Source organism: Dromaius novaehollandiae, chromosome 20 (genome assembly GCF_036370855.1).
Source record: "Dromaius novaehollandiae isolate bDroNov1 chromosome 20, bDroNov1.hap1, whole genome shotgun sequence".
NCBI classification, from domain to species: domain Eukaryota; kingdom Metazoa; phylum Chordata; class Aves; order Casuariiformes; family Dromaiidae; genus Dromaius; species Dromaius novaehollandiae.
Window position 1 is genome coordinate 863,856 of NC_088117.1, and position 71,838 is coordinate 935,693.

The window sequence follows — 71,838 nt, forward strand, 5'->3', positions numbered from 1 at the left end:
ATTTGAAAGTACTTGGTCGAATGCAACCAATCTTCCTGCAGAGCTAGCTGCCTTCTGCTGCAGGGGCACACCTTGGGAGACCAAACTGGAAAACAAACTCGTCCTCTACTCATACAGATGCCTTCTATTCTACCTTTTTAGTCCACCACCACCAATCCAGTGGAGCTCAGTGAAGAAAGTGGAAGCCAAAAAGAAAGAAATCCCTCATGCTGGACCAAAACTTGTAAACTTTATTGCTGAAGCTATTAAGACAAAAGAGCAGGTATATAATAGGGAGTGATGCAATGTTTGCGTAGTAGTTTATTGTAGAAAAGCACGGTTGTACAGCCATTGACTCTGAAAAGATGTCGCAGTGTGTGCTCATTTGTACATTAAGTGACTTCTCCTGGAGTCTACTTTAAAAGATGGGGGTTACTGTATGTTTAGAATCTGCTCTTCACTTCTGTTGTCTCATGAAACACATTAGAACACCTTCCTTGCCACTATTCATAATGGAGTTCAAAATCAAAATGCCAGGCTTTTCTGGGATAGGAAATAGGAGTTTTTTAGATCATTGGTTAGTTCACACCTTGGTTGAGCCCACGATAATTCAGGAGCAAAACACAGCTGACAAAAAGGGGCAGAAAAGAGAGTGAGAAATCAATAATAATAATGAATATAAAAACAAAAGCAGATGAGACTGACATTGCTGCTGTTACATTTCTGTGGCCCTCCAGAGAAGAATCCTCCAGGTTAAGAAACGACACCAAAGAGGTCTCTGTGAACTTCAAGCTGTAGAAAGACAGGAGAAGAAAGAATGGCAGAAGAAAGAGAAAGACAGAAGGAAAGAAAAGGAAAAATTGGCACCACCGATCCCTGGGAGAGGAAACGATAAGCTACAGAGGGCCACGGTACAGGCAGCATTTTAAAATAGACAGGAAGAAAACATCTCTCTCCTACAGAGGAGCTTGAGATTTCAGGCTATTTCAAGTATTCCTGGAACTGTTACTGCAAAATGGCAGGAGTCTCATGAGAAAGGGTCAATTGGGCGATGCAGTGAAACCCTGGTCAGACTCCAGCATCCAACTCCTGGGGCAGGCGGAGGTCCTTCTTCTGGTTCCCCCTCTACTGCCACAGTATCCCGGCCAGAATTCACCCCTGGGATCTGTACGCTGGCAAACAGCCCTGTGTCTTTGCAGCATGCTTGTCTGAGATTCTCCCTTCCTTTGCAGAAACCCACTGTTTCTTGGGGCACCACGCAAATCCCTTCTGCCAGCATGAGGAGGAAGGTGACCAGCCCAGATCTCATAGAGGGAATGATGGGGAACTGGAAAGAGGATGGCGAATCATCCTCAGAGAAGGAGGGTGACAACTCGCTGGAGATACCCCCAAAAAGGTAAGTATGGAGCAAGTCGTGCCAAGGCCTGGGGCAGCTGAGTAGCACTGACCCATCTGCAGGGTCAAGGATCCAAATCCCTGATCCGTGGCTCTCCTCTGAGCTGTCAAGCCATGGGGAGACCTGGGGTCAGGAGCCCCCAACTCCAGGTGCCTTTCTGCAGCCCAAAGCAAATGCCTAAACCTCATGCTGTGGGCACCAGTGAGACTCTGTGTGCAGGGCCTGGGGAAGGTGAGAGGCAGGAAGGTTTCAGCCAGAGCATGAGTGAGGGTTTCTTCCTGTTGTTCTAGGCCAATTTCCCCAGGGACAAGCCAGGCCCTGCTCGAGATAGTGACGTGCATCCTGGGACAGGTTGACCGAAGTCGGAGGGGACACAGGCATGAAGAGAGGGATCGGGAAGATAAGCTGCAGTGGTAAATATATCCAGATATGGGTGGTGTTTCCCCTCAGGCAACGCCCTTGCTTCCACCCCCAGCAGCAGCAGGGGAAAGAAGGGCTGTTCCCAACACACACTTCCCCAGTAGAGCCACCTTCTGCTGCAGAGCGGGGTGCCCAGCCTGGGAGCAAAGGATGGCAATCTTCCCTGTGCTCCCACTAACTCCTCTTGCTGTGTGTCTGCAGTGAGCTGGCTGTTTTGAAGTGGAGAATGTGCAGGAAAAAGAAAAGCCAAGGCAATGACACTCCTGTGGCTGGACCCCAACCTGCACAAACTATTTGTGACAGTCCTGAGAGAGCAGGACAGGTACATGATAGACAGTGATGTAATTCTTGTCTCATAATTCATTGTAGAAAAGCACAGTTATATGGCTACAGAGTCTGAAATAGCTAATCTGTACTCATTTGAACATTAAGTGATTTCTTCTGGAGCTTCCTTTAAACCACGTATCTTCAGTTGTTTGTCTTTTTGGAGTGTGTTCTTTGCTCCCGTCATCTTATGCAACATATCAGACCATCTTCCTTGGCACCATTCTTCATGGAGATAAAAAGGCACTGTTCATAATGCAAATAAAAATGCCAGGCTTTTCTAGGGTAGGAAATAATTTCTATTCAGATCATTGTTCAGTTTGTGCTTTGGTTGTGCCTGTTATAACTGAGGAGCAGACATGGCTGATAGAAAGGCTAAAGACAAGGGGCAGAAGAGAGGGTGAGAACTAAAAAAATCCCACAAAGCACAGATGAGACTCCCACTGCTACTGTTGCATTTCTGTGACCCTTCAGGAATTCTACTCTCTCCCTGTGAGGAAAGATCAAAGTAAACACTGGGAAGCCTTACGTAAGAAGTACCTGAAGACAGCAAGGACAAGGTCGCCTTCATCAACAGCAAGAAGGGAAAGGGAACATCTGTGGAAGGCCCAGGTACCAGAAACCTTGTGAAACACTCAGTAAAATAGCATTTCTCTCCTCCAGAAGAGCTGAGCTTTGAAGGTCTCCAAGTCAGCATGGCATCATTGCTGCAAAATTGCAGGGCAGGTGACTCCTATCTGTCATGCTTGCCTGCTTATTACTGTAAGGGAGATGTAGTTAGAAAAAGCCAAAGGGCAAAGCCAGCAATCTGCCATGGTGAGCACATACACTGATCATCCCTCCCCCGAACTCAGACAAGCTCTGTTTCAGGTATCTGCACTTGCATTTGGACACATCTGTTCACAGTCCAATGACCTGAGCCATATCTAGACTACCTATAAGGCAGCTAGTTCTTTTATTTAGTCTTCACTGCATTGGAATGATCAGGATCATTATTCGTAATAGGAAGGCACATTTTCTGGAAGTTTATAGTTTTTAACCGAAGCACTAGGATTTCCTTCCAAGCATGCTGACATTAAAAAAAGTTCTGCTTGTCTCAATGCACAAGGGATGAAGTCTTTAACTTCACTGGACAAAAAGATTTGAGAAGGAGTGTTGTAAACATGCCTTTGCAGCACTACAGGCCTTCAGCGCTGATCAGTGGTATGGCCTCTGCCCACACTTCCATCTAAACTGCATGCTACTTTTTGCCCCTGCATGGTGGTAGAAACTGTATCTGTTGAGATATTATGGCTAGGTGCTGGATGAAATGGAAAGTAAAAAAGAGTTCTGCAAAACTGTGAGGGCTTTTGATTAGAAATTCCTTTAAAAAACACAAACCCACCACCAACAAAAAACAAAATCCCAACTCCTGGGGCAGGCGGAGGTCCTTCTTCTGGTTCCCCCTCTACTGCCACAGTATCCTGGCCAGAATTCACCCCTGGGATCTGTACGCTAGCAAACAGCCCTGTGTCTTTGCAGCATGCTTGTCTGAGATTCTCCCTTCCTTTGCAGAAACCCACTGTTTCTTGGGGCACCACGCAAATCCCTTCTGCCAGCATGAGGAGGAAGGTGACCAGCCCAGATCTCATAGAGGGAATGATGGGGAACTGGAAAGAGGATGGCGAATCATCCTCAGAGAAGGAGGGTGACAACTCACTGGAGATACCCCCAAAAAGGTAAGTATGGAGCAAGTCGTGCCAAGGCCTGGGGCAGCTGAGTAGCACTGACCCATCTGCAGGGTCAAGGATCCAAATCCCTGATCCGTGGCTCTCCTCTGAGCTGTCAAGCCATGGGGAGACCTGGGGTCAGGAGCCCCCAACTCCAGGTGCCTTTCTGCAGCCCAAAGCAAATGCCTAAACCTCATGCTGTGGGCACCAGTGAGACTCTGTGTGCAGGGCCTGGGGAAGGTGAGAGGCAGGAAGGTTTCAACCAGAGCATGAGAGAGGGTTTCTCCCTGCTTTTGCAGGCACATTTCTCCTAGGAAAACGCAGGCATTGCTCGCAGCAGTGACATCTCTGGTGGAGAAGGTCACGCAGGGACAGACAAGAGAGATCAGTAGACAGAGGGATCATGAAGAGGAGGCTCAAGTGAGTAAAGAGCTATCTGCTGCAATGGGGTGTCCCTCTCTCCTTCCACTTCCAGCAGCACCTAGAGGGACTTCTCCTGGCACCTCCCGTGGGAGGGACAGCAGCACACTTCTGAGTCTGTGGCCTTGGTCAGACAGTCCTTAACTGAAGGGGAAGTTGCTGATGACTCAGAATAAGATTTCCGCTTTGGACATAGGTGGCTGAAGACATAAGGATTTGTCCAACGTTCGGCTCTCCATTTTCAGACTGGCAAGCCTGTCCTACCCTCTCAGAGTACAGACACCAAGACCCTTTGCCCTGGGGGTTGATACCTATTCACTCCATCGCAGGTACTGCCTGACTCAGTTCCCACTTGACTCAGCCCCCGACTGATTAGTTGCACTGGGGACTTCTCACTGGCTTGGGCAGGAGTGCCTGTGCCGTATCACAGAGACCACTGAAATGCTGCTCAAAGCGGCTCCATTAATACCTGGCCTGCATTAGGCCTGCTGTATTTCCTTGCTTTCTTTCTGTACCTAAAACTGAACTTCTTTTCACTTCTCAGGGCTAGAGAGCCAGTCCAGCACAATGTGAACCAGCAACTGCCAGCTGTGCTGCCAAAGCGTTCTTGTGTTGAATAAAACCAAATCTCCAAATTGTTGTGCATCTGTCCTTGGCAAGGTGTGCATTGCTCTGCACTGAGCAATATGCGAGCTTTGCAGGGTCAGGAAAAGGACAGCTCAGAGACAGGGAATGTGTTTCAGTCCCTGCTCTGGGGGCAGTTTAAAGGGTCATTACGTAATTCTTCTGCTGGAGCCACATTCTTCGTGGTTTAGGGAAACTCCCTCTCTTTCCTGCTCCTTTGCCCCAGAGAGGGGAGGAGTCGAGAGCTGCAACTGCAGTAGTGCAGGAGGGACTGTGAGGCTGGCATGAAGAGTGTGTGCGTGGAGGTTTCTTCTCCCCATACCTTCCTCAGCAACTGAGCTCAAGGCGGAGCGGTGTCACTCGAGCTTGTGCAGGATGGGGCTTTCAGACCCAATGAAAAGGGTCTCTCCTCATGGCCTGTTCTGTGCCCCAGGAGAGAAGTAGAAGAAACATGAGCTTCTAATGGGAGTCAAGGCAATACAGATTGCCCTGCTCGGGGGCTAAAGTCCAGCTTCAGGAAGATAACCCAGGCTTGGAAAGGCTCTGGCCTCAAATAGCATGTCTTGTTTGACTGCAGCATCTACTTTGTCCCTAACATGACAGTCCTCGTGTAGCATCACATGGCAAAGTGTGGACATAGCTTTCCACAGCCTTATGGGTTCCCTTTTCTGGACAGCCAGCTGTGGAGCCTCCTCTGCTTGCCTCAATGCCTCTCTGCCTTGGGAGCGAAACAGAGGAACTGAGGGTGCCTCAGACTAACACCATGGAGTGCTGAGGAACACAAACATACCACTACCATAGGGAAGCTGCTTAACTAAATCAGCAGGTGTGTTACTGACACCACTGATCTGCAACTTCTCTGTGTTTGAAAGATGACGGAGCATCACTGGTATTCATCCTAGAAAGAGGTAAACTTAAGATTCGTGCAAGGCCAATAAACCTGCTGTTTTCATTCATCACCTGCCCAGCGTGCCGGGAGATGGTCTAGACAGTCAGAACAACAATCTAGAGGTAGAGATGGACATTACCAAACCGGATATACCTTTCACCATCAAATCATGCAGTGAAAGATCAGCTAACTTGTCAGCACTAACATCAGGAGCAATATGGATTTCCAGGTGGCAAGTGAGCTTAGTAGAACTCCCAAGGGGTAGGAGTGCACTACAGGCAGACTTGAGCGGCTGATTTCTGAGCAACAACCAGAAAAGTCCTGTCACACTCCATCTCTCAGCCATGCAGAACTGAAGACAGAGAGGTAAGCAGGGTCCTCACATGTTTCTCCCCATGCTTTGATGTAAGCATCAACATTTAATAGGCTTAAAAGTTCACCTGGTAACAGTACCCGTGTGGCCGTGTGCACGTTCTTGCTACAGATGAAATGGTAGGCAATGATGGAGAATACATAGGAACAGAAGAAAATGATGGGAAAAGAATGATAGGGAATATACTGGGAATAGGCAGGAATGATGGAGAAATCAGAGAGTAGAAATTATGGGGAAAAGAAGGCAATGATAGGGAACAGATGGCATAATAGGGAATGGCAGTGAATAGATGGGGAACAGAGACAGAAGTGCATCTGCTTAAAGCAAAGATAGACTTTATTTTGCTATTCCATGCCCCCCACCAACAGGCTGTTCAACATCTATAAACAATAAATAGATGTGCTCTCAAAGTGTTTAATGACCCTCAGTCTTACTTAAAACATAAAAAACTATGGCACAAAAGAGCAGGCTGAAAGAAAGACAATTCTAAATCCACTACTCTGTCTTTCTGGTTCTCACTCTACAGAGATGGCACATGTTTGTTCATTTTCTTCTCTAGATTATTAAGCCCCAACAAAAAACCCTTTAAAGAAATAAGAATTTTAAAATCAAAATACCAAGAATCACCATCCTGAAGCAACTGCTCCTTCCCTACCCACTCCTGTTCCCTATAACTTCCCTTCAAAGCAACAAATCCAAAGCAAGCGAGAATCCCTTGATACGGCACATGGCACTCAATAAGAGATTTCTGTGGGGCAGGAACTGTTTATCATGGAAAGTTCTCAAGTAGGTTAATAGCAAACTCTCTGCACGAGAAGGCAATGACAAGGACATTATTTCTGAATCTTTCTGTATGAATCTGTTTGAATCTTTTCTATAGCAAAATATTGACCTGAGTAACTTTTTTCTAACTCCAAATCTCCGTTCCCCACCCTCCCCCCAAGAAGAGCTTTAACGCTCCTCTCTGTTTTGCTTTTGCATGCAAGGTTTCTGTGGAGCTGGTTGTGGTAATCATATAACCACAGAATCACAGAATTGTTGAGGTTGGAAGGACCCTCTAGGAGTCTGTAGTCCATCCCCCTGACTCAAAGCAGGGTCAGCGAGAGCTCAGGACCTTGTCCAGTTGGGCTTTGAATATCTCCAGGAATGGAGACTCCATGGCCTCTCTGGGCAACCTCTTCCCATGTTTGATCACCCTCACAGGAAAAAAAGATTTTTATTATGTTCAAGTGGAATTTCCTGTCTTTCAATTCCTGCCCATTGCTTCTTGTCCTGCCACTGGGTGCTACTGAGAAGAGTGAGGCTCCAGCTTGTTTACTCCCTCCCATCAGGTATTTATACACATTGATAAGATCCCCCTGGGCCTTCTCAGAGCTAAACAATCCCAGATCTCTCAGCCTCTCCTTGCACGAGAGATGCTCCAGTTCCTTAATCCTCTTTGTGGTCCTTCGCTGGGCTTGCTCCAGTAGCTCCATGTCTGTCTTGTACTGTGGAGCCCAGAACTGGACACAGCACTTCAGATGTGGTCTGACCTGTGCTGAATAGAGGGGAAGGATCACCTCCATTGGCCTGCTGGCAACGCTCTTTCTAATGCTGCCCACGATGCTGTTGGCCTGCTTTGCTGCAAAGGCACATTGCTGGTCATGTTCAGCTTGTTGTCCACCAGGACCCTCAAGTCATTTTCTGCAAAGTTGCTCTTCAGCAGGTTGGCCCCCAGCATGTACTGGACTTCTGGACTCCTCTTCTCTCCAGGGCTGCATCCCATGGGTTTCTTCCAAGCAGGGCCCTGAACAGGCCAGAGTCTGCACTCCTGAAGCCTAGGGTTGTGATCCTGCTTTGCCTTGCTCCTTCCTTGCAGGATCCTGAACTCCATCATCCTGTGGTTGCTGTTGCCAAGGCTGCCCACAGCTTCCACATCTCTGACCAGTCCTGCCTTGTTTGTAAGTACAAGGTCTAGCAGACTGCCTCTCCTCGCTGGCTCCTCAATCACCTGAGTCAGGAAGTTGTCACTGATGCACTCCAGGAACCTCTTGGCTTGCTTGTGCCCTGCTGTGTTGTTCCTGCGGCAGATATCAGGGTAGTTAAAGTCCCCCATGAGGACCAGGGCCGGTGAACATGAGGCTTCTTCCAGTTTTCTGAAGAAGGCTTCATCTGCTCCACAGAATCACAGAATGATAGAGGTTGGAAGGCACCTCTGGAGATCATCTAGTCCAACACCCCCCCCTCGCCCGCTCAAGCAGGGTCACCTACAGCACGTTACCCAGGACCCTGTCCACACAGCTTTTGAACATCTCCAAGGATGGGGAATTCACAGCCTTTCTGGGCTACCTGTTCCAGTGCTCAGTCACCCTCACAGGAAAGAAGTTTCTCCTTATGTCCTGACGGAACTTCCTGTGTTTCCATTTGTGCCTGTTGACTCTTGTCCTATCACTGGACACCACTGAAAAGAGTCTGGTCCCACCCTCCTGACACCCTCCCTTCAGATATTTAAACACATTCATAAGATTCCCCCTCTGTCTTCTCTTCTCCAGGCTCAACAGGCACAGCTCTCTCAGCCTTTCTTCCTATAAGACACACTCTAGTCCCTTCACCATCTTAGTAGCCCTTCGTTGCGCTTGCTCCAGTAGCTCCATGTCTCTCTTGTATTGGAGAGCCCAGAACTGGATACGGTACTCCAGATGCAGCCTCACCAGCGCTGAGTAGAGGGGGAGGGTTACCTCCCTCCACCTGCAGGCAATGCTCTTCCTAATGCAGACCATGATGCTGTTGGCCTCTTTTTCTGCAAAGGCACACTGCTGGCTCTTGTTCCACTTGCTGTCCACCAGGAACTGCCAGGTCCTTCTCTGCAGAGCTGCTTTGCAGCACATCAGGCCCCAGCCTCTACTGGTGCCTGGGGTTATTCCTCCCCAGGGGCAGGACTCTGCATTTCCCTTTGTTGGACGTCATGAGGTTCCCCTCTGCCCATCTGTCCAGCCTCTCGAGGTCCCTCTGAATGGCAGCGCAGCCCTCTGGTGTATCATCCTCTCCTCTCCATCATCAGCAAAGTTGCTGAGGGTGCCCTCTGTCCCTTCATCCAGGTCTCTGATGACTAAGTTGAACAGGATTGGAGCCAGTATTGACCCCTGGGGGAACACCACTAGCTACAGGGCTCCAGCTAGACTTTGCGACACTCATCACAACCCTCTGAGCTCTGCCTTTCAGCCAGCTTTCAGTCCACCTCACTGTGCTCATCTCACCCCTACTGCATCAGCTTGCCTAGAGGATGTTACGAGAGACAGTATCCAAAGCCTTCCTGAAGTCAAGGGAGACGACATCCCCTGCTCTGCCCTCATCTCCCCAGCCAGTCATTCCATCACAGAAGGCCATCAGATTGGCTAAGCATGCTTTCCCCTTGTGAACTGGCATCCCCTTGTGCTGACATCTCCCAATCACCTTCTTGTCCTTCATATGCTTGGAGATGGTATCCACAATGAGCTGCTCCATCACCTTCCCAGGGATCATGTTGGGTCCCTGGGCCCTCCTTCTTGCCCTTTTTGAAGATTGGAGTGACATTTGCTTTCTTCCAGTCCTCAGGTACCTCTCTTGCTCTCCATGTCCTTTCAAAGATGGTTGAGAGTGGCCTTGCAATGACATTGGCCAGCTCCCTCAGCACTCATGGGTGAATCCCATCAAGGCCCATGGACCTGTGGATGTCAAGTTTGGTTAAATGATCTCTAACCTGAGCCTCCTTATCCAAGTCTTCCTTTCTCCAGACTTTCTCCCTTGTCTCCAGGGTTTGGGATTCCTCAGGGCTGGTCTTAGCAGTGAAGACTGAAGCAAGAAATACATTCAGTATCTTTGCCTTCTCTCTGCTTCTTCCTGATCAGGTGGTCTGTAGCAGACACTCACAACAACATTGCCTATATTGGTCTGCCCATTAATCCTGACCCATAAGCTCTCAGCTGGCTCATCTCCCTTCTGTAGGCAGGGCTTCATGCATTCCAGTTGTCGTCTCACATAGAGGGCAACTCCCTCCCCTCACTTTCCCAGCCTGTCCTTCCTAAACAGCCTGTATTCATCCATTGTAGCGCTCTAGTTGTATGAGCTATCCCACCACGTCCTGATGATCCCAATGAGAACATAGCCCTGTAACTGCATGCACACCTAATTCCTCCTGTTTGTTCCTTATGCTGCATGCATTAGTGTAAAGTTCCTTCTGAGAGGCACTCAGTTCAACCTACTTCCCAGGAAAAGGATAAGAGCTTCCCCCGCAATGCTGTCCTTTTTGTACTTTCTTACTTATGTGTGTGCACTTGGGGTGAACCTCATTCTGCCCTGTTCTGTTAATTTTGAGGATTCTCATCTACACCACCCTGCAGCTTTTGCTTGCCAACCCAGTCCAGCACTTTCCCACTTGACTGTGGGTTGTCATCTCCCTCCCCCATCTTTCCTAGTTTTCTCACCAGGTTGGTCAGTCTGTTGGCAGAGATGGAAAACATCTTTGCAGGTGGATTCCATCTCTTCTTATCAGTCCTCAATTCTCAAAAAGGGTCCTGTGGTTTCAAAGCCAAATCCCTGTCATCAACACAGCTGCATAACCAGGTGCTGAATGTCAGGATCCATCCACTCTTCCTTAAGCCTCTTCCCTTCACTAGTAGTATCAAGGAGAAAACCACCTAGCCCCCCATGACCTCACTCCTCCCCCCCCCCCAGAGCCATGTAGTCACTCTTGGTACATTCAAAGACTCCTGATAGGATCATCAGTTTGCATGTGAATGAGCAGAAAGGGGTAATAGTCCAAGGACTGGACAAGCCTCAGCAACCTCTCTACAGCATCCCAGATCTGAGCCCCCAGCAAGCAGCGAACCTCCCTAGACAGCAAGTCTGTTTTGCAGATGGGCCCTCCGTCCCCCACGGGAGGGAATATATGTAATGAAGTTCAATTATGGGCCATACTGGTTTAAAAATAAATATACATTGCATTAGACCAGTAAAACCAATGGGGAGTTTGATACATTTTTAATAGTAAATATATCTACTTAATACCTAACTTGTATGTACCCCCCATTCCCAGGTTGGTTTCAATGAATCTAGTAGAATTACCTGTCCTTTAGCTCATATGTAGCATCTTGGAAAGACTTTGGCTTTAGTTTCTCAAAACTTGTCAGATTAGGTCATTTTTAACCTCACTAGAAGTGGAGTACAAGGCAGAATGTATACAATCCTATAAAAATGTTGCCCATACAATAGTAGGTGTGACTTGAAACAAGTTAGTCATCCTTCCTGTGATGCTGTCTTCCACCCTTCCTAACTTTACTTTTTCTTCTCTTTCGCCTTTCATCTTTCTCTTCTTTTTTCCCCCTTTTTGCCAATGGCATCCTTTTTGCATGCCGCACTGCTTGCATCCAGAGGTGCTTGACCTCTACTCTTCTCTGCAAAATAAACCACCATATTTGTGTAGGTGACCTTTGTTTTCCTAGGAACAATAAACTAGATATAGGTACAAGACTTAAAATGTTCCTATTGTGGCTCAGTTTATCAAGTGTGATGTCAACAGACAGACCAACTCTATCTTGGACAGCAGTGGCTACCTACTTACCTACCTATAACTTCCTAGACAACAATGACCACATACAGGAGTGTAAGGGATACTTGTTTCTTCTTGTAAATACATTTAAGAGTGTCTTAATACTGTGGTTAAAGCTGACTATTAGTTACTTCAGGACTCAATTAACCATTGAGAGTTTTTCTCCTAGGGCACAAAATAAATGCTAATTACACTGCCATCAAGTCAAAAGGAAGAGGACGAGGGAGAAAAAGTAAAGAGAAAAGAGAAAGGAACTGAAAAGGAAAGGTCCTGAAAAGGTGGGGTGAGGGGAAGTTCAGAGGTTCTCAGAGTAACAGACTGAACTGCTCAAACTGATCTGAGTTGGGGAATTTCAGGTCATTTTCGATGAAAGACAACCATGGGAGAGGAAAAAGAAATAAAACAACCCCCACACCTCCCCTAAAAATCCCTGGCACCTTAAAATTAAAAAAGAAGGAAGACACTGGTTAAAAAGAAAAGTTTATTACCAAGAAAAAATCTTGGTACATGAACACACTCACACTTGTTCCACGAATTCTGAAAAATGTTTCCTAGCTGTACTGCTGACTTTATGCTGAAAAACGGACTTAAATTGTACATTACATAACAGTGCCCTGACGGTTCGGTCACAGAGCTTCTGTACTGCTCCACTGAATGCAACACAACAGGCATATGCACAGCTTCAAGAGGACGACACAACTGTGCTTGAAAGGGTGTCACCCAGAACTGCCAAAAACCAGGAACTAAGGAGGAGCAGTGAGAAGACTGAAGAGAGACAGTAAGGCCTCTTAAATTTACTGCTATGCCTTCTGAATAGATACAGGGCATAAAAGATGCCAAGAACAGATTCAGCAGTTTAAAAAAATGTTTCACAGATTATCTGGATAACCTTCTGATGGTACTTATATAATACATACCTTGGGGTTAATTAAAAAAAGAGCTTTTAGAGCTCTGTTTTTGCTTAGAAGCAGCTCTAGAAACAGTTGTTTCTCACTCCATTTATCTCCAACAGCTTTACAGGAGCTGCAGTGGAAGTTCCCAAGAAACTGGACCTCTATTAAAGGCCCTCCACACAGATTTTTTTTTTAATCAAGTAAACATTTGGTTAATACAGGAATAACCATGTGCCTTTACTAGTCATGATATAAATCCCTAGTCTAAATAAGCTTGCGTATTCTGCCAGCTGTAATCATTGCAGAAACTTAACACAGCTTTTGGACAGATAACAGATCAGAAATCTAATCTGTCATCCCCACACCAAATGAAACATATTAATTGACCTTCCCTCAAGCTCAGACTGTCTTGGCCATAGATTTAGATACTAGATCATCTTGAGCAGCAATAAAACAATATGGAAAGACACTGTGGAATACACAGTAGACAAGATATTATGAACAATTAAAAGGGATTATACACTTCTACAGAAATACATGCATTAGTGTGAGAAAGCTGCTGAAGAGGCGGGGGAATTACTTAACATATTTACCAAAAAACCCCAGTAGTTGGAGAATACTTTATACAGGTCAGAAATTTACAAAGATTTAATACTTATATATTAAAAGAGTAAAAATAAGAATCTGATCTTTATAAACTATTCTGTGGGTTTTCAGGTTTGTTTGATCATTTTTTCTTCAACAAAGGAGCCTGACAGCATTTCAGGGCTCTGTTGTTAGCACTGTTTAGCTGGAATGACTTGACCAGCTTTCTGAGCTTTGACACTTAGGAAAAAACCCACAACCAAAACATTATAGGGCATTTAAACAGTGTTGGAAGGATCTTCTGGATGTTATTTTTGATGCGAAAAGTAGAGGTAAAGAGTACACTAGCAAGTTCTTGCAGTCCCTGCTCTCTGGAAAAGTCTTTTTTAACTGATGGACTGGAAGTGGTCTATCCACCACTAAAGTCTATCTACCAAACCAGTGTGTAGTGTGTAGCTGCTATACTTCACAGTATATTCAGGACTGTTTTTCTACATCTCCTTCAAAATACTTTCAAAAACATATTAAGTCTGCTGACAGAGATGGTTCCAGTGTGTAGCATCTAGGTCACCATTTCAAGTGTCCCCAGGCTGACAGAAGGCCAAAACTATCAATCTGTTACTCTGTGATATGATAATGACCATTCGCACTTCACAGATACAACATGTCTAAACTGGGCCTGTCCTTTCTATCTCCTTCCATTCCTTCTATCGCCTTTCTGTATGCTTTTCTGTCTTTCTGCTCCCTTAGGTGTTCAATTTCTTTCTAGTCCCTGCATTGTGTATCATTCTCTTCTACTCCCTGTCATTCCCATCTATTCAGAACTATTCCTCATAATTTCTTTCTATTCCTAGCTATTCCTTACTATACCCCCTTCTATTCTGCATCTATTCCCTGCAATTTCCTATTATTCCATCTGTTCCCCATCATTTCTACTCCCTAATTTCCCCCATCATTCCCATCTATTCCCAGTATATTCCCTATCATTCTCTATTTCCCATTATTTCCTTCTCTTCCCACGTATTCTCCACCATTGCCTTCCATCTGTAGCAAGAATGTGCACATGGGCTGTATAGTTATCATTAGCCAGTGAACTTTTAACTGTGTTATTTTGGTGCATCCCTTGCAGCCAAGGACGCCCCTGTTTTGCATAACTGGTCACCAGATGGTCTGGCAGGGTTCATATGCTTGGAGATGGTGTCCAAGAGAAGCTGCTCCAACAAAACAGTTCAAACAGCCCATCATAACATTTTTTAAGAACAAAAGCTTTCCATTAATTTTAAATAATCATTTTCTTCAATGTCAGTTTTCTTTTTTCTTTTTTCTTTTTCTTTTTTTTTTTTTTTTTTTTTTTGTTCATGTAAACAAAAGTGAGGAACTAGAACTCCAGAAAACAGGAAGAGTTTTGAAGAGGAAGATATGGATGGCAGCTGTTAACAGTCACAATTCAGCAGTGAAGACTCAACACCTCACTCACCCAAGCTCTAACTACTGAGTTGCTCAGATGTTCAAAAGCAAAAGGGAAGGACAATGCCATTTAAGCAGTAAGTGCTTCTGCCAGGCTCTATCTTTAGAAGCTCAGTCTTTCATTTTGGTTTCAAGAAAATAAATAGCATGACTTGAAATACACACATCAAGGATTCTTTCATCTGTCAGTAGTTCCAGAATGGATTAACCATTGAAAACAATTTGACTAAGGAACACCTTGTGAGCAAAGACATTTTCACTGGAAGGTATGTATATATTGATTTCATTAGTCAAACAAGCTCAAATGCCTCATTGGTCTAGGAGTTTTATCAGATATCTGATCCTTTCATATTTTAGGAAAATTCCTAATCTTTTCTCAAGTCAAATCTTTTAACATAAATAAGCAATATATTGCCATTAAAGTGGTAAAATCTCTGCTGTTTGTGGGTTGGGCTATAATTTATCAGATCCGACCTGTGCCCTTCAGCTTTATTTGCTGCTTCTGCAGCATCTATCAAGGCACATTCTGCTCCGAACATGTTTTTTTATTATCACTTCATTATTCTTCTCTATCACTTTGAGGATGATGCAAAAATTAAGCTGAGTGGAGTAGCTGCTACTTTGTCTCCATTCCAGTGTCCTGCTTTGACTGGCCCATGATGGTTGCTTAGAGAAGTCAGCATGCCTGTCAGGGTGCAGGACAGTCAGCAACACACTGTGTGCTTAAAGACAGAGTCTGACCGAACTCAAGCTGGTTGGTTACCCTTCTGTGGCATGCACCGTGCCGTTTTTCCAGAAGCCTCTACCATTCCCCCAGATCATTTTTATTGTTTTCTAGTGGTTCCGATTCACAGTCTTCAGGACTTCCCTTTCTAAGTCTGTTCCCATTTCCATCCCAAACATATGAAAAAATAGTAGTAAAAACAGAGTGTTCTGTATACACGTGTTGCAGTTCTCATACATCAAATGCTGTAAAAGCAGAAGTGTGTAAGTGGGTGAAAGGTAGCTTCCAGAAAAGAGTGAAACTCAAAAGCTTTAATTATATGCAGGAGTGTAACAAAACTTTATGAAAGGAACAGGAAGAAGAAAAAGCACTTGATTAAGGTGCAAGGGAAATCTCCCGTTATTAAGAACAGTTTCATTTATTCCCATATAATCTGGGAAGTACACCACTGATATCTTATCTTGGGAAAACCGCTAGAAGATGTTTAGAACCCATACTGATAAGCATGTATGCTTCATATAAATCATCTCCAGTTGGACAGGCCTCACTCCCTTCACAGGTTTTACAAGTACCCAGATTTAAAAGACCCATCCTGGACCGACTTTTTAGTGGCTGGACAGCCACTAAAAGACAGATCAGCCTCAGAATGGCAGCAGTTCCTTATTTATCTTCACATTTCAGATTCCTCATTGTGGCTCATATGCGAGCATCTCATATGGTGACAGCACTTTAATTTCTTGTATAAATCCACTATGCCAGTCTTCTACTGCTGTGTAGTGTGTGCATGTGTATAACGTGTATAATGTCCTTTTTTTTGTCAATGACAAATGCTGCAGTTTACCTGAACCACAGTAGGGTGGTATCAATGATTCAATGCACAAAGGTCAGAAATCTCATAGATTTCTATTCTAATATGCAGATAGAGGTAAAGTTTGTACTGAAAGCCCCGTTCCTCCTAGCTTGTTAGATGTATTGAGGTTCTTCAGCTTGGAAAGTTGTATATTTATGATTTCAGTAATGAACATTAGTCTTCAGGAGCATCTTCCTTTTGTTCTGTGCTCACCTGAAAGATTCTTCTCTCTTGAAACTGACTGTAATGACACATTAGTAGCTCTCTTAAAGCTGATGGTTTTACAGACACAGCTATTCAAGGGAATAACTGAATTTTTTTTGTTTAAATTGTAACCAAAACACATTTTACTGAGCCATTACAAGGAAGACATTCCAGCTCAGTAAAACATGCACAAACAACTGTACACACATACTAGTGACTGTCAGACCTACCCAGCAATCCCGAACACTCATGCCTATGCCGCTCCTTCCAGGATTTCCTTCTGCAAGCTTCACTGCAAGTGAAGATTTCATGGCAATGAATGCAAGATGTCAGCTGAACACCAACAGAACGTCCGCACTGATAGCAGTATTTAAAAAACGGTGTCCTAGAACAAAGGCAGTTATAAAAAAAAAGCACAATATTGTTTGTTTGAAGTTTTTTCTTAGTCTGACAACGTTTGTTCATCACAGTAAAATTATATCAAAATGGCTCACAATATAGAAATATAAATGTCGTAATATTCACGGATAAAGAAACAGGAGACCCTGCAGCTTATCCTAGGAGTATTTGGGGACCGGGCTGCACACCAGCCCCTAGAAAAGTCAAACGTCCTAGTGAGGAACACTCCCAAGCCTTTACCAAATCAACATCTGCATCCTAGTGCATGGTGTGCTTCAGTTTGCTCGTAACAACCGAGTCTGGAGGTATTCACTTTCAAACTGGCAGGCAGGGCAGACAATATGCGGCCAGAAATAAAGCCAAGCAGGCAGACTTAAAAAAACTGACAGAACCTACTGGAATATTGCAGAGGCAAACAGGGCTACAGCCAGGTCCCTGCAACACAGCAAAGCTGGAAGAAGCAGCAAAGAGTGCTTAGGCAAAGATTTTCAGTGGGACTGGGAAGTAGAATGTTACTAAGTGCAAATTGGCCTATGTACCTATATCCTTTTCAGAGCATTTAAGAATCCCTTACAGCACCGATTTCCCTAATGTGGTCTGAGCCAAATTGTTCTGCACTTATGAAATTTGACCACAACATAAAGCCAAAGGTGATTTCATGCAATAGATTCATTCATGTGTTAGTATAATTTTAAAGAGCTAAGAGGCATCAGAGGCAACACTGGATGCATTACACTTAACACCAAATCAGATTTTGTAGCATTCTAGTCATGTGACATGGATTCCATTAAATGCCTTGCTAAGGGAGGTAGCAGGCAATGACCCAGACAACTCCTGTCAGTATCCAGTCAAAGCACAGCCACAGTCCAACAGAGGTCTTTACAAAAACAATTCATCCAACTTGAATTGGAAACTGCAGCAACTTTTCTGCAGAGTCCCCAGAAGAGAAAAAGACCAAGGATCAGTTCCCTGAGAGTAACAAATGTTCTATGAGAGGATAGCTACAGTGTGGGCACAGTGGTAGTCAGCAGAGGATAAGCCACAGCTAAATAGGAACAATGATATCAAGGAACTCCAGTTACTGTACAGATAAGCTGGTAAATTGTTCCCATCCTTCCATGGAGCCAAGAACAGAGGGTGGCAAACAAGGAGCTTGGGTAGAATCAGGCCTTTGCAGGGAAAGAGTTTCAGGAGAGAGTGGCAGGATCCCTGAAATAATAAGTTGTCTACCAGTTGCTGTCTCCTTTGGCTGTAAATTTAAAGGCCTGTCCAATTACAAATCATAACCTTGCATATTTGCCTAGGGCTGTATGTTGAGAACATGATACAAGTCTTGCATTTGGAAGTTTATGGGAAATTCCCATTCTTGGGCTATAGTGACCAGACAGGCAGCTGTTGAAACTAATTGAGAAAACAAAACTTGCACAATTCTGGCAAAGGAAATGGCTAGCAATTTTCACTGAGATCTCATCTCTGCCTGCAAGTCATCCCTAACATCTATTTGTAAAACGTTTGTGTGCTGCTTTAACCTTCCAGATTTCATTTTAGTTCTTGGTTTACATTCTTCCGGCTATTTCTGCATCTTATGCTACTGTTGATCCATTTTGGTTCAGCAGAAATACTACCTCACAACTTATGCCCGCGAAAAGTGCCTCAGTTCCTGACCATGATTCAAATTCTCACTTGATTCAAATACTGAGACAAAGTTCAGGATGATGAGAGTGCCTTGCTCAGAAGAAACTGATGACAGAGTACAGTATCCTTGAGCCAACTATTTCCTCCGTAACTCAAACCGCTGAGAATGCTACAATTCCAAGACTAATGTTCAAACTCTAGAAGTCTTTCCTGATTTAGAGACCAGAAATGCAAGCCACAAAACTTGTCTGTGTCCATTTCTTAGTATTTGTAAGCTACCCTAAGCCACTGATGTCATGAATTAGCTTAAGATACCAGGCCACACTGCTTATCACGAGAAGACTGAATATTATGCAGACTCTCCTGGCAGAGTCTGAAGCTGAAAAGGAATGATGTGATCAGAACAGAGGAAGAAGCTGTCTGTAGCTGACAAGACTGGACACACTAAAGAGGAAACAATTAGAAAAGAAAAAACATGGTAGGGTGACATTAAGCCTGGTGAGGAAAAAACAGGACATAATATTTTTGGCTAAGAACAGTCAACACTTGCATGCAGTGTCTTCCACCTACCTCACTTCTTTCGCATGATGGCTCCCCGATTTCTTCTTTGAAGCAGATGTACGAATATTTGAATCCACTACACCAACATAAAGAAGGGGGGAAAAAAAATCAGCATTCCTACTTAGGATCTGAGAATTAGAATACTAGTCACAAGACACCTTTCCTTAAAACTCTGCTTAGCCACAGGACAGTTGTTGATCAACTGGGCAAACATAATCAATATGATGATGTGTATCAGACACACTAAAACAACATCCTTCTTGAAAGTAAGATTATGAAAAATGTGAGACATAATAGTTCTAGGTAACATTGCCTTCTACTCCTCATTTGGATATTTTTCACAGTGAATATATGAAACATTTTTCAGATTATAGTGGTATTGGGAGATCTAGAGTCTAAGCCTGGCTTCACCACGTATTTGAGCACTACTCAGGAAGTCATTCAAATGACCTTAATTTACATATTTATTGTCACCACTCTAGGAGTAGAAGAGCATTAATACAGTGGGAATCCCAGGAAAGGACCTGGGAGCAAGTTACCACGGGGAATGGACATATGCTAGCTGTCCACAGTCACCATTGAATGCACACTGCTACCTGCACCAAATACAAAGCAATTCAACGGTCCATCTGTGAAAGAGGAACAAGCTCACTCAATTACTCCATAACACGTGGTAACAGATCTTGTATAGGAATTCACGAGGAAGCAGTGCATAGGCACTAAGCCTATATTCAAAATTTCCTTCACAGTGACTTGTTCATTCTCTTTAACGTTTGTAGAACCCCTACATCTCCTCACTGCTTATGTAGGACTGGTTTTGAGAAAGAGCTATCCTTTCAGACAACAATACTGGAACTAATAACAGTAAATTTCCTCTCCACACCAGGCAGTGCCACCCTTAAGCTTGAACTAACATTTCTTGGATCTTCGCAGCTCTTCCTGATTCCATTCTTTCTCTTTCAGGATGACACGCTCACGGAGCTTCCCAGTAATGTGTTCCATCAGTGATTGGCGTTTTTGAAAAATCTCCCGCTCAGATGCTGTCAGTACATGGTATGGTGTGTGAGCAATTCTCCTATCCTGCAACACACCAGGAGTTAATACGCTAATGTATGGGAGAACAAATCTAACAAGTAAGTGTTTCAAGTCAAACCAGTCTAAAAGCACAGTATCATCCCTGCTTAATCCTGGCACAGGAGATGTCCATATTAAACAGTCTAGTTGTTCCGATTATCTGTTCAGTGAGTGCTCAACAAGTTAACTAAAACAATTTTTCTTCAAGGGAGAAGCTGCCGTCATTTTGCAGGGCTCTCCTCCTCTCCCAGCACTTCTGGCAACACAGGAAAGCTTCCTGAAAATGGAAAGACTGCTAGAGGGCACTGTTTGGCCACTATTAAGTTTCTCTGTTTCCCACACTGCTCCCTATTAGTGCCAGCAAGGAGCATATTAAACCCAAGATGCAAAAGCCTAAGGCAGACCAGAGCAAGACAGGAAAGAAGTAAGATACCTGGAGTATGCTGACCAAGGCTGGCCAGTGATTACAACTGCTAATTGTTTAAATTGCATTTCCTATTTGAGGATCAGTTGCGATTGCAAGCCAAAGAATAACAATTTTACTATCTACACGGAACACTGCAGCGGGATGCAGAAAACCACATTAGCTCCAAGTAGGCTGCTCTGCCAGTGAGATGCAGTGATGGATCCCACAGTCACAGGACTGTAGTAGCAATGAGCTGTACCCCACCTTAGGAATGGAGGTACCATGTTGCACTTTCTCAAGTAGCTTGAATGTGGCTGCTCTACTGCAAGGTGCCCAAGACTCACCATTACTTTTGTTCTTTTCAGAACATCTACTGTTTATGTCCCAGAGGCAAGCAATCTGCAGTATAACTTGGCTTTCCTTCCCATCCCTGCAGTTTCCTAGTTTAATATATTAAGTAATTCTCTATCTATTTTTTGCATTATTCAACAAATGATTCTCTCAAGAACCAAACCACTTAATCTCTGACGCTGCTAAGAAACAAAGATTCTTTGTCATGTAAACTTTCTTATTCACAATAAAGCTACCAAAAAAAGTTACTTATATGACCCAAAGGCAGATTCATTTCTAATTAGAAACTGTTACAGCATCGCAGACCATTTCAAAATTTTTTTTAAACAAATATATCCCCCGCCCCCCCCCCCAAAAAAAAAAACTGGGCAGAAAATTCTTAGTTATACTTCATAGGAAGATTCTTTTTATAAGGGGTTAAATAATGATTAAGGATGACTTTAATAAGTGGTTAACCCTTTATTTTGAAGTTTGACTGATCAGTAATTTATTATCATAGCTTATAACATACCTAAATTTATTATCTACTATACATATATATATCTCATAACAGCTTTTCCTGTTTTGATTGTAGCCTCATGGAAACGCACGTTACTTCCGTTTTTAATGGCTGGATGTAGAATTACAGCTAACTCTTTACAAACCAATTATGAACAGAATCTTACTATAAAATGTGACAACAAGGATTGCCTTCACAGGCAAAACTACTAGAGGTATTCAGTCTTCGGGTGGTTATAAGTTTGGCAGCAAATGAAATGAGTCTCAAGACAAATGAAGGGAAAAGTAAATTTTCAGTGAAAGCTTCTGAAGAAGGCCCTAGACAAATCCTAAGGACACAAAAGGCTGTTTGTTCTGATGAATGCAAAGAACACGGTATCTTCAGTTACGGGAACTGAAGTCATACCTGAAAATATTCAAAATAGGCATAGTCGACAGCTGTTCCCACTGCTTTTTGCTGTCCTTCCCTAAGAGTAACTGGTGCAAGGATATCCGCGCCAGCTTCAAGCAGCTTATCAACCTGAAAAAAGAAAGCAAAACATTTGACATCCAGCTTTCTAACTATACTGTGTCCATGCCACAGTTAGAGACAGGGCTGAATATCAGAGCTTAACCTCGATTTGTGTGGCTACTCTGTGTACCAAATTGTGCATTTCTTCTGCCACTGGAGAGCCGTTGATGGACTGTTAAATCTACATGTGTTTTGTAAATAAAACCTCCTTGGAGGCATTTGCTATTTGTTTCTGGATATCTCACAACCTAATCTTGCAGCAACAGATGAAGCACGGACAACTAGTGACGCGGGGTAGAACAGAACCCGGCTGGAGAAATCACCTCCTCTCCTAGTGCTCCTCAACTGCAGTTTTCCTCCCCTCCATTCTCAATGAGGTCAGCTCTGTGCTTTATGGGACGAGGGAAAAATGTCCAGTTTTCACAAGGCCAAATGCTTCCATTGAGCTCATCATAGGTGAGAAAGTGCACTTTATCAACTACTTTATATAGCACAATCAAATGCAATGCATCTTTCTTCATGTGGATGCCAGCTGTGTTTACAAACAAGGTAACAGTCAGATCTGACAGGGCCATGGGCAACCCCCCATCTGCTTTAAATGCAGTGTTTCCTCTTCTACACAAGGAGGTTGCCATCACCTTCACTCAAACATGAAAACGAATTTCCTTACAAAACCTCTATTCCTTAGGAGACAAACAAATAGCATTGGGAAGAGACACAAATGAATTGTTCTGCAAAAAAAAAAAAAAAAAAAAAAATCAGCTTGCCCATTAAAGAGAAATGGAACTCAACACACCTGATAAAAATTACTGCTTTTCCTGAAGTTAAAAACAACAAAAAAAAAACCCACATTTCTCTCACCAAAGCAATCCTCTGTGCTTTTGTTCTCTTCTGTTCATATGTGGTACTGACAGCTGTACAGAGGGCACTTCTTACTGCTCTGCTTAATGGCAGATTTGGATCAGCCCCATGTTTGAGGAGTTCGACCACTGCCTGCAAATGCAACAGATAATTGCTGGAGATGCATTTTGACAGTTCCACAGCAGAAAAGCGATACCCCAGCCAGACCAAGATGCTATAGGGTAGGTTTCATAAAATATACTAAAACCACCTATGTTTTACCATAAAGATAAGGATTAGAGAGGTTGAACATTTATGGTCTATTAGATCATCACTCCATTGAATGTTAGCCTCTGAGAGGGGCAGGAGAAGCAGTAGAATGTGTTGGATATGGGACTTTCCATTCCGTGGGAAGTCCTGAAATTTCATCTTTTCTGTACAAACAAATCAAAGATGCAGTAAACTCCTTTTTCCAGAAAAATACCTAAATTGTCTTTTAAAAGAAACAAAGATAACATAAGGAAAAATGTTCTGGTTCAAACATTTGATACAGAATCTATTTTCTACTGTATTTGGCTGCATCCATTTCTACTGTATCTACTTCCGCAGTCCATCCTGTAGCTCCCTATTATATTGTATCCAGATGACTGATAACTTTCTACTGAAATAAATATAGCTAGAAAGTAACAATACACAGTAGATCTTTTCCATTATGATCTACCATTAATCCTAACACACAGTATAAAACTTGCAGTGACAGAACGAGAGGTAAAATTTTGATTTCATCAGTAACACTGAAAGTGGCTTCCCCTCGCTTTGTTCACATCTGCATTTCCAAGACAATGCCTGACTGAATTATTAGCGTGCTTTTACACAGGAGAAAGTAACCCGAGAAACAGAAATTAGACCCAAACCCTGCCCCTATCAGCTTATTACCTGAACCACTAGGCTACACAGTCACGCTTGCTCCCTTCCAATTGTTCTTCCCCTGGCCTTGTGCTGGCTGGTTGCCTGCACAACGGCTGAGCTTAGTGGGCAGCCTGGGTGCAACTCTTACCCCCTCACTCTCCTCCCTTGTTTTCCACAAAGAAGATGAACCAGGAGCCTGGAGCTGTATTCCAAGAGGAGCAGAGCACTGCAGACACACCACTTTGTCACCATTACCTGTTTTGCTTGTACACTTTCTCTCGCAGCATGCTGGCTGCTGTGGACCCACTCTTAAGGGCCTTGTCTGAGCAGAAGGCAGGCCATTCCCTGCTCAGGGAAGGTAGGTGCTGACTTCACATATTGCACTCTACTGTGTGAGCTGTAAGCCTCCTCTGTGGAGTGCTGAGCCCCGTAATGCCCAGATCCTTTCCAAGTGTGATCACTGATCTTTTCCTAGAAAAGCATACTCCTTACCCTCAAAGAGCTACATTTTTTTTCTTATATCCAGAAGCAAAGTATTTTAACATTTGGCTGGGATGATTTGAGTGGGGAGGTAGCCTGTAAGAGAACTGCATGTTCTTGTGATTCATAAAAATGGATACTCTTCTCTGAATGCTATACCCTTCTGAATCTTACCAAATATTTCTAGCTATCACTGTCATACTACAGGGCTCCTCTAGTTCAGCTCATGCAACATCCACAGGTTTGAAAGAAAAGCAAATTTAGTACTTTCACTGGGAATGAATTATGGCAAACATAACTAGTTACCCAAGTCTGCCTGTCATCAGAGAAGGCAGAGACAAATGGAGGAGTACAACACGCGTAAAGAGGAACTCAAAGATGCTCACCAAATCATTCCCACTGGCGATTGCTAAGGAAAGTGGTGAATGGCCACTCCACAGTGTGTTTGGATTTGCCTTATGCATTAAAAGGAGGCGGATAACATCTCTGGAATGCTGTGTAGGCAGGTGCAGAAAAAGGTGGAATTAGATCATAATAATGTGAACTTTTAAATATAATATATATGTAACAATAATGAACAAAATGAGCAGCATAAAACACGTCCAAGCCTTTCACCTAAGCTATGATCCTATAGCAAAAATATACCTCCATTTTCTCATGGCTAAGAACCCCAAGCATGGTAGTGTTATGCATAAACCTCTCCATCAGATTACCAAATCTCATTAACCCTGCTGCCAAAGGGTATACGTAAGCTTGCCTCTGAAGAAGTACATCTCCTCTCTCAAAAACCTCTCCTTCCTCCAAGTGCACACCTCGTAAATCTGCTAGAAGAATGTTACTACGGTAAAAACCCAAATGCTCAAAGGTTAGCACATGAGAAAACTCAGACTGTCCAGCTTCAAATTGGCCTCGTGAACAGTAAAACTTAATGGCCAAGTCACTAATGGAAACTTAAGCAGAGGAATTTCCTGTGTTAAACAGAATTCTAAAGACTTAAGAAATATTTTTTTCTCAAGTGCTAATGGGTTTTTAATCCGTACAACACTAATAATTCACAAGGTAAGGAGTTTATCCTGGGAATTCAATCAGCTCCTTACAGAGGGATGAAAAGTATTCATTCCCCAGATATGTCATTTGGGGAGTTTAGCTTATAAGTACTCTCTATGAGCAGAACCTCGGATGCCATGCTCTTACCTCACAGTTATCCTCTCTTTCGCATGCAATATGCAATGCACTCCTTCCACCTTCTTCTGGAACAGGACCAAAATAGGAGGAGAAGTACCCTTTTGGTGGTCCTGCTTCATTCTTCAGGTGCACAGTGACACCACGGGACAACTGGGTTTCTCTGGTTTGAGGCAGAGGAACCTAAGTGAAATTATGTGAACATTTGTAACATAGCTCAGAGACATACAGAAGAAAATAAACTGCTTGGTCACCCATTGCTCTGGATGTCAATCATGGACGAGACTTGTTCAGCCTCACCAAAACAATGGCCACCCTTTTTCTACTTCCTTCTTTACATTCAGATTCCATCTGCCTAAATCATCTTCAGCACTGCACATTAAGAAATTTGATTCCACTGGAGGAATCCAGGGAAGGAAAATTTTACAGACAGAATTTAATAACTTTTACTGGGCCAAATGATACAGTGAGGGGTGGGAAGAAAGAAGCAAGCTATCAGGCAAAAAGGGTCTTCACTCAAGTTCATTCACATGTCATTCATTTAAGGTGCATGAATATAGGCTTACCAGACCAATATAAAAAAATAAAAAATGGTATGTCAGAAAGTAATATAGCCTGCACTGCATCTGGGCATTTTATAACTGCATACTGTTTGCAAATAGGTACCAAGTCATCCTGATTGCTACTAAAGGAGAAAGTACTGCAATACAAACTGAAGAAGCTATCTAAACCTCCCTGGACTGCAAACAGACATTCACCTTAGCCACTGTCATGACAAGACAAATCTTATCTTTCCTGTTACACAAGCCAACTCATTTTTCAAGTGACTAGGACCTGATGGGATGTCAGGGAGCCCATCAATGTCATTGCAAGGTCACTCAATTATCTTTGAAATGTCATGGCAACCAGGTGAGGTTCCTGAGGACTGGAAGAAAGCAAATGTCACTCCTATATTCGGGAAGGGCAAGAAGGAGGATCTGCAGAATTACAAGTACGTCAGCCTCATTTCAATCCCTGGGAAGGTGATGAAGCACATCCTCTGAGAAGCCATTTCCAAAAATACTAAGGAAAAGAAAGTGAATGGGAGTCGTCAGCTTGGATTTACAAAGGGGAAATCGAGCCTGAACAACTTGATAGCCTTCTACAAGGAGATGACCAGTTTGGTGAAAGATGGGAGAGCAGTGGATGTCATTTACCTTGATGTCAGTAAGGCTGTCAAAACTTTTTCCCACAACGTCTGCATAGACAAGCTCCTAAAGTATGGCTTACATAAATGGACAGTGAGGACTGAAAACTAGCTGAACTACCGGATTCAAAGGGTTATGATCAGTGGCATGAAGTTCAGCCGAGGGCCAGTCACCAGTGGTGCACCTACAGGGGTCAATACAAGGACAATACTGGTTAAGTTGTTTATTACTGTTTACTAATTGACCTGGATGAAGGGATAGAGTGCACCCTCAGCAAGTTTGCTGATGATCCCAAACTGGGAGGAGTGGCTGATACACCAGAGGGCTGCACTGCCATTCAGAGGGACCTCGAGAGACTGGACAGATGGGCAGAGGGGAACCTCATGAAGTTCAACAAAGGGAAGTGCAGAGTCCTGCCCCTGGGAAGGAATAACCCCAGGCACCAGTATATGCTGGGGGCTGACCTACTGGAAAGTAGCTCTGCAGAAAAGGACCTGGGGGTCCTGGTGGACAAGCTGAACATGACCAGTAACGTGCCTTTGCAGCAAAGCAGGCCAACAGCATCGTGGGCAGCATTAGAAAGAGCATTGCCAGCAGGCCAATGGAGGTGATCCTTCCCCTCTGTTCAGCCCAGGTCAGACCACATCTGTGTGTCTAGTTCTGGACTCCCCTGGAGCAAGTCCAGCAAAGGACCACAAAGAGGATTAAGGAACTGGAGCATCTCTCGTGCAAGGAGAGGCTGAGAGATCTGGGATTGTTTAGCCTTGAGAAGAGAAGGCTCGGGGGATCTTATCAATGTGTATAAATACCTGATGGGAGGGAGTAAACAAGCTGGAGCCTTACTCTTCTCAGTGGCACCCAGTGGCAGGACAAGAAGCAATGGGCAGGAATTGAAAGACAGGAAATTCCACTTGAACATAATAAAAATCTTTTTTCCCTGTGAGGGTGATCAAACACGGGAAGAGGTTGCCCAGAGAGGCCATGGAGTCTCCATTCCTGGAGATATTCAAAGCCCAACTGGACAAGGTCCTGAGCAACTTGCTCTCATTGACCCTCCTTTGAGCTGGGGTTTTGGACCAGACGATCTTCAGAGGTCCCTTCCAAACTCTCAACTGTTTGGTAATTCTGTGAAATGATTTAAGTACTATAACGTAAAGTAATTCCTCAGGTAACAAATGCCAAAAAGAGCACTTTTCGCTGGTATAACTCCATCACAAGTAGACAATTATCATAAAAAATGGCAACCCTAACCAAAAAGTTCTGTACTACCAAAAAAGTTTACTGCAGAGCTATCTTTCTGTAACTCTGGGGGCACAGTGAATGCTGCAGGAATCCAGCAGAAAGAGTCTGTGTTCAAGGAAAACAAAACAAAACAAAAACAAGTAGGCAGGCTCCATGGAGATGAAACAAGCAGGTCCCATCATGTGTCTGTTTCTGACAGTGGTCCTATGTTCACTGCTCTCATTATACCTTCAGGCATTTATACTAGACTGCCCACAAGAGACTTTTAACCTCTGCCTTAAACGAGGCATGACAGCAAAAATGTTCTGGGGCATCAAAACACATGGATGTGTTTACTGTAACCCAATAATACAGACCTCCAGTGGCTTTTTTTTTTTTTTTTTTTTTTTTTTAAGGACCATAGTTATTCCAATAGGATGCAAAAATTTCACGGAAATCAAGCAGGCAGGAAGCTCAACTCCCTGCTTATGTATTGTGCAGCCTTCAAGAGCTGCAAGAAGCTGAGCTCACAAAGCAACATACCTGGTCTGGACCATATACCTCATTTCCATCTTCTGCCCTTGCATCAAGATCTGGTGCAGAATGCAGGAGGTACTGTGTTATCTGGACTCCTTCCTCCCCAGGAATAGATACAGCTATGTGGAGAGGGGTTAAACCCCCAAACTGAAAAAAGAAACATAGCATTAAGACTCCTGTTTATCGCAACTTAAAACAGTACCAAATATTTTCAACAGAATAATCCCAGCTTCTTCTTCCCACATACTGTGTCTCACTTTCAGCCACCATGAACCTACAAACTGAGTTACGGGACAGTGGAAAGCTCAAGGTACCAGATACACAACGTACCAAAATCACAACAGCTGTTACCAACTTGAGGAGCAGCTTCACAAGCATTCCCCAGTCATGCATGGGCTTGGCAACAAGAAAACATAATGAGGAAGGAAAACTCAGGGAATAAGGAGCTTTGAGTTCTTTCTATAAAATAGTTCTTTGAACAGGATAATCACTTTAAACAGCTTTTTGTCCGTTCTAAACCTGGTTCTTACTTGCAGATTTTACAGCAGGACACAGAAGCTGCTGCACTCATCTAGAATCCTACATCATTATCAATTATAATGCAATAAAACCTTGGATGGAAGCCGCACATCAGTCCTGGCTCCCCTTTCTAAGAGGAGTTTCACTGCTTCTGCATCTGCAGCTTTAACGGCAAGGAAGAGAAGGGGTGCTGGTATCCAGCATGCATTGGGATCTGCACCTCGGTGAAGCAGCAGCTGGATTGTTGCCCATCTCTTCTGCTGTCTAAAGTTGACATGGAAAATACCAGAATCACTCATTAGCATCTTGCAAAAAACCTCTAAATGATGGTGAACTAAGATGACTCCCAGGTGCAGACATTAAAAATGGCATTTGGCAGAGACAAGACTTCATTCTTTAGAGCAGTGTCACAACAACTGCCGTGCTCCACCCAGGCAACAATATTATTACCTGAAGAGGACATCTCACCCCTCCAAACTAAAAAGGCAGCACTTAAAAGCAGTTCCTTTGGGTTGCATGGGAATGGATAGGCAAAGTAAGGTTCCCTGCATCTCCACTGTTCACTCATGTGTCACTTCTAAACGTTTAGTGTGAGACTTGTTTAATGACAGAAACAGACTGACTCCTCCTTCCTGTCATCTAAGACTGTTTGGAAGGTTCTTTCCTCTATCGTACTTCATTCATCCATCCCAAGAAAACAGAGATACTTTTTCTGTGTTTCCCTTAACCAAAGCTGGAACAAGAGCTATGCTGGACTAGGACAGTGTATTTCAGCAGGCTGATGATTCCATCTGTATTTCCATGGAGGCAAAATACACATGCACACCCCTAAAAAAGAAACCTAACACCATCTAAAAAAGCAAACAGTCCTTGGATATCACCCAGAAACTCTACCACATAGTGATCTGGGCAGAGGCTCCTCTTTTCTCACATGGCATTAACTCATTTTTACTCACAAGCCCTACATTCAGTGCATCTTTATATTCCAATGAAAAACATGCAACGCACACACAATATTCATGAGAGAAGCAAGGGAGGTGGCAAGATGTGCCACAAAAGCCAAATGCAAGGGATGAAGGGCAAGAAGGCCAACAGGGAATTTTCATTGTGGGAATTCTAAGACGTCAAAGTGACCTACGCTGGCATAAAACCCAAGACAAAAATTTCATCATCTTTGGGGACTGCTCTGGAGGCAAAACAAAAGGCAAGATGTGGCCCTTTGGGGGATCCATAAAAGCAAGACAAAAAGACTACATTTCAGGCCACGCGGCTAAACAGACACCTGTAGAAAACAACCAGCACGGTCAAATGTAGTCAAAACTTCAAAGAGTAAGCTGAATATATTCTTATCTTTCCTCATATCCACACTACACTGCAGGTGTGCATAGCAGACTGTGACAAGCTGCAAAGTATGCAATCAGGAAAGCTTGTCTTGTTCAAGCATGAGGTCCTTAGCTTGAACTACACTTTCCAGCTTCACTCTTCACACTCTGCCAACCTGAATTATAACAGAGCATATAAACGAGTGGCTTCTACTGATATGAACACAAGATTTCTATAGTTAAGCAAACAAAATTATACTGACATCTGACTAGCTTTTCCTGCAATAGCTGCACCCTTCTGTGAAATATGTGAAATACTAATTGTTGCCTTCTATGTTCAAAGAGACTTAGGAGACTCTGTCTCCCATTCATAGGGCATAAGTGAGACTTACTCTGCAATTACGCCTTCAGACACATTAGCTGTTTCTGACGGTTCTGATTGTTCGTTCTGCTTGAAGATTAAAAAAATAAAAGAAAGTAGTTACAAAAATGAAAAACCACACTTTCAATGGGTGAGTCAGCATATTCAGTCATCAGAACAATAATACAAGTAATAACAGTAATACAAGAGCATGTAATAATAATGGAATTCAGTTAACAACAGATAGGGAAATCATTTAGAAGTAATTTGTAACTAAGTTTTTTTTTAAATAAACCAAATAACTGAACATTTTCTTGCTCAATTTCCTTTGTGAGTAAAACATGCTTACAAGACTCTTACAGATTTTCAACCTGCATTATTTTGCACGAGAATGTAGAACTAGGACCTCCAAGACCACTGTTTCCAAATCTTCTGGATTCGTATTCAACTCAGAGGAAAAGAGAAAGCAAAGCACATTTTCCTTTCTGAATCTTAGAGACCGTGACAGAAACAAATCCTGTTTATTCCTAATTTCCTTTTCTCACTCCAAAATGAGAAGTAATAGTTTCACACTGATTTTCTGTGAATCTCTGAGCATCTGCTTTATATACATCTCTCTCTCTCTCTTTCTTTCCTTCCCACAGAAGTCTTGCAACTTTGGTAACGGGCCACCACTTAAACATACTCTTGGAACTTGAACAGGTATTTTACAGCAACCAAAAACTATTCTGTAGTTCATTTCCAACAAGTTTCTTGAGGGCATTTAGACCTGTGTAGCCTCTTCTGAAAGCCTCAGCAACATCCTTACATTTCTACCACACAGTCCCTACCTGCCTAGGCCCCTCTTTGATTCCTTCTATCTTCTCAGACTGTTTGGAGATTCCTGACCCTCTGCTTCACCCTTGTTATCATCTCCTTCCCCACTGCATGGTTTGTACTCTTACAAAATATGTATCATGCTCCTCCACAGGACAATTTAAAGCAGGTACTTCTCTTTTCGGCAGGAGGAAGCCTAGGGTCATGAGTCTTCCTTTGTAAACACTCCCTAAGGGTCAAGAGACTCCTCTGACAGTTGAATTGCTTCTTGCTTGACACTTCAACCATGCCAGCAGGACTCTGTGCTATCGGAACCACCTAAATCCTCTTGTCCTGCTGGGATGCTTTCGTAATTCCCACCAGTTGCCCGCTGCATCTTCACTGTCTTAAATACCTAGCAGACGTGGCCTCACATCTGTGCTATTAATACAGTGCCCTATTTCAACTGCAGAGTAAGCTTGTTTCTGCACTGGAGCTTGGTCATTTGAAGTAGGACTTAGTAGTGAGAGCAGAGAATACTCTGCATCCTCAGAGTGCAAGATGCACAAAAGTTCTGGCTTTTTCCTAGGGAGTCAACACAGTAAAGTAATTCCGAAAAGTAAACTTACAGCTTGAGACGAGAATATATCATGATTCTGATTAGATTAGATTCTGATTAGATTAGATTCTGATTTAGATTAGAAATAAACCAACCTTGCAGCTGTGCAAGTTCCTCTCAGCAATATTACCCTTAAAAGATTCTGCTGGATAATACAGAATAAAGCACATGGAGAGAGCAGATAATCCTTCATCACTACACTTATTCACATCAGCTCCACTATCGAGAAGAAGATTGACAATATCGTTGTGGGAATTAACCTGTAGAGGAGAAAATGCTTCAGGATGTTATTTTATTTTGTAAACATCTGTACTTGCACATACACTCACGCACTTGCAGATTTCTACATGGAAAGAATAGGCAGCACAGTTTGAAAGTAGTGAGAGCCAACACTGTTGAACTAATTCAGGTTTATATTTGCCACACAATAAAAACGCGATACTGAACCATGTCTTACGGGGTTCAGAATGTGTACCTTGGAGCATCCTCAAGTATATCCCTGACCTTCCTCTCTTTTTTATAACAATTTCTACCAGATTTCACAGGAACTCAGTGAGGATTCACACACAGAAAGAGGCTAAAAGTGATTGAGATGACTGTAGGGGAAATATAGCGCCCTAAATTATTATCTAAATTTTGCTGGACTTTACAATGAATGCCAGCTATTCAGGTAGCTGAAAAGGGCACAAAGAAAAGGGGAGGTCATCCTCCCCTACAGCAAGTCATGCATGCACAGTTTCTAACCACCACCCCTTGCCAGCAAAAACAAAATAACCCTGTCTGAATGTGATTACGACTGGACAAGAAAAAAACAGTAATAAGGACAGGGTCATACCCAAGAACGCAGATCTAGTCCACTGCATAATCACAAACGGAAAACAAACTTGACAGCTAAAATAATCTCTAATGTTTACTGAAGTGCTTCTTTTTGTAGATTATTATTTACTGTGGGGTTTGGCATGATACCATTCATTACAGATATTCCTCATGCCACACCTGCTCTTTTGTTGTTTACTGAACATTCCCTTCACACTTACTATGTAATGGAACAAGAGAAAAATCTAATCCAGGCTACTACACCAGGAATTTCTCATCATATGGTAAAGAGTCATTCTCAGAGTCTTACAGCAGCAGCAGCAAGTGCTGTGTATCCATGTTTGTCTGCTACGTCCGGATGAGCAAGCTCATCCCTCAGAATCGTATAGACCCCATCAAAGTCTCCTTTTGCCGCTTTCTGAATTAACTGCTCTGAGGCAAGTTCTTTGGGGCCTGGAGGCCCATAAGTACTGCGGACTCCACTGAGAATGAAGTTGACGTCTGAAGTAAACTCTGCTTCACAGCACCTAGCAAAGGAGAAAAAAGCACTGATGCATTTAAGCAGCTAGGTACTCTTAGGCCGCTAATGCAATTAAAGAAAAAACACATCAAGAGCAAAACATGCTGCTGGGTAAGATGCAAAAATATGAACAGCTATCATTTTAAGAACTATTTCAGATAGTATAAGTTTGCTTAAATTACAGGCAGAAAGGCAAACTAGTCTAGGGGCTGCTGGCAGCAGCACACAGATTTTGGCTACAGAAGAGTCCATAAATATCCAGCCATCCAACACCTATAAAATTAGAAAGCAAAATCTAACTGCCAAGTGTTTCTACAAACAGAATATTTAGCATGCACATTCATATCTGTTTAGTATTTGATTTATATAACCAGCTTTAGCTATGGCTATAAAATACACACATGTGGCACGTGTTCCCAGCAACAAAGCAAACCAAAACATACTCTGCCTGCCCAAAGAACATCTCCATGTACAAGTATCAAGCTACACATAAACCTAAGGCTCAGTGGGCAGTTACAAGTAGCTGCAGACTTGCTGCAGCATGTTTTCTATAGCCTTGAAGTAGAATAAGAGTTAAGACAACCACAGAAAGGTACCATTGGTATCATAAATTGTTTGTTTCATTTAAAAAATTCCTCATTGGCAACCTGTCATCTCAAGACTATAAAAAAAACTTTTGGAGAGCAGCTGCAATCATGCAACTTATATTTGAAAATAATAGATATGATTTATAAAAATCCATACATAAAAAACAAATGATCAACAGCTACCTGTGCTTATAAACATGCATCTGCATTCTGACCAGTAAGGGGGTTACATTTGCAACAGGCCAAGGTTCTTCCTCAGGCAGCTTGGAGGTATTCTGAAAATATGAAGCATCACACTCTTTCAGAAAGGTGCAAGTCAAAGTAAGATGATCTGTGTTATGGGAATAGGCAAAAACTCCTTCAGGCAAAATATTCTTGTCATCAAAGGGGAGACGTTTATAGCTACGGAGAAATGGGTCCCCCTCAACAGAAATATACTTCCTTTGAGAACTGGCATCAACATATCTGAAGTGTTCTGGATGATCCGAGACAGAAAAATAACCAGGTACTTCAGTACATAGTTTAATTAGATGATTCCTCAGCCACAAGCCAACATCCTGACAGCCATCTGGATAGCTCTCAATTCCCGGTCCAAATCGCTCATCAGATTTGTACAGCCCCTTAAGAAACGAGTAAGCTCGTTAGTATCAATCAGAGATCAAACAAGTTATACAATTAAAGTCTGGTTTCTATCTCAACTGTTCTGCCTGCATCTTATTGGTCCATTTCTTATTGGCAGAGTAATAACTGCTGAAGCCATTCTGTACTACAAAGCCTTCACAGTCAGTTTGATTCATTTAATGACAAACACATTAACTTTTCCAGTACAAGAACAGTGGAAGGCCCTAAATTTAACTACATTGGGATGTTATGTTTAGATGAAATTTCACGTAGATTTTAGCCTGAGCAGGATTCTGATTCAAGGCATATTCACACAAGGCTATCACAACCTCAAAACAGCTATTTGGAACACAAATTAACTGCTTCACTCATTGAACTGTTTAGCTATGGAGATAAAGAACCAGGAAAAAGCACTATGACTGGCAAGAATAAAATTTCAAGTTTGATTATAACCTGAGGGTGTTCTATTTTTCCCTTAGTTTCAGATTATACATGATCTATTCAAATTAAAGTTCTCCGAAATCCATAATTAGTGCCACATTATCAACATTCAGCAAGAATGTTATGTTCTTGTTGGCCAACTTAATGCAAAGGCTGTATGTTGTTTTGTTATATCTTTTGGATTATCTGATGAAGCACTGTTTCCTGTTGCAGAGATACCCATGTATCAGTATGAGGGGAGGGCTGCCCTACGCTGGGCACTTTTCAGATACACCTTCTTCTTCTTTGAAAACAAAGAATTATAAACTCTTAGAAAACAAGTTTTCTAGCTTCTACTAGTAGCAGCAGGCCTGGAAATGATACAAAAGAGACAACTAGCTATCTCGATACTCCAGAATGCTCTTTGTCTCCACAGTCTCTTCAAATGCAGTATTTTTCAGTTTCATATTGCTGGCTTCTTAATATGCCTGTTGAGAGTACTGACTAGCTAATGAGTTCTTCATCTAGCAAGGGGAGTAAATACCGAAGACTTCTACATTAGAAACTGGAAAAAGACACTCTTCCAGGCACCAGATTTTCAGTTCTAGACAGGCAGTATCACATTATCTCCTTCAATATTTCCCTAAGCAAAAGTTGTGTACAGTAGAAGTTGAGTAGTTCAAGAGAGCAATCTAGCTTACTGGAGACTGAAGCATGACACTTTTGCTCTAAACAACCCAAACACTAATGGAGCTGCCTGGAAAAAAAAACCACTCAAATTTTCCTGTACTCATGCTGACTTTGAAAGGCAGGGAAATCATGGTAACAGCACAACATTTTTCCAGTTACCTGAAATTTTCTGCCGTCCTTCCATTCCCAAGTCCCATAGCCTTCTATGTGGCTGAGATAAAATGCTCCAATGAATTTGGAACCATCAGGCCAGTAGCATATCCCTTTCCCATGGCGATGGTCCATGTACAACTGTCCCGTGTATCTCTGTAATCCACCACAAAGAGAAGGGACAGTAAGAATGATACCGTTCAGAGGACAGAAATGAATTTTTAATTGCCTCCTTAATGTAACAGAGCAGCACTAACATGGTGCAGGAAACTGAGGATGAAACTGTTATACAGTTAAGAAAGACTAGGCAAAATCTCAACTTCACTGTAGTCACTGTCTTCAAAACTCCACCAAGATTTTACCAGTTGCCACAGCAGCTCTTCCATCATGTAGCAATCATGATGGAAGATCATACTATTTTAGCAGTGTTTATATCATTGATATGTTGCCAAATGATGCAGGCTAAACCAAGACCTATCAGTGTTCAACACCTCTCACAAAGACCTGTATCCCAATACACATTTGGTTGGGAAATTTTGCATCCGACAAAACAGGGCATTCAGCATAGCCATGAAAACACATATTTTGCTAAAAAACAAGCAGCCGAATACATAAAACCCAGTAAAACCAAACGAAAAACACCTAGCTAACATGCTTATAAATCAATTTTTTCATTACAGAAGGAAAGAACCTCCACACATAGAGAATATTCCTACTTCCAAATGACAAAACTCTGCTTGGAGAAAGAGCTATCACTCAAATAAATGCCCAACCCCTACCTTCTGATGAATTTTACTCACCCTCAACCTAACAACCCATACTCTTAAAGTACAATAAAATGCAGTCTGCAGTGAGTAGTCAACATAATTTTGTATTAAATACAATTATATTTATTTAAAATATAATTAATAATATATAATAAATAAAATACAATTAACAATATACTATAAATAAAATATAACTAAAGATGTATAATAAATAAAATAATTATAATATTTAAATAAATGCTGTGTTTCTCTGCTAGACTGATTCTTGGGAGCATTGATAGGCAAATGGAGTTCCAGAGGAAGAGAAAAAGAGCTAATTTTAAATTTTCTATCTGCGCAATGGTATAACTCATAAGCGGAAAAAGAGATGTCCCACCGTGCAGACAACCGATCCCTAACGGATGATTTCGAGTTACGTTGCCGTGGCAGCTTTCCCTGACAATCAAAACGGCAGCTCAGTACTCACAGGTGGCGCAGAAGAGAAGAACCTCACAAGGGAACCGGAAACATTAGTCACTCCTCATGGTATTTTCACCATACAGGAAGATGCACTCACACTTCAGAGGTTAAACTTTGTACCAAAAGCTCACGGCAGCATCCCCTCCTCCCCTGCCGGCCTCCCGCTCTCCCCACTGGGGTCTGAGGCCACGTTCAGCCATCGACAGCGACCCAGGACTCGGCAACGGCATCACGGCAGCCATCTGCTTACCCTGAGCGTGAGGGCAGACCAAGTCCTTCGAAGCAGGGGGGCAAAAGCACGTTATCTGGGAACTTGTGTCCCGATTTGCATTTTAGCAGCAAATATATTATTAACCTGAACACAGAGCAACAGAATGCCCCCAAAGGGCAGCAAGGGCCAGCGCGCTGGCCGAGCAGGTGCTCGGATGTTGCAGGGGAGCTGGGAAAGCGCTCGCTTTACTAAGAAATAAGGCGAAACCGCCTAGTTTGCCCCAAAACCAGAGGCGAGAGGAGAGATGCAAGCCTAGGAAAAACCTGCATTTCAGAGACCCATCTCCTTGCCAAATGGACCGGTGGGGAACACGAAGGCAGAAAGCCCTGCACGGCGCGCTCCCACCGCCTGGCCCGGCTCCCCGGCCCGGCCCAGGCCGGGGGGCGGCGGCGGGGGGCCCCGCTTGCAGCCGGTTGCGCCAGGCAGGGCGCTCCCCGACGGCGGCTCCCCGCGGCCCGCGCACCTCGCCGCCCCCAGGCCCGCTGCCGTCGCCGGGCGCTGCCGCCTCCTCTGCGCCGCCCTCGGCCGCCGCCTGACTGGAAACTCGCTCGGCACCGGCCTCCATGGCGGCGGCCCCCGCCGACGGCTCCGCAGCGGCCGCGCTCCGCCTCGGCGGCGCCCGCGTTGCCGTGGAGACGGTAGCGGGGCGAGGGAGGCGGGGCCGCCGCCGGGCCCCGGCAGCGCCTCCGCAGCGGCCCGGAGGCCCCGGAGCGTCTGCAGCGAAGGCCTGAGGAGGAAAGGCCCGGAGAGTCCTCGCTTCGTGCAGCCTGGGGTGCCTTCTCCTCGCTTACAGTCTGCAGGGGGCCGAAGCTGCTCCGCAGGAGCCGGGGCGCGGCGTTTGCTGGGGCTGCCCCCACCTCCCGCACGGCTCCTGCAGGGCCAGCGGCTCTCCCCGCTGAGGCCTGCGCGCGCTCGCCGTCACCCTGCCGTGGCTAGCTCCTGAGGAGCAATTTCTGGGAAAGGCATCGTTCAAATATACTGCATCGCACAACCCCTTACATTCTGCAGGGGAGAGATGAGAGGGGAATTGGCGCAACGCAGCCCAGCAGAGAAGAAGCACGGAGCGTCACGGGTGAGGTGGAAGGAGTCCCTACAGTTGGCGTATGGCAAACTCTTCCTGGAGCAGCCCGTCCCTCGACAGCCAGCCCCCGCCTGCCCGCCGCGGCTGGAGCCAGGCCCATCTCCCAGGCCGACCCTCAAACACTCCTGGCGAGCTCGCTCGACCTCATGCACACCAGCGTTACACCGCCAGCACCGCTTCGCAAGTGGTTGGTGAGCTCCACGCTTGCACGGTGAATAACAGCAAGAGCAGAGCTTCATCGTTACTTTAGCACGACCAGCTGTCGCCGAAATGCACCAAGTCTACATCGGTCTAAGTTACCACATGGCCAGAGCAGTGACCGCTTCAGAGCCACGGCTCTGAGACCTCTCGGCCTCCTAAAAGACTTGTTCGCCACGAGCACAGCAGCGACTCCCACCCTGCACCTACTCAGCACAGCCTGTTGCATTACTCTTCTAACCCGCCAGAATTCAGCCGCTGCTGGGCAGGTTTTGGTGGCACCAGTGCTCTTTTTTCCATCGTTGCTACCCAGACGCTTTGAAGCAGTTGAAAGCAGCCTAGCGTAGCAAATTTGGGTAGTTTACACTTCCTTGTCTTCTTTGGGGTTATTCTAATGCCCATGTCGTACAGTTTAAATTCATAATGCTTTGTCTACACCCAGAAGCCAGGAGGGTGGTCACATCCTTTCTTATCCCCTAAAGAGGGGTGGCATTTCAGGTAAAGCCATGGTGATTCTAAGCTGAGATCTGTGGGCAAGAGACATAAAAAAAATGGGAGGTGGAATATCTTTTCCTCTTGACAAAGAACAAGCAGAGAAAGAAAACCCTCTGCCTACTCTTAAAGAGGCTTTTTTCTTGAACCAATAGGTGGTATAATTAGATGCCCTGGCATGCTAGAAAATATTGACAGTAACATCTCCAGATAACTTGGTTGCAGGGCTCCGTACCAGGAGAGCTTATCATGGGTTGGTTTTGTGTTTAAAAAAATCCTCACAAATGCCAGATTTTCCAGCATTATAAAAAGAGCCAGCTAATCAGTTTAAACCTCCCTTTCTTTATGAAGAAAGCACTGTCAGTCTGAAGCTAGTAAGTCAATTTATAGTAAGACAAATGGGGAACTTTTCCTTAAGTCTCGGCTAAGCACTACAGCCCATGAAAGAACTGTTATTTAAAAATCATTTGAGCTTTAAAAACTTTTGATCTGCATTTTTATTTATTGTTTGTGAAAAACTTACCAGTCTCTGGTTTAATTTCCAGGATTCCTCTTAGGCTGTACCTGCCAGAATTACTGAAGCCATAATCTCCGTGACAGAAATTCAGAATGTTGAATCAATAAGGAATAGAAACCAGTGCATTGTAATCTGAAAACAATAGACTGGACATGTAATACCAGGGTATGAAACATCCCGTACAGTAAGTGTACTTCAGATGTTTTTAAGTGGAAATGTACTCTCTAAATAGCTGGTAAATTCTGCTGAGCAGGCCGTCAGGTGTGAATCTTAGGTCACACAGCTCTCATATATCCCTGTGAGAAATGTGGAGTAGTTTCTATTGTAAGTTGTGATGGGAGGTTATCGTTTATTAGGAGTAAATTATGGATAAGATACTATTTGCAGAAAAAATACAGGACTGGAAGAGACCTTTTGGAATTGCATCCTATCATTTTTTCTTTTAACTATACTGTTCATGCTGCATCATAAAACTAGGTCCTTTGCCCCATTATTCCTGTTTAAAAAGTAGTAATGTCACAGCCCAGCCTGAATTATAAATGGTTTGTATATCCTTTTTCCTTCTGCTAACATCTCTTCCACTTTGAATTCCTCTTGCCTGGCCAAAATACCACACACAGTTCTGGGTGAAGTGCCTTCTATGTTTACATTTCCCTATTTTTTCATCTGCTACACCGTAGGATGGTTCCTGCTTATGTTTTATTCCTGAAGCTGTCTTGTGGCTCCTAAGCATCCAATGGTTAGCTAACACCTTTTCCTTGGAGGTGATCTCTGATATCTCCAGCTGTAAGAGTTCTTCTTTGCCCCCACATAACCAAATTGTCACTTGTTAGCACTGTGTTTTGTACCAATCATTCCATTTCCTTCCACTATGTTGGCCGGTGTCACCTGACTTAGTAGTGCCTCTCAGCTTTTTGTCATCAACAAACAGTCACGTACTCTTTTTGTGTCAAGACCAGAAATGAAAATGTTAACTAAAATCAGTCTGACACTTGATCCTCAAGGGAGTCCACTAGTCACCTGTATTCAACTATACAGCACTTTTTTCAGCATGGATATTTGTTGCTTTCATTTTTTTAGCTCCTCGTGCCCTCCCCATACCCATCGCTTACAGTTTTTTAGAAAGCTCCACTTTAACCAGAAGATTTTTTTCCATTGCAGTGCACCAACTCTTTTACTGAATTCCAGTGCGATTAGAGATAGTTGATCTTTCTTTTCAATGGAATCATTCACCCTATCAAAAAAGATATTAGTTGGGCACAATCTACCATGATAAACCCATGTCATATTTATTGTATTTTCAAAATACTCCCTATATACTCAGAGAAGATCAGGATCTTTATAAAACGCAGCCAGTCTCTTCTTTTTAATTCAGGCCAGTAGAGGGAGTGATGACTGCTATATGTAGAGTACACAAACAAACCCAAGAGAAAAAAATAGGACTCCGTCTGCCTGTCGACTGTCTGTCTCACTGCTAATAACCCTAACCATCAGCCTATAGAGTCATGCTTTTTCTAGCAGCCAGGATGATAGCAAGTCCAACCAGTAGAACTAACTTTATAGTCTGATGACAACTGCATTAGAGTGAGAGGTGGGAGAGGTGAGTTTGAACCCCGTCCCACTAAAGTTAGCTTTAAGGTCAGGTTTGCCACTTCTAGGATGAACACACTACAGAAGTATGACAATTCTTTCCTGTAATACCTCTTTAAAAAGAGTAAATAACAAAAGAAGTGCAAAGGTCGTTGAGATTTTCATCACAAAGTACCTGGGAAACTTCAAATAATGTATTAAGCAAAATGAATATTTTTCATTTTGATTAATTTTGTAAAATCTTCTGTCCCTCAGAAGATGAGGGCCCTCCTGGGCCCTTATTCTAGGCAAGGTGCAACATGCCCTATTTCTTTTCTATTTCATTCTAACTCAAATCAATAGTGTCAGTGCTTACTGTAATAGTAGTTTTCCAGTGAACAGTAGCCTGAAGCTGGTGGTGTTTGGGTTTTTTTTTTAACAAACTGTTATAAGAATGGGGGCTTTAACAATCACATTTGGTTTACAGTTTATCCATGACCTCTGAAACTGATTTCATTTTTTAAATGCTTATTTCTCACTCTTACAGGAACCATACAGGACCCTCCATAATCCTTGAAGACTGATACTATGTGATTGGAACAAAAATAGCACAGCACAGATGGTTAAGGAACGGGACAACAAAGACAGTTCAAGATGCTGCTGGAAGCAAACTACACATTCAGTTAACTGGAGTTTAAGTATTACTTTATGCTCTCTTGCTGTTCTTAATGCTGCTCAGGGCAAGCAGCCTGTGTTGACACAGTGCCCTTTGCTTCCAAAGCTCCAGCTTTGTAAGGTCATTCTCTCTTTGCTAATCAACAAATATAGGTCCACTTTTGTTGTCCGAAAAGCGGATTCGTTGCCTGGTGTGCAATAAGCCAATAATTACACACTCAGCAGAGACATTGGCTTATTTAGTTCAGAGTTGCGCAAGCCTGGGTGCTCGGTGGTTTCCCACAAATCAAGCACCCCCCTCCAACTTTTCAAGTAGCATCAAGACAAACACATTGGCAGGTTTGCAGCTTTCCCTTTTGCACTGATTGGTTAGTGATTTCTTCATTCCCTGGCTCCCACCCCTGCCTCTCAAGGTCCTGATGAGGGGAGATAGTAATTTCAGCAATTGACACTGCCCCAGCAGGGTCAGTAGGTGTTATCTCCCAAGGTCCTGACGAAGAGGATATAATCCAGACCCCTTAATTAACATTGTTTCAACAGTGAGAGGAGGCTTTGCTTCCCAAGGTCCTGGCGCCCAAGCAGGCCTTATTTCAAAGCCTTGACATCCTCCCTTTCGGAGAGTAGGGCACAGGAATGCAGACTGCTTGTAACTCCCTTATCTTTCCAGCCTGCGCCAGCTGTGGGGCCCTTTCTTACTGAACTAGGAGTACGGCCTAAGGCTTCAGCACATTTAGCTACTCATGCTAAGCAAGTGTGCGGCCTAAGGCTTCAGCAAATTTAGCTACTCATGCTAAGCAAATTTTATCTAAGTGGCTACCTCTAGACAGCTTCAGTTTTTTAGAAAAGAGAGATAGAAGTTATCCTAATCTACCTACTTCAAACATTCTTTCTGAGCTTCCCAGGGTTGTCTTGTAACAATTCCCCCTTTTGAGACTTAGATGATCATATTAGTCTCACTCTTTTAAAATCTTTCCCATATTACTTTTGTAAATGCATTGAATCACTACATAAATGCATACAAAAACTACTAACACCATTCCCAAAATTGTTAAACAGTTTTTAACCCGTGAGCTTACATCAGGGAACCAGGAAGTCAACCATTTCCATGTTTCTTCAAATCCGAAAGAAGTATCATCTTTCTGAACCCCACGTAAGATTTCAGTCTGCTTCCAGATTTCATTTAGATCGGCAGAAATTCTCCTGCTTTGATCCACATATACACAGCAACCAGTGTTTATTACTGTACATACTCCTCCCTGAGATGCCAATAACATAGCAATTTTTATAACCTCCTACCTTAATGGCTCCAGTACAGTTGATCGGTTGTTTTCCATAAAGTACAGTTTTCTCCCACCATTTATTACTATTATTACATCTTCGGATACATTGATAATAATCTCCTGTCACACTCTGGAATTCCCATTCCTGTTCGGTTGTTTCATCATATTTCCTTTGATCACTGTCATTTCTTATCTGTTGTATAAATTCCATAAAGGAAAAATTAAGAGGCACTCCAATTAGCGGGAAGCCCTTGTTGGAATGGCCAGGGAAGTGGGTACGCACCCAGCAATCCCTCCGGTTAACTAGCTTCATAGATTTCGTAATTACTTCCAAATGGAGATTGTGACTCCAAAATCCTTCCTGATTCCCTTTAATTGCTTGGCTCAGGGAACCTAGAAAAACTAACCACCACATTTCTCCCCTGGTTGTTAAGGAGAACATCATTTTTACACAGATACCATAACAACGATATTAACCCTATTCCTAACAAACAGATTAAAGCAATTCTTCCCTGAAGACAATCTAAATTTGAAACCGATTCGCTTCTAATACAACTCGTAACGTTAAAGGCTGAACTTGTTCAGCTTTCCACATCTCTCGAGGCACTGCTTTCACTCGGGTGTAGTGGATCCAGGAACCAATTCCCTGCAGTTTCACAGCAGTATTTGTTGTTAGTAGTACAAGATATGGTCCTCTCCATTTTTCTGTCAACGGCTCATCCTTCCAGGTCCAAAGATGTACTTGATCTCCCGGCTGGAATGAATGTACAGGTGAATCTAAAAGTACGGGAGATCTTAACTGGATGTACCTACGGAGAGAAGTAAGAACCTCTGCCATAGACAAGAGAGAATCCCTTAAAATTTGATCGCCCTTAACGTGCATCTGAATGTCATTTCCAGTTAAATTGACAGTGTAAGGTTTACCATACAGAATCTCAAATGGACCAACTTTCTCCCTAACCCTGGGGGTTATTCTGATTCTTAATAATGCCAGAGGTAAAACATCAGTCCATTTCATCTGAGTCTCCTGACACAATTTTCCTCTCTCTCTCTTCATTGTTTGAGTCATTCTTTCCACTTTTCCACTGCACTGTGGCCTCCAGGGGGTATGTAAATCCCATTTAATTTGTGCTATTTTTGAGATTTCCTGTACTATTTCTGCTATAAAATGAGGTGCCCTATCCAAAGAAAATCCTTCTGGTACCCCAAATCTTGCTTTGATTTCTTTTAATAACATTTTCACTACCTCCCTTGCTTTATTGGTGCGACACAGGAAAGCCTCAGGCCATCCTGAAAAGCTGTCAACAATTACCAACAAGTATTTATATCCATTACAGCTTGGTAATTCAGAAAAATCAATTTGCCAGTAATCCTCAGGCATGACGCCCCTTTTTACTTCCCCTGGGGAGGGGGGGGCTTCTTCTGAATCTTGGGATTATTTCTAAGACAGATTTCACATTTTTGTGTAATACCCTTTGCAATTATTAACATACTAACTCCCACAGCAACTCTTTTACCTGTTTCAACCGATGCCTCGGCTCCCATGTGGCTACTATCATGTATTTGCTCCATCAGCTTCTTCATTATCAGCAAAGTTACCACACATTGTCCAGGAGATGCTACCCACCATCCTTCGGAAGTCTTGATGCATTTCAGTATTTCTGCTAATTTATTTTCTTTTTCAGTGTCTACCGGAATTTCCATTCTTAGCGTTCTCTCTGGAACTAAGGCTGCCACCGACACGAATAGTGCTGCCCTTTTTGCAGCCTCATCGGCCCTTTTGTTCCCTTTAACTATGACAGTCTGTCTGGACTGGTGCGCTTTGCAATGCATTACTGCTATTTCTTTGGGGTTATTAGCTGCTTCCGGTAGCTCCATAATCTCCTTACTCTATTTTATAGGATTCCCTTGAGAAGATAGCAATCCTCTTTCCTTCCAAATTGCGCCATGGGCATGTATAACCCCAAAGGCGTATTCTGACTCTGTAAACACATTGGTCCGTTTTCCTTCCGATACTTCCAGAGCCTGGCTTAAAGCAATCAGTTCTGCTTTCTGGGCAGATGTATTTGCTGGCAGCGATCTTGCTTCGATTTCTTCTTCCAAAGTGACAACAGCATCTCCAGCCCTTCTTTCTCCCTTTATTATAAAACTGCTCCCATCAGTAAATAATTCCCAATCTGGATTCTGCAATGGAATATCTCTCAAATCCGGACGGCTGGAATACGCTCGCGCAAGAGTTTGCAGGCAGTCATGAGCCAACCTCCCCTCCTCATCAAGTGGTAATAAAGATGCCAGATTAAGGGTATTAGACACTTTCATGGTTCCATCTTCTGGCTCAAGTATTACTGCTTGGTATTGCACCATCCTACTCGCGGATAACCAGTGATGCCCCTTCTGTCCTAAAACTGCTGCAACAGCATGTGGCACATAAACAGTCACCTTTTGTCCCAACGTCAATTTTCCTGCTTCTTGTATCAACAACACAGCAGCTGCAACTGCTCTCCGGCATCCTGGCCACCCTGCACTCACTTTATCCAAGTGTTTTGGAAAGTAAGCCACAGGTCTTTTCCAGTTTCCTAAAGTCTGTACGAGCACTCCCAACGCCTGGTGCCCTCTCTCATGTACGTAAAGGTCAAATGGCTTTGTTAGGTTTGGAAGTCCTAATGCGGGAGCACTCATGACAGCAATCTTGATTTCATCAAATCCTTTTCGGCACTCTGGAGTCCACTCCAGCAAGTCTCCCGGCCCCTTAACAGCTTCATAGAGAGGCTTTGCCATTAATCCAAAATTAGGTATCCACAGGCGACACCCCCCGGCCATTCCTAAAAATCCCCTAAGGTCTCGTCTTCATTTTCGGGGGGCGATCTGACAAATCGCTTCTTTCCTTTTGATTCCTAATTTTCTTTCCCCCTGGGATATTTCAAAGCCTAGATAGATTACGCTTTCCTTCGTGATCTGTACTTTTTTCTGAGACACCCTATATCCCGCTGTTGCCCCCAAATTTAATAAACTGATGCTTGTTTCTCTACATTCTTCAGTCGTGTCTGCCCCCAATAAGATATCGTCCACATACTGTAATAAGGTAGTGGTATCTGTCTTACCTTGCCATAATTCTAATTCTCTTGCGAGTACCTTACCAAAAATTGTAGGGCTGTTCTTGAATCCTTGCGGGAGTACTGTCCAGCACAACTGCTTTTTGCGTCTCGTTGTAGGACTTTCCCAGTCAAAGGCGAATAATTGTTGACTTTGTTCCTCCACAGGGATACAGAAGAAAGCATCTTTTAAATCCAATACTGTAAAATAGACATTTGAATCATTTGTTGTCGTTAACCAAGTGTGTGGACTGAGTACCACTGGGTGCACATCAGTCGCTATCTGGTTAATAGCTCGCAAATCCTGTACTAGACGATATTCTTGTGAATGTGGTTTTTTAACAGGCAGGATTGGATTATTGTACTCGGATTGACAGTCTCGCAACAGTCCCTACTTTAAGAAATTAGTAATGATAGGCTCCGGTCCAACACGGGCCTCTAACTTCATGGGATGCTGTTTTCGCCTTACCGATTTAGCTCCTTGTTTTAAGTCCACCTGTACCGGTTCTACATATCTGGCTCTCCCAGGTTTCTGCATTGCCCACACAAAAGGGACTACTGTGTCCATTACTTCGGAGGGAATTGCGCTTGGTCCACTCTCCACCTGTTCAGAATCCAGTGCTTTCTGCAACATAGAGGCTTGTGCTTTCCAGGCACCATTTTGTGGAATGTGCACCTGAACTTTGTTTTTATCAAAGATTATCTGTGCCCCCAGTTTATTCAGTAAATCCCTCCCCATTAGGGGTAATGGGCATTCTGGCACATATGAGAATTCATGTGTTAACACTCTATTTCCTATTTTACATTTAATTGGTTGAAAGAAAGGTTTGACCTCTCGCTTTCCCGTGGCCCCAATTGCTGGCATAGAGAATTTACTCATTGGTCCCTTACAGCTGTCTAATACCGAATACATTGCTCCAGTGTCTACTAAAAATTTAACTGTTTTGTTCCCCAGCTTTACTGAAAGCAGGGGTCCAGCTGGGGAATCCAGTTTCTCAACCCCCAGTCCCCATCAGTCTGAATCTTCTGTACTGATCAGGAGCAAATCTGCCTCTGGAACAGATACAGACGGAGGTTTCCAGTGATCTGATTGTTTCTTCGGGCACTCACTTCCCCAGTGCCCCTTCTCCCTACAGATCGCACGTCGGTCTCTCCTCAGTGAAATTCTATTTCCCAAATTCCCTCCTACTCTATGCCCTCTGCCACATCCTCATCCTTTTGGAAAGCCTCTTCCCCAAGAGGAAGTTTGTGCCTGGGCAAATGCAGCTGCCAAGATTGCAGCGTTTTGCCTCTTATCTTTCAGTTTCTCCTTCTGCTTTTCCTTTCTCTCTGCTTCTTCCCTGTTATTGTACACCTTAGATGCAATTTCTATTAATTGCGACATTGACATCCCCAACATACCATCTACTTTCTGAAGCTTTCTCCTTCTAGCTGGTGCCAATTGTCCTACAAATAATGTAGTAAAAGTCGTCTGGTTCGCTTCGTCCTCGGGATCCAAGTCTGTCCATTTTCGGGCGGTTTCACATAACCGCTCGTAAAATGCAGAGGGATCCTCATTCTCACCCTGTGCGACTTGATATAGTTCTGCAATATTCTTGGGCCTAGGTACTCCATGCTTTACCCCATATAATATTAACTGTTGCTACTGTTTAGTCATTAACCTGCCTGCCCCTGTATTTTGATCCCAATCTGCTTCTTGGGCCGGCGGAAAACGGTTCGCTCCATCTCTAGCACTTTCTCTTTCATTTTCCTCTCGAGCTGTGTCCAATACCAGTCTCTTCTCCTCAGGTGCAAGCAAAGTATTTAAAAGCACCTGTAAATCCTGCCAGGCTGGGTTATGATTCGCAATTATCATTTTAAAGGATTGATACATCTTTTCTGGATTTTCTCGGTACGACCCGGCAGACTCCTTCCGATTCATTCAATCTGGAGTTGAAAACGGCACCTTCGCATCTACAGGCAGTCCGTCTGGTCCCACTGCTTGACGCAGCGCGGCCTCAATCACAGCATTTTGTTGAGCCCGAGTAGCCTGAGTTCTGCCTGCAATTGGGCTACATGCCTCACTTCCCTTACCTCTGCCATCGACACTATCTTGATCTCTTTCCGGAGAGACCAATAATTGTACATCCTCTTCCTCATCACCCACTTTTAAACATCTTTTCCCAATGCTACAAGCAGAGCAACACCGAGGCATTTTCTCTTTGTCTTCCATCATCATTAACACATTGGAGTCAGAGACCAATAGCTTACATTTTTTTCTTCTTTCATGATCATTTCTCAGAGAGAAAAACAAACCCACCTATGGGACCTCATCCCATTTGTTCTGTCTTCTGCAAAACAACATAAGTGGCAAAATTGTATTCTAGTTTAGTGTTCCCATTTCTGGCCATTTTCCCTCATCCTCCACTTTATACATTGGCCACCACTGAGTACAGTATTCCTTTCATTTTCTCCTTGTTACAGGATCCCCATCAAACTTATCCCAATGTTTCAGGATGCATCCTAAAGGAGAACAGGGGGATACCCCTGCAGATTGTCCTGTTCCCATATTATTACCCTTAAAAGAACATTCTTACCAATTATGCTTTCGTACACTCCAGTCGGCACTGTCCAAATGTGTACAAAGCTTACACTGGGTTACCACAACCAATTGCCCCTATATCATACCCTCGATGCAATGTCTCTTAATAATTACTGCGTTGCACCTTTGAGCCGCTTACCCGCTCCGACTGGGGAGGGTGCGCGCGGAGTCCCCGAACAAAACGGTCGGTGCGCGCTGGAGTCCGAAGAGCAGCGTCTCCCCGCCGGGAACTGGCAAGATGATCCAGGCAAGGCTTTACAGGGAGGGTCCCATCTGGGTCACCAGAAAACTGTTGTCCAAAAAGCGGATTCGTTGCCCGGTGTGCAATAAGCCAATAATTACACACTCAGCAGAGACATTGGCTTATTTAGCTCAGAGCTGCGCAAGCCTGGGTGCTCGGTGGTTTCCCACAAATCAAGCACCCGCCTCCAGCTTTTCAAGTAGCATCAAGACAAACACATTGGCAGGTTTGCAACTTTCCCTTTTGCACTGGTTGGTCAGGGATTTCTTCATTGCCCGGGTCCCGCCCCTGTCTCTCAAGCTCCTGAGGAGGAGATGGTCATTCCAGCAACTGACACTGCCCCAGCAGGGACAGCAGGTGTTATCTCCCAAGGTCCTGACGAGGAGGAGATAGTCCAGACCTCCTAATGAACACTGCTCCCGCAGTGAGAGGAGGCTTTGTCTCCCAGGCTCCTGGCGCCCAAGCAGGCCTTATTTCAAAGCCTTGACATCCTCCCTTTCGGAGTGTGAAGCGCAGGAATGCAACCTGCTTGTAACTCCCTCATTTTTCCAGCCTCCACCAGCTCCGGGGCCCTTTCTCACTGGACTAGGAGTGCGGCCTAAGGCTCCAGCAAATTCAGCTAGTCATGCTAAGCAAGTTTTATACAAGTTGTGCGAAGCGGCTACCTCTAGACAGCTTGAGTTCAATAATTGACAGTCCAGGTCCCAAGGTCTTCAGTTAGGGATACGTGCACCTCCAGTTCTTTTGCCAAATTGGCAATACGTACCTAGAAATAAAACATTTTGATTTAATGTTTCTTTTAGGGCTTTAGCAGTTCTAGGATGCCCTTGATTAAAGAATGCTTCTTTTCAGAAAATAGAAGTTATCCTAAACTACCTAGTTTGAACATTCTTTCTGAGCTTCCCAGGGCTGTCTTGTAACAGTTTCCCACAAATCAAGCACACCCCCGGCCTTTTCAAGTAGCATTTTTACAAACACATTGCAAGGTTTGCAACTTTCCCTTTTACACTGATTGGAGAGTAATTTACAGACAATTATACTACTGCTTACACACCAATTTACTACTACACATGCTCGGGGAGGGGTCTTCACCCGGGCGTGGGGCTTTTTGACCTGTGGGAGTGATTTTTTGTGTTTTATGGAGGACAGTTCAGTTAGGGATAGATGCACCTCCAATTCTTTTGCCAAACTGGCAACACGTATGGAGAAATACAGCATTTTGATGTAGTGTTTCTTTAGGGCTTTAGCAGGCAGAGTCCCAGCGGGGCGGGGGAGGAGAGCTGGGGCACAGGCTTGGCCCTGGAGCCCCCCCGCCTGTCAGCAGCTGCCCCCGGGCCAGCTCCAGAAGCGCAGAGCTGGCGCCGGCGCTGGGGCAGAGCGGCGGCAGCGGGGCGCGAAGGAGAGCAGCGAGCGAGGCCGGAGCAGGCGCTGGCGCGGAGCTGCCGAGCAGCGAGGCGAGCGCAGGGGCGCGAGCGTGTGGGCAGAGAGCCGGGCTGCCCCCGAGGGGCTCCTCGAGGGCGGCAGCAGCACCCCCGGCCGCCAGCATGCCCGGGCTGCCCGCACAGGGCGGCGCCGGCGCCGGCGCGCGGAGGGAGCGCGGGCCGCGGCGGGGGTGCGCGGCCCCCTGCGCCTCCCGCGCGGAGGGCGCCCCTGAGCTCACAGAGGGGCCCCGCGCTGCGCCGCGCCGCGCCCTGAGCTCACAGAGGGGCCCCGCGCTGCGCTGCGCTGCGTCGTGCTGCGCGGTGTTGCGCTGCGCTGCGCTGCGCTGCGCTGCGGTGCAGTGCGGGGCTCTGCGCTGCGTCGTGCTGCGGGGCGGTGCAGGGCGGGGTGCTGCAGGGCGGGGTTTTGCGCGGGGCTGTGCCGCGCCGCGCCCCGCAGACGCCGCTCCGCGCGCGCGTTGCTCGAGGGCGCCGGCGGGGGGCGGCTGCTGGCGCCGGGCAGCATGGTGCGAGCGCGGGGGGCGTCCGGCGCCGGGCGGCGCCTGCTGCTGCTGCTCGGGCTCCTGGCGGCGCTGCGTGCCCGGGACAGCCGGGCTGCTCCGCGGGCAGCGCCGGGCCCAGGTAGGGCGGGCGGGCGGGCGGCGCCGGAGGCGGAGGCGGAGGCGGAGGCGGCGCGGCAGGCTGGGGGCGGCGGGGCCGGCTGGCGAGCGGCCGGGGCGGCGGGAGGCGGCGTCGGGGGCCGGGAGCGGCTGGGCGAGGCTCGTGGGGCCGCGGGGAGGGGGGTGCGCTGGGGGGCGGCGGGGGCCGGGGGCGAGAGCTGTGCCTGGAGCGGCGCCTGGCGCTGGCTGACGGGAGCTGTTGTCCCCGCGGGCGGTTGCAGCGGTGCCCGGCGGCGATGGCGATCCAGCTGCGTGGCCGGACGCCGGCGCCGAGCCTCGCGGACAGGCTGGAGGTGAGTCCTCGGGGGACCTGAGCTTCCCTGGCAAGAGCAGAAGCGTGCCTTTCCTGGCGCCGCTTTGGCCTGGCGCTGGCCGGGGAGCTCTCGTGCCCCCGCAGTGCGAATGCTGCTTCGTGTCCTCCGGTGCTGGGGGTTGCCCCTTTGCAGAGCGCTGGCTTCCTTGGTGGAGGTTAGAGAGCTCCGCGGAAGAAGGGGCCGAGGGGCCGCGTGTTTGTTTGTCTTGGGGGTGCTTGGGGGCTGTCTGTGGCAATACATGATGAGAACTGCTCCCATCGGTGGTTGCTTACAGATGTGGCTGAAGTTGAGGATTATCCAGCTTCTCAGCTGCATCCCGTTGCCGAGCCTCCAGGTCTTCCCAGGGGTACGTAGTCAGTTTTTACTTCCCTGAAAGAACAAGAACTTTCCTTGTGCTATTTTGCTCCCATGAAATTGTGCTTCATACTTCCTCTGGGGTCCAAGGGCTTTACAGCCGCAGGGGAGTCCCAGGGGTAAGTTGTGAGCATTTCTTTCCTTTGAGAGCTGCCAGGCAAAAGGTCCTCTCTGCCCCTCCACAGCTTTGGGACTATTGACCTACATATATGTCCCATCATGGCCCCCCCCTTCCATTCGCTGCCATTTCACTTTTGAAAGCACCCAGGGGCTGTGTGTTTGTCCTGGGGGTGCTTGGGGGCTGCTGGGTTGCGCCTCGACAGAGGATTTTGGAGAGGTGCCAGGTCCCAGCCAACAAGTGCCCCTGGTCCTGTTGTGGCTGGGAGACTCTCAAACTACATGCGTGTCCCCCATTCCCGGCAAGTCACTTCTGTGGAAGTATGTTGCAGCACATAATGAAAACTTGTCTTGTCTGTGTTTGCTTACAGGCCTTCCTGCAGGCAGGGGCCTCCCAGCTTCCCAGCTGGATCCTGTTTCTGAGCCTCAGGAGTATGCCAGGAGTAAGTGGTGGAGATGTATTCCCTCTCCTGGGAGGAGCCTTCCTGGTTTCCTTGGAGACATTAGAGACCTCCCCAGAAAAAAGCATCGAGGGGCCATGTGTTTATGCTGGGGGTGCTTGGGGGCTGCTGAGTAGCGCCTCAGCGGAGGATTTGGAGAGGCGGCAGGGCCCAGGCAACAAGTACCCCTGGCCCTCCTGCAGCTGGGAGACTCCTGAACTACTGGCGTGTCCCGCATTCCCCTTCGATTCATGACAAGTCACTTCTGTGGAAGTATGTTGCAGCCCATAATGAAAACTTGTCTTGTCTGTGTTTGCTTACAGGCCTTCCTGCAGGCAGGGGCCTTCCAGCTTCTCAGCTGGATCCCACTTCTGAGCCTCAGGAGCATGCCAGGAGTAAGTGGTGGAGATGTATTCCCTTCCTGGGAGGAGCCTGTGGTTTCAGAGTTGTGTTCGTGGGCCGTGTAGCTTCAGTCCTTGGCCGAGGCTCATGCCTGCAAAAGAGCAGAGCGGGCTTTGGGAGGGCTTCAGAGATCTGCGGTGGGTGCTTTGCCTGGCTGCTCCAGCCTTGTGCTTTTCCAGTGCCTGCAGCAAAGCCAGCAGGCTTGTTGGGGTTGAGCTTAGAGCTCAGGTGAACTCCAGGGCATCCTTTCCCAGCATGCTTGGATTTGTAGCCACGTGGTGCCTGTGCAGGCACCCGATAAGTGTTTGCCAAAGACTCAGGAGCGGAAGGGCAAGACGAGTGCCTTGCTGTAATGAGACATTCCATGCTCATTCGCTACCATTCAAATCTGAAGCAGCATATGGAAATAGGTAACGAGAGCTCTGCTCGTCCCTTTGGTTGCAGATGTGGCCGCAGGAGATGGCTATGCAGCCTCTCGTCTAGATGGCCAGGCAGAGTCTGTGGGGAATCGTACAGGTGAGTCGTGACTCTTTGCCTACTCTTTTGGGTTATTTGAAAGAAGCAGCATTTACTTGTGCGGATGTTGTTCATGTGCAATTTAACTTAATACTTTCTGTTTAGGTCCTCGGCAGAGGAAGTACAAGGCCCAGAGAGGAAAGTCGTCTGAGAAATATTCTAAACTCCTTCAGGACATCTTGAAGGACTTGGAGAGAGCAGCTGGTGGGTAGATTTCACTCTGTGTTAAGGGAGATCATTGTAAACGTGAGGTTTTAGAAACAGCTATGGATAAGCTGTGGCTTACGCAGGAGAAAGGGATGGATCAGAGCCTCGCCGCAGTGACGCACCACGTCACACCTTGCAGGCATTGGCAAGCCGCAGAGCTTGTTGAGGGTCTCTTCTACAAGCGTGTTCTTCGCCGCGTTTGTTAACGTTAAGGTGCTAGAGTGTGGGAAGTGTCCTAAAGCAAGGCGGGAGCGGCTTTCTGAAGATGACTTTTGTCTCTGGTGTGTGGAGATGCTTGCAATTAGTCTCTGGGGAATCCCAGAGGTGAGGCGTGACTCTTGGTTTACTGTGAGAGGCGCCGTGTGCCTAGCCAAAGGTCAGGCAGGCCCCTCGGCCGCTGTGCGAATCTAGACCTACCCAGGGCATGGCAACATCCCTTTCAGTGCACTGGAGTTCCTTTACAAACACGTGTATTGCCCCAGGTATTCTACCCTTTTCTCCTCCGTGTGTAATTACAGATGTCCCTCAAGTCACTGAAGCTTCTGCAGCTTCTCAGGGGCTGGAGCCTCTGCTCGAGCCTCAGGGAGATCTCAGGGGTAAGTAGTCTGTCTTCCTTTCCTTTTGATTCTTCTATTAGTATTTTCTCTTTTTTCCTCTTTTATTGCCCTCCTGGGGAATCCAAGGTGCCCAGCACACATGCCCTCCCTGAAGCCCAGGGGCACAGGTAGGGGCAGCGCTGGTTCAGGCTTTCACTGGCCAGTGGGCTCTTGCCCCTGAGAAGTGTCAGTGAGCTTTCTTGTCCGCCGGTGCCAAGAGACCAGAATCAGCCATAGTAACACCACGGCATGTAAAATTGCCTGGGAATCCCAAACACGCAGTGAGATTATCAGTCCTGCAGAAGCCAGGGATGTATGGGATTGTTTCCTTTCCTCCAGGCCTTGCTGGTGACAAAAATGCCGAGGCTGCAGCTCATAAAGGCCAACAAAAGCAGCGTTTGGTCCTGAGCGCTGCAGTCTTGGGTTCCGCACTGTTTGCTGTCATGCTGATGTGTATCGTCACTTTCCGGCTGAGGAAGAGAAAACGGTGAGTTGTTCTTTAGTCCATGGCTGCTCTTAGCGTGTGTAGTGATAGTGTGGTGGAGCGGCTGGTGAGCTGTTGAGAGTGCTCTGTTGAGACGTCTGCTGTTAGCTTTCTTAAGCAGACTCTTCCTTCCTGGCAGCGAGGGCTCTTTCCTGAAAGCCATTCTCGTTGTTGCAGAGAAGCGGTACCAGCTAACCCTGCCGCTGCCTCCGGCAGACAGGAGCCCAGTATGGAGGAAGGCAGAGCAAAACCAGGGAGCGAAAGAAAAAAGGAAGAGCTTACCACAGAAAATGAAAATGCCAGCAGCAGCTCCACTCGGCTTCCTATTCTTAGCAGAATAAAAAACCTGCGCCTATTCCAAAGAGAATAAAAACCCTCTTGGGCTAAAATGGTGCGAGTCCTTGGCTGTTTTGGTCCTTTGTGTCTGGGTGTAATGCACAGCGCTTACGGCAGGGTTGGATGAGGGAGAGGAGCTGTCAGAGAGTTGCCCTGCATCAAGGGATGCCCTCGGTCCCCTCATCACTGTAGTTTCCCAGCTCGGGCTGTCCTTAAGGTCTCATTCATCGGAATGGGGGAGCGCAGATGAGCCTGGGAGCACAAGTGAAGTCACTGGGAGTGCTCCAGTGAATCCCGGTGGATTTGGTGACCGAGAGGGGAAGGAGGTGCTGCGAAGGATGGCCGTGCAGCTCTGAGCAATGAGTTAGAGGAGTGCTAAAGTGAGACGAGAGGCTGCTGGGGCTTAGCGCAATGGTCTTCTGTGCGCAGAAGCTGAACATCTCCAAGTAGAGAGAAGTGAGAGGGGGCTGGCAGGGAAAGGGTAAAAAGCACTGTGATAGGAAGAACAGTACTGGCCTTAGAAATGGCACAAAAGGTAACCAAAAGACCCACAGAAATGGCATTGCTCTGCTCCCAAACACTCAAGCCATGAATACTAGAGGTAATGCAGAAAAGGGAATACAGTCCTATTTGGAGGAGCGCCCAGGATCCTCTGTGCTCTCTTTCAAGGGGGTCCAAGTGGACTCTTACCTTTCCAGAGGAACGTAGGCAAAGAGTTGCTGCCTCTGAAAACATTGGTCACCCCTATTGCCAGCTTGCAGGAGAGGGAAAGGAGTAAAGGCCCTCGTAGGATCCAACAGGAAGGCGGTGGCAGGAAGGTGCAGCCCCAGCACCTGCAGTGTCCCTGGGGAAGCTCACAGAGCCCTGAGAAACCTGGTGAGGGAAGGGCGTAGGACAGGAAAGGCAAGCGGTGAGATCTGAGGATGTTTCTCAGGTGGCCCAGCAACCCTTTGCCTCTGGGATCGGAAGAACCAGCTCCTCCTCCACCTTCCCTGCATGTTCATCAAGTGCTGCAGGATTTGCTCGGCACGCTGCGCTACGGGACAGGCATTCAAGCGGCAGCCTCCTCTCACAAGGCTCAGCCAGCTAAGCACTAGGAACACACGACGACTCCCGAGAGCAGCCCTTCTCACAGGAAGATGTTCAGGCACTGGGTCTCAAAGCACAACCCGCCCAAACCAAGGGAATCCTTCCCGCGCTGGGTGTGAGCTGGCAGGCAGAGGTGGTTGCGGTGGCTCCTCAGCACAACGAGAGGCAAGGGGAGGAAGGAGCTCAGGGTTACGCCACTGCAGGAGGCCTCCAGAAGCACAGAAGCCAAAGCCTAATTCTGCCACAGGCTCCTGGAGAGGCGGGGGAAACTCCCACCTCCTCAGCGGCTGGTCAAGAAACGCCCCCGATGCCACCACTTCTAAAGCAGAGGCTTTAACACAGGCACTCCTGCCACGAGGCCACCGACAGAGTGTGGCCAGAGGAAGGGCCACTTGCAACGCCTCGCACATCCCAATGCCCGTGCTTTTCAGACTTCAGCGCTGCACTACTGCCCCACCATAAACCGAGGAGCAAAAGCAAGCCTCAAGCTAAAATGGGCAGAGCTGTGCAGGACGTGGGCTCCTCCAGCACACCCAGCTCAGCCTTTTAAGGAGAGCCGCCCTGGCTCCCTGGATGGGTGCTGCAGGGCAACGGCCCCTGCACCGCTACCCGCAACCTCCCAGGCCAGCCCCGCAATGCACACTGCCATTAAGCCGAGAACCGATTTAACTGATGTTCCTTTGCAAAACCCGCATCTAGTTCTATTTGTAGACAGCTCATCCTGCTACCTGCATGGACAACGACGAACTGAGTATGCTGTAGTCAGCCAGGAATGAGTAACACAGGCCGAACTGCTTCCCACAAGAAAGAGTGTGCAAGGAGCAGAACTATTAGAACCAACTCTCTATCTGCCTTTTGAAAAGAACGAGGATTTTTTTAATGTCATCAGGAAAGAAAACAGCTAGTGGAGAAGAAATATGTAACTGGCTGGAAGCAGTCCAAAGGCCCAAAGAAATTGCTGTAATACACTGCCCAGCCCATCCTAAAGACACTACAGAAATCAGTAAAGGAAATGCTTTAGCTGACGCCGCTGCAAAGGCTGCAGCCCATGAACCTCTGAGAGGCCGTGTGGTGGCACTTCCAAGGATGAACCAAAGTGAATGGCCAAATGTCATAGACCCCAGAACCATGTATTGAAAGGCTTGCTCCGTGGAAGAGAAGAAACAATAGGAATAGTGGGAAGCAAAACAAAGTGATGATGGAATATGGACAATTAGTGGAAAACCAATTCTACCAAAAAAAAAAAAAGAAAAAGAAGTAATTCCTATAGCAGGTGGTTTCACGAGAAAGCTCATGAGGGAGCAGAGGCAGTAGCTAAGCGGGTACAGACAGTAAGGGCCAGTGCAGGAATTTACACGGCCGCACAAAGAAGAAGCAATAGCTGCCCAGCCTGCCAAAAGTTCTCGAGCAGCAAACCAAGCTTGGAGGTAGGGGGACGACCGTGGGCCTGCTTCCCTTTTCAAAGGCTACCAATAGATTACGCGGATATGCCATCCACCGATGGGTGCAAACGCTTGTTAGTGATAGTAGATCAGTGGTCAGGCTGGGTAGAAGCTTTCCCGACAAGAAAGGACGACGCAGGAGGGGTAGTAAAGCCTTATTGAAAGAAATCATACGCAGGTATGGGGTTCCAGAAGCCATTGATTCAGACAGGGGCGCTCAATTTATGGCAGACATAGTCAATCAATTATATAAATCCCTAGGAACAGAGAGAAACCTCCCTACTCCCTACCACCCACAATCTTCAGGAGAGGTCTAATGTCCTGTCATTCTTTCGACGAAAGAATCGCAAAGGTATGCACACACAGTGGCCTAACATGGCCAGAAGCCCTAAACTTCGCTCTGTGGGACGTACGAAATGCTCCACAACAACCCGTAGGACTACCACCAGCAGAAATTCTCTGTGGGAGACCTTTAGGGACTTCTACTCCAGCTAAGAGCAGCCTGTTAGACGGAAATTTTGCTGTTAGACTGTACTTGTATATATTGGGAAAGGCTGTGTATGTATGAGAACCCTTTGTAGTCTTACATTCATAGTGGACATTGCTGTAAAGACAAGTAATCACTCAAATAGTTGTGTTGGTAACTTAGTTCTTCAGCTCCTGGTACGTCTTATCCATTGTTACAATCTAATTACACACTGAGTCAAGCGTGACTGCTTACCCCCATCGGAATGAATCTTACATTGGTGGAGAAACTACTGCAACGTGATGAGCTGCGTCAGCTGCTAGAGCGCATCCAAAACAATGGACAAAAAGCTCTAATCACCACTCATCATGATACAGAGGAGATACAGGACGTCTTGGAAAGGGTGAAGCAGGACGGAGCACATCATGGTTGGGAAACTCCTCGGGGATGATCACCAACTGCAACAGGGATTCATACTCACGTGTTGTACCCAGGAGTAGTTGTGTTAAGTTTAACCATGTTATGCCTATTACTTATGATCATATTATACATAAGATTATGGAAAGTGATGGTATGCCTTGACAGCCTTTGAGAACTCTTGTCTAAAGGATTAGCAGGGATGCTTACCAGAAACAAAGGGAGGCCTGTTAAAGAATATTGAGCTGGAACTGTCTAGAGGTAACAGCTTAGCACAACTTATATAAACCTTGCTTAGCATGAGTAGCTAAATGTGCTGAAGCCTTAGGCTGCACTCAGATAACGTGAGGAACTGTCAGCTAGTCCAGTAAGGAAGGGCCCCAGGGCCGGTGCAAGGTGGAAAGATAAGGAAGCTTACGAGGAAGCTAAGGCCATCAGCAGAAGCTGCCGCAGTAAAGATAAGGCAAACCAGGCTGCCTAGAGACAGCAGTGGGAGCCACCGAAGAACACGAAGCCCCCAGAGCCAGATATGGTGATTGGTCTGAAGCTTTGCATGGGGTGTGGGGAGCTTAGCTTGTGAGGGTGTAATTGCCCAGGGATTACTTTGTTTGGGGTGCCTCTTGGGAGGCAGTGAGCTCGAGCTGCAATTGCTGCACATGCATCCTTAAATTGTATTAAATATGCTTTGATTTGGCTCTGAACTTCTCAGCGGGAACCCAGGGTCGCACCCTGTTATGGTGGCTGGCGAGCATAATTTTCCATAGCACTGTGTCCTTTGAAGAACTGGGACACCTGTGGTTTAGTTAAGTGATGGCTTGTAGTCTTGGCAAGAAGGTATTGGCCTGGACGTGTCTCTCTGAGAGAGGGGTGAGTGCTGGTGGCCCTGGTGATGAGGGCAACATCACCTTTGGGAAGGGCAGGAAAGAGAAAGGAAGGGCAGGGAGCTGCCTCCATTTTTCCTGTCCTCTGGTAGGTTTGGGATTTGTGGGCTGTGGTGGAGCAGCAGAGCTAAGTCTGCCCAGCCGCCCCCCGAGTTTTCTAGCAGAAGCACTGACCCTGTCAAGGTGATGTTGAGTGATTCCCGAGTTGCAAAAGCTTGGGTGCAGGGTGTTGGGGACCAAGATTGAATGATGCTGTATAAGACAGCGGAGAATCTTTAAGGCAGAAAGTAATGAAGTGGTAACTATGATTTGTGCCCCGAATGTGTGCACGTGAGTTGCCACTGATCATGTGTCTTCCTGCCTACGTGTCAGCAGCTGCGGTGGGCCTGTCCTGCTGGCCTGTCCTGCCCGCCTGCTAGGCATCAGAAGACACCTTACCCACCTATCACAAGATGCCACAATGCCAAGCAGATACTTGGAGGAGTGGCTGAGTTGATGGCTATATAACCAGCCACTGTGTTTTCAAGAAAGGCTTTTTGCACTATACTTCTTGAGGTCCGTGTCGTTGTATGCCACAAATGGCGCCCGAATCGGGATTCCAAAAACGGAAGCCTGAAAAATAGAGTCAAGGAACTTCAGAATGGAAGTACTGAAGAATGAAGCAGGAAAGACAGAACCAATAAATCCGGTGGCATAGCCCAGCTGAACGTCAGGACGGTTGATAGTTGAGCGCTCCCATCACCACCACGGAACGGCAGGTGAGCAGCTGGGAACTATGGGGCAATCTCTTACAAGGGATCAGAGACGTTATATGGAAGTATTACAGAAAGTCTTAAAGACTCATGGGTTTCAGAATGTTGCCCAGCATTCGCTAATGACTCTGTTAGTGTGGACTCGGGATAATTGTCCCTGGTTCCCGCAGGAGGGAACGCTAAGTGTTGCGGTGTGGGAACAAATTGGGGACGAGCTGCGGCGGCAGAGGGATGATAAGGCGAAGAAACTTTTAGTGACTTGGCAACAGGTCTTTTCCGCCCTCCTCCGCTTGCAAGCAGTAAACGCGGCTGAACTTTTGCCCTACGCAGCAACGGCCGGTGAGAGCACCGTAAGGTCCTCGATAATACCCGGACCGGACTCCGAGTGTGACGACTCATTTAATTCAGGGTCGAATGATCTGGACCAGGAGGCGGACTTTCATCCACCCCCTACTACGCGCTGCGGTGTCCAGCCCACGGCCCCTCCGGAACCACCCCCCGCCTGGCACCGCCCCCCTCCGGAACCACCCCCCGCCTGGCACCGCCCCCCGGGACCGCCCTCCCCTCAAGAGGCGGGGCTGCCCACGAACGCGGACCGCCCGCAGCCCCCCTCCGCCGTCCCGGCTTCCTGGGGAAGAGCTGTTGGCCCGACGCCAGCGCTAGCGCAGTGCTGTGGTGCGCTAGAGCTTTGCCGCCAGGAGGCGCTGCGAAGCGGAGACTCGGACATTCTCCACGCCCTCCCGGGGCGATAGCAGGCAGGGCAACCCACTGCATGGGAGCAGCTGCCTTATGAGGCGGTGAAAGGAGTCAGGAACTCGGTTGAGGATTACGGCCTCCAGTCAGCTTACACCATGAACTGATTTCAAGCTATCGCCGAGGGTTAACCTATGGGGACACTCCAACCTGGGATCCCGCCACCAGCAATGTTACCTGAATCATGGCCTCTTGTTGTTATTGATCTTAGGGGTTGTTTTTTCACTATACCGTTACATCCAGCAGATGCACCACGATTTGCATTTACGGTTCCAGCGATCAACAATCAGGAGTCTACACTTTGCTTTCACTGGACGGTATTGCCTCAGGGGATGCTAAGTAGTCCGACAATATGCCAAATGTTTGTGGCTCGAGCTATCCTCCCTATTCGCAGAGCATATCCCAGTGCTTTAATTTATCACTATGTGGATGATATTTTGATCTCCGCATCCTCGAGGGATGCTGTTCAAACGGTAGTCAAAGAGTTGCGGAAATCTTTGAGTGCTAATGGTCTGTGTATAGCCGAGGAAAAGGTCCAAGTGCAAGCGCCTTGGAAGTATTTAGGGTGGAAAATTACAGACACGGCTATTCTGCCGCAGCCTTTGCGGCTAGCATCTGATATTAAAACCCTAAATGACTTGCAGAAACTACTTGGCACCATTAACTGGGTGCGACCTTATCTTGGCATTACCACACAGGATCTAGCCCCTCTCTTTGCTCTGCTAAAGGGAGAGTCAGACTTAGCATCATCCCGAACATTAACTCCTGAAGCACTGCACGCCCTACAACGGGTGTCCGCAGCTATTCAAAATCGACAGATTCATCGCATCTCTCCAATGTTTCCAGTTCGCCTGATTCTGATTTATAATGTCTTTCAACCTTACGCTCTCTTATGCCAATGGGTTTCAGGTGACATTGATCCCTTAAGAATTCTGGAGTGGGTGTTTCTAGCACATGCTTTCTCGAGGACCGTGACCACTGGGATAGAGATGATGGTGCTGCTTATTCAGAAAGGGCGCCATCGTTTGCAAAGCCTTTTGGCGCAAGATCCGGCTAGTATCTCTATCGCACTGGCCAAGCAGGACTTCAACTGCATGTCAAGGGTTCTACACAGATAGTGTTACCCATTATCCCTCGTTTGGAAGACTGAAGTATGTTCACGTCTCTGTAGATACCTTTTCCCATTACGCTGTCGCTACTGCCCATGTTGGGGAGAAGAGCCGTGATGTTTGTCATCACTGGCTTGCCTGTTTCGCCGTAATGGGGGTTCCTGCTCAAATTAAGACTGACAATGGTCCCGCATACACGGCACAACGAACACGGGCATTTCTTCAAGCTTGGGGGGTCACTCATGTGACCGGAATTCCCCATTCCCCAACTGGCCAGGCAATAGTGGAATGTACCCATCGTACCCTGAAAGAAAAGCTTGAGAAACAAAAAAGGGGAAATAGCCCTGGCGCTTCCCCACAAGAGCAACTCTGGAAGGCTCTGTATGTTCTTAACTTCTTAAACCGATATACGGACCAGAGTGCAGTTAATAAGCATCTCTCATGTCCTACAGGGCGAGAACAACCTCGAGATCGCTACAGGGACCTGGAGACAGGTCAGTGGAGTGAACCGGTAGATCTAATAACGTGGGGGAAAGGTTACGCTTGTGTTTCCACAGGTAACGGACTTCACTGGATACCTGTACGACTGATTCGACCTGTTGGTGTGTTCCTCGGGATGCCGGGTGAGGGCTGGGAGCCAGTTGAGATGAACCCATCTTGGGGTATTTGCGGCGGTGTTTGTCTGCCTTGTGCAGGATCACTGTTGATTTGCAGAGGCTTATTGCATTGATGAGATATAGATAGAATATAGGCTGATAAGATATAGATAGAATATAGGATAAGTTATAGATAGAATATAACTGCACTGATAAGTTATGGATAGAATATAAGTGCACTGATAAGTTGTGGATTAGATAGAATTAGAGTGGAAGCCTTTTAAGGGATAGGATTGGACGTTAGGCTTGGGGCATAAGTTAAGAAGGCACTGACGTGTGAATTGGTAATCTTGGTAAGATCTCTAATCCTTGTTATCTGTCTCCCCTACCTGACAAGCTTTAAGTTTAATAAATAAAAAGAGGGGATATGTTGGGGACCAAGATTGAGTGATGCTGTGTAGGACAGCAGAGGATCTCTAAGGCAGAAAGTAATGATCTGGTAACTATGAAGTTGCCAGTGATCATGTGTCTTCCTGCCTATGTGTCAGCAGTCATGGTGTGCCTTCCTGCCTATGTGTCAGCAGCTGCGGTGGGCCTGTCCTGCTGGCCTGGCCTGCCCGCCTGCTAGGCATCAGAAGACACCTTACCCACCTATCACAAGATGCCACAATGCCAAGAAGATACTTGGAGGAGTGGCTGAGCTGATGGCTATATAACCAGCCATTGTGTTTTCAATACAGGCTTTTTTGCACCATTCTTCTTGTGGTCCATGTCGTCGAATGCCACACTGCACGTTTTAGAAATGAAGCCTTTGACTTTTCATCAACTCAGCTTGGCTTCTTGTCCGCTAGCCACTGCCTCTGGTTTCTTCACACCGGCTCTCCTTGCACCTCCAAATTGGCAGAGCAGGCTTTGGACTCAGAGATGCCTTCCCACTGCGGATGTGAGAAGACAGGATCCCCTGGGTGAAAACACTTCTGAGGTCTCCCTTTCAGCTCCAGACCTTTCCTGTGGTCATAATCAAGGTTTTAGTCTGAAGTCAGTCAAGACCTCAGCTGTGAAGTTCCTGTCAAAGAGGCATTTCTTTGGGGTTGGTGGGGGGTGCTTGGCTACACTTGCGTCTGCTGCCTTTCTTGGTTGGAAGTGCACTGAGTGGTTATGAGCTTGCTGACTCAGAGCTTGACATATCTATCATTTGCTTTGCAGAGTTCAATAACATCTGGACTTGTACATCCTATTACCTTAGTCTACAGCTCGTGCTGTACCAGGTGGGACTTGCCTCCTGTTCCTCCCCTCATACCCTGGTGGTTTCAGTCCTCTTAATATCCCCATGTCATGCAGTGCCATGATTCTTTCTGTCCTTTGGAAGCCAGAAAATGCCCCAGAAGGACACTGTGGTTGACTAATGTGCCACAGACACTCAGAGCTTGACATATCTATCATTTGCTTTGCAGAGTTCAATAACATCTGGACTTGTACATCCTATTACCTTAGTCTACAGCTCGTGCTGTACCAGGTGGGACTTGCCTCCTGTTCCTCCCCTCATACCCTGGTGGTTTCAGTCCTCTTAATATCCCCATGTCATGCAGTGCCATGATTCTTTCTGTCCTTTGGAAGCCAGAAAATGCCCCAGAAGGACACTGTGGTTGACTAATGTGCCACAGACCAGCTTCCCTGTCAATGGAGACAAAAGTGGAAGTCCAAGCGCAGTTTCAGAAAGTGATGGACACTTTCTGGAGCTTCTCTAGTCCCTGCAGAGAGAGCAGAAAGGCCCTTAGGTCTCCTCTAGTCAATGGATAATTGCTCAGCTTTTACTACACCAAACAGTTCTTAGAGGGTGAAGAAGAGGAAGAGGAAGAACTCCAGACTCTGTAGGCCTTTGCCAAAGCTCTCCAAAGTGCCCAGGTCAGGTACAACCTCAGTCAGTTTTTCCATCACAAGAATGCTTCGTATTAGACTTTCTTTTCAGCCTGTCAGAATTGCTGGACTGGGGACATTTGCTGTTGTTAGAGAGCGAGTACAGAATAGAAAGAATGACCTGGTGGTTGTTGAGAGACCAGTGTTTCGTCTTTCGAGGGCTATTGCAAAGGCTTATGATCTCCCGTATGACAACAAAGATATTCCTGGTAAGAAGAAAAACCCCTTTGCTCACTCTTGCAGCTGTGTCTGGAGCGATCCTCTCCTTTCAAAGCACCTCACCTTCTCTCTGCTGTGACCATCAGCCTGGTGTCCCCTGGGGAGAGGACACTGACACAAACAGTGGAGACATTTGCAGATAAACTTGGGGGGGTGGGGAGGGGAGAGGGGAGAGGAATTCTAAGGGCTGTTGTGAAGTCCTGCTGTTTTCCTTCTTCATTCCAGCCATTTGACATGGCATGGCTAATCTTCTTCAAACCCAGAGTATATGGCCTGAGAGAAGAGATGCAATGGGCAAGCATCCTCGTACCACAGGGCTGAGAGGCTTTCTTCCTATTTCTGTGTTGAAGAAATCATTCCTGTCCCCTTGGCATCTCAATTGTAAGAGAGCTTTGAACTTCTTCCAGGAAGGGATTACAGCACTTACTTTCAGGGAAATTACCAGAGGTACCAACCAACCTATACTCTGTATCACCTCTAGTCCTAGCAGATGCTGACTCTTTAGTTTATTCTGTTTAGCATTTCAGTAACGCTTTCTTCCTCTTGCACTATTTTCCAGATCATAACCACACTGAGCAACTGCAGTATGCTCGGATTGCCTCAGACATCTCCATTTCTCAGAGGACAGTGGAGGGTTGCATAGAAAAGACCATGCGTCTATTCTCTCTCTGCATAGAGAATGGCAAGAATGTTGCCTTTGTTTTAAATGATGTCGGCATGCTTGTTATCCAGGGAAAAGATGTGAAAATAAGATTTTATAAAGACTTTCTGAAAAGGCTGAATGGGACTGAAAAGATGCTAGAAGCTCTTCTTGGAGTAAGATTTCCATTTTTCCAGTACTACTTGGAGTTCTTTTGCACTTCTCTTAAAGGACAAGGGAACTCATAGCTCCTCTTTCCAAAAGAGGTCTAGCTTCTGGGGCTAGACATGGACTATAGCTCTCTGTAAAGGCCTTCTCTCACATTCAGAGGTCTTGGCAGCAGCAGGATGTAAGAAAAGCTGTACTGGGTCCAATCAAAGACCCCGTGAGCCCACTCCCATCCCCAAGAAAAAGCCTAAGGGAAAGAGCCTAAGAAAAAGCTCTTTGGGCACCAGCAGAAAAGCTGGTGGGCTTTTCAAAAGCAGAAAAGCTATTTGGGCTGGTGCCACTCTGAGTTAACAGCATCAGGTGACCTTGCTGCTTATTAATGAGTTTCTGCTTTGGCCATGTTTGGGATTCTGAGGTAGTGAGTTTGGCAATTTCACCATCTGCTACACACAAACATTTCTGAGCCCCTGTTAGAAAATGCATGCCTAATCATTTCATGGGACAGCCCTGAGTTCTTGTGTCAGGAGAACTCATCATGCCCCCCTCACCTTCTCCCTGTCCAGCATGTCTTTCACAGCTGCTTCTTGCCTTGGGCGAGACCCAGAGGCACCGGCAGACATGAGCTCCTCATTCCCTCTGAGGGAGGAATGATTTACCCCAAGACGTGCAGCCAGGCTGCAGCACAGCCCTGGTTCCCAGCTCTGTCTCTCCCACCTGGCTCACTCTCTGGGGTCTTGTCAGCATGTTGTCTGGGCCTTTGCTCCAGTAGGTCCCCATCCAAGATCTGGACCTCCTCAGATATTTGGCACTCCCAGGTCTTAACAACTGTGCAAAGGAAAAGGAAGGACTATGCCTCTCTGTAACTCCAAGCTGCAGATGCAGTCATTTGCATCCTAGGAGAGACTTGGGGTTAAGCCCATATCTGAGTCCTTTGTTCTCCATTCAGGAACAGTCACAACAAGCCAAAAGACAAAAGCCAACACCCAGAAACCCCAGCTAATCAAATCTGCTTGCCTTCTTGGACTTCTCCATTAGAAAAGAATGGGCCTCCTGACTGAATCTCATGATTCTTGCCCTCAGAAAAAAGCCTGGTGATGCTATTACCCATTCCAAATTATCTATTTAACAGCTTCTCTTTGCTATTACTGTTATTATTGTTAATGAAGGAGCACTTGGTGACAGGGTTTCAGAGGGACAGGAGCAGGAGAGTGGCTTGCTGCCTCTGTGAGCAAGAAGACAATTTCCTTGGCATCATCTCACATGTCTCTGTCTCTATTGCAGATGCCAGAGATGAGGGATTCCGTCCTGTCAGGCACTGAGACTGTGGCTTCCCAGATCCGCTCTGGCAGTGTCATTGTCTTCCCACAGTGAGTATGTTGGGTTCAGCAGCCCCTGGCTGACCAAGCCAGGACCTTCTCAGCTTGCGTCTGGTTGTGCTGTCTTGCCAGGGCTTGTGAAGTCCTCTCAGGAAGTTATTCAGAACTAATCAGCAGTGGACCTCTATGATGCATCACACAGTTTCTGGATATAGTCTAGAGTAATGCTGCATATTCTGCTCTCTTACCAGAGATTTTACATTAGCTCCCTAATATCTTTGTGACCAGATTATTAACACAAGGTGCAAAGCAAATATGGAGCTCTTATTCAAACTGGAGTCTTCTGGTTTCCAGGTATGAACTCCAGATTGTGCAGCCTGCCATCAAAGGACCCGCAGAGCTCACCGAAGAACAGGAGGAGGAGAAGGATGATAATGGCAACAAAAAAGGTAGTGGAAGGGTTGACACCTGGGTGGTGTTTGGACATTCTCCTCACTAATGGGACATTATAGCCAAGGCTACAATGCAAGGCATAGGCAACTTCATTTCATTTTGAAAGTTGGGAATTCCAATCCTGCTTTCTTAATTGTTCACAAACATACAAGTATCTTTGGGCTGAACACACCAAAAGAGTGAACTTGCACACACGAGATCTGTAGAGAGATCCCAAAGTCTGTGCCCTTCATGGGAATTTCTCCCTCCTTCCCCGCAAGGCTCCATTTAGTCACCAGCATTTCTCAGCAAGGCCTCCCCCTGCTTTTCACAATATAGACAAGAGAAGCCAGTAGTACCAGAATTCCCCAGGGAATAACATTACCCTTTAGAAATTAAGAGTTGGACAACATCCAGTGTCAGGAAAGGCCTAAAACCTCATGGGAAACATGGCTCCAGGGGGATGGCTTGGTGCAGTTTCATCACATGTATGCACACCTGCACATCATTCCTGTTAGAATGGGCACAAAGATGCTGTTTGAAGAGTTCTCTGCTTTCTTGCTTGCAGGGGCTCTTCCTGACAATCGCCTTCTCTCCAGAGAGAGGCATGCTCCACCCAAAAAGACTTCTATCCATAAGGAGGAAGACAAGATGCACAAAACCAGGGGAAAAAGGCTTCCTGCCAGGTCGAACTTGGGGGAAAATGGATGTGGGGGACCCTGTGCTCTTATTCTTTTTAGGAATAAGAAGTTTCCTTCAGACACAATGTCTGGGCTAAGTCTGGCAGGCTATTACCATGTGGTACAGATGCTAAAGTTTCCTTGTTGGGTAATCAGAGCATTAATGCAACTGCCAGGAGGGATCTGTGGTATTAGAGCCTTGAAATAACAGACAGGAGCCTCCATTCCCATGACTCTGGCCTTCTTCTTGATCTACCAAGAGAAGGCCTAAACCTGGGCATCCTGAGCTTTCCTAGGGAATGTTGTGCCACACCTGATGTTGCAGCTTGGGGTTATCTCTTTCTCTGTATTTGAAAGTACTTGGTCGAATGCAACCAATCTTCCTGCAGAGCTAGCTGCCTTCTGCTGCAGGGGCAGGGGCACACCTTGGGAGACCAAACTGGAAAACAAACTCGTCCTCTACTCATACAGATGCCTTCTATTCTACCTTTTTAGTCCACCACCACCAATCCAGTGGAGCTCAGTGAAGAAAGTGGAAGCCAAAAAGAAAGAAATCCCTCATGCTGGACCAAAACTTGTAAACTTTATTGCTGAAGCTATTAAGACAAAAGAGCAGGTATATAATAGGGAGTGATGCAATGTTTGCGTAGTAGTTTATTGTAGAAAAGCACAGTTGTACAGCCATTGACTCTGAAAAGATGTCGCAGTGTGTGCTCATTTGTACATTAAGTGACTTCTCCTGGAGTCTACTTTAAAAGATGGGGGTTACTGTATGTTTAGAATCTGCTCTTCACTTCTGTTGCCTCATGAAACACATTAGAACACCTTCCTTGCCACTATTCATAATGGAGTTCAAAATCAAAATGCCAGGCTTTTCTGGGATAGGAAATAGGAGTTTTTTAGATCATTGGTTAGTTCACACCTTGGTTGAGCCCACGATAATTCAGGAGCAAAACACAGCTGACAAAAAGGGGCAGAAAAGAGAGTGAGAAATCAATAATAATAATGAATATAAAAACAAAAGCAGATGAGACTGACATTGCTGCTGTTACATTTCTGTGGCCCTCCAGAGAAGAATCCTCCAGGTTAAGAAACGACACCAAAGAGGTCTCCGTGAACTTCAAGCTGTAGAAAGACAGGAGAAGAAAGAATGGCAGAAGAAAGAGAAAGACAGAAGGAAAGAAAAGGAAAAATTGGCACCACCGATCCCTGGGAGAGGAAACGATAAGCTACAGAGGGCCACGGTACAGGCAGCATTTTAAACTAGACAGGAAGAAAACATCTCTCTCCTACAGAGGAGCTTGAGATTTCAGGCTATTTCAAGTATTCCTGGAACTCTTACTGCAAAATGGCAGGAGTCTCATGAGAAAGGGTCAATTGGGCGACGCAGTGAAACCCTGGTCAGACTCCAGCATCCAACTCCTGGGGCAGGCGGAGGTCCTTCTTCTGGTTCCCCCTCTACTGCCACAGTATCCCGGCCAGAATTCACCCCTGGGATCTGTACGCTGGCAAACAGCCCTGTGTCTTTGCAGCATGCTTGTCTGAGATTCTCCCTTCCTTTGCAGAAACCCACTGTTTCTTGGGGCACCACGCAAATCCCTTCTGCCAGCATGAGGAGGAAGGTGACCAGCCCAGATCTCATAGAGAGAATGATGGGGAACTGGAAAGAGGATGGCGAATCATCCTCAGAGAAGGAGGGTGACAACTCACTGGAGATACCCCCAAAAAGGTAAGTATGGAGCAAGTCGTGCCAAGGCCTGGGGCAGCTGAGTAGCACTGACCCATCTGCAGGGTCAAGGATCCAAATCCCTGATCCATGGCTCTCCTCTGAGCTGTCAAGCCATGGGGAGACCTGGGGTCAGGAGCCCCCAACTCCAGGTGCCTTTCTGCAGCCCAAAGCAAATGCCTAAACCACATCCTGCGTTGAAGAGTGCTGTGGGCACCAGTGAGACTCTGTGTGCAGGGCCTGGGGAAGGTGAGAGGCAGGAAGGTTTCAACCAGAGCATGAGAGAGGGTTTCTCCCTGCTTTTGCAGGCACATTTCTCCTAGGAAAACGCAGGCATTGCTCGCAGCAGTGACCTCTCTGGTGGAGAAGGTCACGCAGGGACAGACAAGAGAGATCAGTAGACAGAGGGATCATGAAGAGGAGGCTCAAGTGAGTAAAGAGCTATCTGCTGCAATGGGGTGTCCCTCTCTCCTTCCACTTCCAGCAGCACCTAGAGGGACTTCTCCTGGCACCTCCCGTGGGAGGGACAGCAGCACACTTCTGAGTCTGTGGCCTTGGTCAGACAGTCCTTAACTGAAGGGGAAGTTGCTGATGACTCAGAATAAGATTTCCGCTTTGGACATAGGTGGCTGAAGACATAAGGATTTGTCCAACGTTCGGCTCTCCATTTTCAGACTGGCAAGCCTGTCCTACCCTCTCAGAGTACAGACACCAAGACCCTTTGCCCTGGGGGTTGATACCTATTCACTCCATCGCAGGTACTGCCTGACTCAGTTCCCACTTGACTCAGCCCCCGACTGATTAGTTGCACTGGGGACTTCTCACTGGCTTGGGCAGGAGTGCCTGTGCCGTATCACAGAGACCACTGAAATGCTGCTCAAAGCGGCTCCATTAATACCTGGCCTGCATTAGGCCTGCTGTATTTCCTTGCTTTCTTTCTGTACCTAAAACTGAACTTCTTTTCACTTCTCAGGGCTAGAGAGCCAGTCCAGCACAATGTGAACCAGCAACTGCCAGCTGTGCTGCCAAAGCGTTCTTGTGTTGAATAAAACCAAATCTCCAAATTGTTGTGCATCTGTCCTTGGCAAGGTGTGCATTGCTCTGCACTGAGCAATATGCGAGCTTTGCAGGGTCAGGAAAAGGACAGCTCAGAGACAGGGAATGTGTTTCAGTCCCTGCTCTGGGGGCAGTTTAAAGGGTCATTACGTAATTCTTCTGCTGGAGCCACATTCTTCGTGGTTTAGGGAAACTCCCTCTCTTTCCTGCTCCTTTGCCCCAGAGAGGGGAGGAGTCGAGAGCTGCAACTGCAGTAGTGCAGGAGGGACTGTGAGGTTGGCATGAAGAGTGTGTGCGTGGAGGTTTCTTCTCCCCATACCTTCCTCAGCAACTGAGCTCAAGGCGGAGCGGTGTCACTCGAGCTTGTGCAGGATGGGGTTTTCAGACCCAATGAAAAGGGTCTCTCCTCATGGCCTGTTCTGTGCCCCAGGAGAGAGCTAGAAGAAACATGAGCTTCTAATGGGAGTCAAGGCAATACAGATTGCCCTGCTCGGGGGCTAAAGTCCAGCTTCAGGAAGATAACCCAGGCTTGGAAAGGCTCTGGCCTCAAATAGCATGTCTTGTTTGACTGCAGCATCTACTTTGTCCCTAACATGACAGTCCTCGTGTAGCATCACATGGCAAAGTGTGGACATAGCTTTCCACAGCCTTATGGGTTCCCTTTTCTGGACAGCCAGCTGTGGAGCCTCCTCTGCTTGCCTCAATGCCTCTCTGCCTTGGGAGCGAAACAGAGGAACTGAGGGTGCCTCAGACTAACACCATGGAGTGCTGAGGAACACAAACATACCACTACCATAGGGAAGCTGCTTAACTAAATCAGCAGGTGTGTTACTGACACCACTGATCTGCAACTTCTCTGTGTTTGAAAGATGACGGAGCATCACTGGTATTCATCCTAGAAAGAGGTAAACTTAAGATTCGTGCAAGGCCAATAAACCTGCTGTTTTCATTCATCACCTGACCAGCCGGGAGATGGTCTAGACAGTCAGAACAACAATCTAGAGGTAGAGATGGACATTACCAAACCGGATATACCTTTCACCATCAAATCATGCAGTGAAAGATCAGCTAACTTGTCAGCACTAACATCAGGAGCAATATGGATTTCCAGGTGGCAAGTGAGCTTAGTAGAACTCCCAAGGGGTAGGAGTGCACTACAGGCAGACTTGAGCGGCTGATTTCTGAGCAACAACCAGAAAAGTTGGAAGGTAATCTGGCAGAGCGATGGCCGCCCCAGGGGGCCTTCGGTTACCAGGAGCTAACTTTCCTGCGTCATCATTTGGAGGATAGGTTCCCCAGACAAATGGATTACTGGTATGTATGGGACGACTGGGCATTTGCTAGACGAAAAGAGGCGCCTAGGAAAGAGAGAATCTTTCCTCAGAATGCTGTAAGTACCGCAGCTGCTGAAACGCCTGTGGCAGTTATTCCACCCCATGCGCCACCCCCTGCTTCAGC

The 71,838-nt window shown here is 46.1% G+C and overlaps 1 protein-coding gene across 1 annotated transcript; it reads right to left on the reverse strand.

The window, feature by feature from the left end:
- Window positions 1–15,445: 15,445 nt before the first annotated feature.
- On the reverse strand, window positions 15,446–37,968 carry LOC135330359 (ankyrin repeat and MYND domain-containing protein 1-like). Its single transcript, XM_064523529.1, has 16 exons — window positions 37,595–37,968; window positions 35,644–35,790; window positions 33,937–34,373; window positions 32,957–33,173; window positions 31,926–32,090; window positions 30,448–30,506; window positions 28,826–28,997; window positions 28,221–28,361; window positions 25,282–25,452; window positions 24,474–24,581; window positions 22,720–22,851; window positions 21,754–21,867; window positions 19,933–20,098; window positions 19,028–19,094; window positions 16,654–16,808; window positions 15,446–16,460 (listed from the first exon to the last, which is right to left on the reverse strand). The coding sequence occupies exons 1-16, from the start codon at window positions 37,694–37,696 to the stop codon at window positions 16,429–16,431; spliced, it is 2,385 nt and encodes a 794-aa protein (XP_064379599.1). The 5' UTR covers window positions 37,697–37,968; the 3' UTR covers window positions 15,446–16,428.
- Window positions 37,969–71,838: the final 33,870 nt, after the last annotated feature.

Bases quoted from the DNA above. Each gene is read 5' to 3' on its own strand.
- LOC135330359 (XM_064523529.1), bottom strand. From the start codon at position 37,696: ATGGAGGCCGGTGCCGAGCGAGTTTCCAGTCAGGCGGCGGCCGAGGGC. The intron at 35,791-37,594 runs GTGCGCGGGCCG...GGTGGATTACAG, and splicing joins GCGGGCCTGGGGGCGGCGAG to AGATACACGGGACAGTTGTA. The intron at 22,852-24,473 runs GTGAGCATCTTT...TTGCATTTGCAG, and splicing joins TCGCCAGTGGGAATGATTTG to GCAGTGGTCGAACTCCTCAA.